At 40.4% G+C, this 71,892-nt stretch overlaps 8 protein-coding genes and 1 pseudogene across 8 annotated transcripts; 6 read left to right on the forward strand and 3 right to left on the reverse strand.

Annotated features, from left to right (window-relative positions):
* Window positions 1-6,892: 6,892 nt before the first annotated feature.
* LOC150013678 (olfactory receptor 1J1-like) lies at window positions 6,893-7,831 on the reverse strand. The gene has a single exon (XM_090276000.1). It carries the CDS (start codon window positions 7,829-7,831, stop codon window positions 6,893-6,895), a length of 939 nt encoding a protein of 312 aa, XP_090132126.1.
* Window positions 7,832-21,372: 13,541 nt separating this feature from the next.
* On the forward strand, window positions 21,373-22,323 carry LOC150013679 (olfactory receptor 1J2). The gene has a single exon (XM_090275269.1). The coding sequence runs from the start codon at window positions 21,373-21,375 to the stop codon at window positions 22,321-22,323; it is 951 nt and encodes a 316-aa protein (XP_090131395.1).
* A 3,708-nt stretch (window positions 22,324-26,031) lies between these two features.
* Window positions 26,032-26,973, forward strand: LOC150013680 (olfactory receptor 1J4-like). The gene has a single exon (XM_090276001.1). It carries the CDS (start codon window positions 26,032-26,034, stop codon window positions 26,971-26,973), a length of 942 nt encoding a protein of 313 aa, XP_090132127.1.
* A 2,801-nt stretch (window positions 26,974-29,774) lies between these two features.
* On the reverse strand, window positions 29,775-35,544 carry LOC150013681 (olfactory receptor 1N1-like; annotated as a pseudogene).
* A 2,936-nt stretch (window positions 35,545-38,480) lies between these two features.
* LOC150013682 (olfactory receptor 1f45-like) lies at window positions 38,481-39,425 on the forward strand. Its single transcript, XM_090275270.1, has one exon. The coding sequence runs from the start codon at window positions 38,481-38,483 to the stop codon at window positions 39,423-39,425; it is 945 nt and encodes a 314-aa protein (XP_090131396.1).
* An 8,022-nt stretch (window positions 39,426-47,447) lies between these two features.
* On the forward strand, window positions 47,448-49,291 carry LOC150013683 (olfactory receptor 1f45-like). Its single transcript, XM_090275271.1, has 2 exons — window positions 47,448-48,357; window positions 49,215-49,291. Exons 1-2 carry the CDS (start codon window positions 47,448-47,450, stop codon window positions 49,289-49,291), a joined length of 987 nt encoding a protein of 328 aa, XP_090131397.1.
* Window positions 49,292-52,786: 3,495 nt separating this feature from the next.
* LOC150013684 (olfactory receptor 1Q1-like) lies at window positions 52,787-53,731 on the forward strand. The gene has a single exon (XM_090276002.1). It carries the CDS (start codon window positions 52,787-52,789, stop codon window positions 53,729-53,731), a length of 945 nt encoding a protein of 314 aa, XP_090132128.1.
* A 4,656-nt stretch (window positions 53,732-58,387) lies between these two features.
* Window positions 58,388-59,386, reverse strand: LOC150013685 (olfactory receptor 1f45-like). The gene has a single exon (XM_090275272.1). It carries the CDS (start codon window positions 59,384-59,386, stop codon window positions 58,388-58,390), a length of 999 nt encoding a protein of 332 aa, XP_090131398.1.
* A 9,080-nt stretch (window positions 59,387-68,466) lies between these two features.
* Window positions 68,467-69,444, forward strand: LOC150013686 (olfactory receptor 1L3-like). Its single transcript, XM_090276003.1, has one exon. It carries the CDS (start codon window positions 68,467-68,469, stop codon window positions 69,442-69,444), a length of 978 nt encoding a protein of 325 aa, XP_090132129.1.
* Window positions 69,445-71,892: the final 2,448 nt, after the last annotated feature.

The raw sequence follows: 71,892 nt of genomic DNA on the forward strand, positions 1-71,892 counted from the left end.
GGACACCTGTAATAGTGTTAACAATAAAAAGGTAACACCTCCACCAAAAAGTGACAATAGCCAAATATGTAAATTTTTTTTCATTTTTTTATGATCACTTTTAATATTTCTTCTTTGAAATATGTGGTAGGTTAAATTAATAATATTTATAAAATATCTCAAAAGTACCTGAAAACAAAAGGCAACTTGATGACCAAGATTGCCCTGGAATGTATTTTTATTTAGATCTATTAGAACTGGAATATTCCAAGCTCACAATTAGTAGATATTTGGACCTCCATTATAAGGAGATCATTCTGATGATACAGACTCGTCGTCGGCAGCCATCCGTCTCGAGAGACGATGGTGTAGCTTCTTAAGAGTATCTGCACTGCCGAGAATGGTTGTGCAGTCCAACTCAGGAGTGACACGGTATCTGTCTCCTCCCGTGTTGAATCGACATCTTACGATGACGCTGGAGTGTCCTCTCCAGTGAAGCTGAAGCTACAGAGCCTGGGCAGGGTGATATGGAGGGTCTTCTGTTGCCCATGCAGCAGACCCCCCCTCTCTTCGCAGCTGAAGGGTCCAAGGGAAAGACAGAGTCAATACAGCTTGGCTTCAGGTGCGCCGCAGGAGTTGCCGGTGTTGACTACAACGTCAAACCGCCTTAGGGACTCCGGCTCCGGATTTTCTGTCGGGGTTTATTCCCTTAGCCTTTCCCCTAAAGAGGTATGCCGCAAGGCAGCAGAGGTTTTTTGGAGTCAGAGTTTTCCTTCTCTGATGTGCCCTGACTGGATGCTTATAATAATTCACTGAAATGAAAACAAAACTTAGAAGCATTTCTCAAAAGCACTGCAGTACAGTATACTAGGTCTCAAGGAACAGCTAACATCCGTGCACTGTGAGTACAGTTGGCAATGTTGTTCTCTCCCCTCCTCAGATTCATTTCCACAGGTGGCCATCACACTTCTACTTCTACTATTAGAACTCTACTTCCATTGTTAAGGCATTATCCGTGGTTAAAATTAAAAGACTATGGGAATGATTGATATTAAACTATAATTGTTCATTGACAAATGCAGGTTAGTTTGTCACATCTTTTATTCCCTAACAGTGCATAAAAACAGGATTGAAGAAATTCAGAAACAGAGAAGTACGAGAGTTAGTGCCGATATATTCAAGTGACGTAAGAACTAGTTCTTTTTATTTTGGAATGTGGAAGTTGATATAAGTGGAGCCATTTTAAAAGAGAACAAGAACAGCCATTTCAGAGAAACTGCCTTGCGCAACTTGGTCCTTGAACACTTGCACTGTTCAGACTGGACCAGACCTTTGGATGGTTCCAAACCTACACTGTCTTACAAACAAGTGCTTGTAAAGCCAGCAGGACAGCAGGCATCCTGACCACCAGGGCTCATGGTTATGGACTTTCTATCTGTAGAATCAGTAAGCAATCATGTATAGCCAAGAGTAGCTCAGCTTATTAGCACCGGTAGGGATTCTTCCTCCCTTCATGTAATATTCCATTCATTCATTCATTTATTTATTTATTTATTTATTTATTTATTTATTTATTTATTTTTCCTATTACAGTTGTCCCACTTTTCCCTTCATTTTTCTTCCCCCACCCCCTTTCCTTTTATTATTAAAACATCTTGTGCTCAACCTGTAATAGGGACACTATTTGGATCTCTACCTGAATCTGTGCTGCCCAAATTGCAATTCTTTGATCCCAAATAAATGCTTGTTGCTTTTCACTTCAGTGTTTTAATTTTAGGATGACAGGAATAACCTTGGAAATTGGGTGTCATTGTCTACAGGGTGGGGCAAAGTAGGTTTATGGTTGTTTGTATGGAAAATAATAAAATCATTAATAAATAATAATACAAAAACAAACTCTGTTTCAAGTACTCACAACTGTAAACCTGTTGTACTTTTGCCCCACCCTGTACGTTTCAGGAAAATAAATAGATTAGGCATGGTGAAGCCCTTGTCTATCTCTCCAGAGGGAGCTTGGAAAGATAGAAGAAGCTACCATCCAGGGGCTAAAATACAGGAAGTAGAGAAGAAAGATGAAAACCTGAAGTGTTCTTGCAAATTTTACACCTAGCAAATTTATTCATAATGAAGCTCAAATTGTAGCTCCTCCTGAAAACTCCTCTATTTTTGTGTTAAAACTAATTATTCTAAAGTGATGTCAACAGGAATGGCAGGGTAAAAACCCTGAAATATACCTACCCGAAGAAAAAATAAAATATCTAAAAATCCTATTAAAAATTATTCATTTCCTGAATTTTTCTAAGGACTTGGGAGTGATAAGGTGAATTGTGGGAACCAAGAACAATTGGAGATAAAATATTGGATGAAAAAAATCTACAGATTTTTGAATGCATAGAAATATTTACTTGTCCCATCTAACATAAGGATTTCTTTTTATTTTTGAGTGATCAACCCATCACTCATAAAACTCAAAACTTTTTACCACTTCTTTCTGCCAGGGTCTCAGAAATCATTCTCAGGCATTCCTGTACAGCTCTTCCAATGCATGTTGCCTAATGTGCATGGCTCGGTACTGAAAGAAGAGGCGCATTCTCACTCAATATAGTCATCCCTGATTGAAAACAAAAGTATCGGTTGGGTAATACTCAGAATTTCATCTATACTCCAAAAAAATAGCTGCAGATAAATGGTGGGTAATTTTTAAGTGGAAGCATATCAGTAAGGATTTATTTATTCAGGAGAGTAGAATAAAGTCCTCCTTAAACAACTGTTGCAAGAGCCGAGGAACTGAGGTCAAGGCATTTGACCTTCAAGATTAAAAACCCAAAACCGAAGATTTCAACTTAAAGCATAAAAATAGATGGTTTCAAAAATTAATGAGTAATAGCTGCTAATCCCAAGAATCACTGAAAAACTCCCCCAAATGTCTCTCTATATAGCGTAAGTCGAGAAGTGGCTTTTCTTTTTGTAATGCAAGTGCCTGATTTAAGCTTTGATTGATCCACTTTATGGAGGGAGGCATCCTTCAAAGAGGCAACTGCTTTCAAAGATGGCTTTCTGCAGTAAACACTTTGCCAGCAATCTGTAGATAGATCTAGGTCTCCTCCCTGCACTGAGGCTCCTTTGTTCTAGAGATCTTACTGGACTTCTATAACTGACCATTTGAGTCACTTTTTTTCCCCCCTCTTCTCACATTTTAAATTCCCTCCCTTATTTTTAAAATTTATTTTTATTCAAGTATAGTTGGTATACAATCATACTGGTTATATTAGCTTCAGATTACAATATAGTGACTCAACATTTTTCTACCTTACACTGTGACCACCCCACTAATTCTAGCAATCATCTGCCATCATGTAAACTTATCACAATGTTATTGACTATATTCCCCTTCCCCTTCTTACTCATCACCCCACCCTCTCCCTTCTGGTAACCATGATGTTGGTCTCTGCTTCTATGAGTCCGTTTTGTTTTTAAACCCACATATAAGTGAAATCATACAGTCTTTATCTATCTCTGCCTGACTTATTTCACTTAGTAAGACCCTCTAGATGTATGCATGTTGTCATGAATGGCAAGATTTCGCTTTTATTGCTGCATAATATTTCATTTTATGCACACACACACACACACACACACACACACCATATTCTTTATCCATTTGTCTGTCAATGGACCCCTAGGTTGCTTCCATATCTTGCCTATTGTAAATAATGCTGCAATTACATAGAGGTGCATATATCTTTTCAAATTAATGTTCTCATTTTCTTTGGATAAATACCCGGAAGTGGAATTGCTCAGTTGATGGTGGATGCCTAGGGCTTCATGCTCACCCTTTATTGGTGATTTAAGACATAAGAATGGTATATTTGTACCCATGAAACACTAGGCCCCCACTCTCAACCCCAGTAAAAGCAGAAGCCAGGCCCTTCACTCTCTTCCCATTCTCAACCTCATTGTATGGCTCCAGGTGTATCATAAGTTTCAAGGACATGTGAGTAATAAACCTTTTATTTTCCCAAAACTTCCTGCTGCTTATTGCTGAGGACATCTTACCATCATACTAAGAACCACAAGGGCTGGTCCAATCATAATATTGTTATGGATAGGCTGAGATGGGCACAAAACACTGTCTGTAGCTGCAATGCAGCTGGCTTTTAGGAGCTCATTGGGAAACTTTTGTGACTTTCCATCTGCCTGTGTATCTAACTATAATGATCCCCAGAGGGTAATGGCTTCTGCTCTTCTGCCTCTGAGATCTTGCACAGTTCCTCTCATTGAAAAACATTAAACATGAACGATTCAGGAAAGAGAAATCTGGAAAACATAGTTACCGACCTCACCACTACAATGCAGGGGACACCTTAGGAGTGGGTGATGATAATGCTAAGGTAACAACAAACACTCTAGTATAGGGCATAAAGATAAGAAGGGAGGATTGGGTAGGAAACTGAGACAGTGCCCATGTGCAAGTTCTAGGAACAGCATGAGAGATGCATGGGACAGAGCCCCCCAGATGAGCCCACTTTAGATCAGATGACCTGCAGCTGGACAGAGAAGCATGAGTGAGACTAGCCAAGACCAGAAAAACCACCATCCCCAGCTGAAAGAGCCAAGCCCCAAGTTACATCAGCGAAGCCTCAACCACCCTCAGATTCATAAGTAACACAAATGCTTGTTGTTGAATGCTACTGAGATTTTGTGATTGCTTGTTATCCAGCCCTTTTTGTGGTAAGAGCTGACTGATACACAGGAATATGAAAAGGCCCTTGTGTCACAGGTAAGCTTAACATCAATGGAGTTGGAAAGTATATTCCTATCATGGAAGTGGAAGGAGCAAATTAAAAAAAAAAATAATAATCCAATATACCACACTTAACACATGGAACGTTGAACAAGTACTGCTCAGAAGATGTCATTCTTTCTGTTTTTTCAAAATTTATTTAGCTGTGGATTTGTCTTCCTCCTCTGCTGAATGAAAACTCTTATGAACCCCATAAATTGTTTTCTAACCCTTAGGTATCAAAAGGGGAAAGATCACTTTCCATCGCAGTCTCGGTTCTGTACCTAAATGTCTTCCCTCATACGGATCCAGCTGCAGACAGGAATCTGAGGTCCAGAAAGTTGCCAGAATCGTATATTGCCTCTCTCCCCCTCATTTTTACGAAGTCTAGTTGCCTTTATGCTTCTCATGCTTGTGGGGACAGAGCATGGGAGCAAGAGTGAGGAAGGGGTGACAATAATATGCTTCTTCATTTGCTACCATATTAAAGAGGTTTTGACCTCTTTTGACTTGGACAACAGTTAAAACTAACCCATGCTTTTGTTGTCATTTCCAGGCTGGGGGATATTCAGAGACTGCCTTCCCACACATGCTCTGTGATACAACTGAAGTATGTTTTCTCCCTGTGGATGTTTCCCCTCATAGCCCCTGGTTTGGGGGTGGGGCATCCCCTACAGACCTCATTATCTCTCAGCATCTCCTAGCCTTTCTGATAGGTCTTCTTGGGAAGAAGTGAAAATGGCTGCATATCAGTTTTCTCTCTTACATAATCCCCTGGGTCCATAAGATACATTTTTGCTTTTACTGTCCCACTGTAGAAATAAGTGAAGGTGTTTCCCAAACATAATTCATTCTCATCCTCTATCTCTTTCTCTCTCGCTCTCACTCTCCTCCCATTTTATCTTTTCTGTTGCTTTTCACACTCATAAAAGCAGAGGATATATATATCAAACTCTCTAAGCAGTTCTGTTGAAGCTTCTCCCACTAAGCTTAAAGTGAGGAGGGAAACACATCCCCCCAAGGGAGAATTTGGGACTCACTGCACAGCTTTGTCCAAAAGAATCTTCATTATAAGAATGTCTCATTTCCATCTCTTAACACATTTTAGATCCACATCTAAATTCAGGTTCAAGAGCTATGAAATTGATTATTGGGTATTTCCCATTAACATCTTTATTTTGTGTCTTACAACTCACTTTGGGATCTGGTGTCTATGAAATCTTGGTGCCTCACCCAGTTTAACACCTGAAATATGTTGCTCCTCTGCCTGTGATCATCAGGACATGATAGAACTTTGTGTGTCCAGATAATTCTAATTTGTTCAGTCTCAGGTAAAGCAGCACCTTCTCTGGGAAGTTTTTCATATATTCTCTGACACTAGGCTGAGCTAATTATTCCTCCTCAGGACACAGCATTCTATATAAATGATAATAGTCCTTGGCTGAATTGCTCTGGAGTCAGATAGGCAAGATTCAAGTCTCCCTTTCACTAACTGCAATCCTAAAGTGTTCACCTCTTGAGCCTGAGTTTTCCCAACACATCTCTTAGGATTGTCCTCAAGATTAAAGAAGATGATTTTAATGCATATTAAGCTTTTTGACTGATACCTGAAACAACAGATGAACATTTATTTTGTTGCTGAATAACTGAATGTGTTGGGGAGAAAGGATGTGTGAGATGTATTCCTAAAGGACAAGAAAGTTGTGTGTTAATTATTATGTAAGAAGAGTAAAATTTAATATGTTCTTCCTGAAACTTCTAGAAGGGCTTTGGGTCCCCAGATGCATGGGTACCTGGGGAAGAATAAGCCATAATGACAAAGAAATTAATTTTTTTTTAAAATATGGAGATGTGAAAAGCCAAACGCACTTCACAACAACTTAAAAATTAGGGGAAGGACCAGTCCTTGCAGCTTCTATTTAATACCAGCCAAAGTGACACAAGCATCCTCAAAGTCTTTTACAATTCCTGTTTATCCAAGAAAAGAGAAAAATTAAGTTCTATAAAACACATCCTGTTTTACTCTTCCCCATAACAGGTCCAGTAATGTAAGCCAAGGTTTGTGAGTGACAGCTGTAAGGAGGAAGACAAGTGAGCTATAGTTTTAATAATTTGTATTTAGATGGCAAGTCAGTTGGAAGAATATGATTTTTTATTCAAGAGTTTTCTCAAGGCCCCTTTCATGTCTTTATTTCTCAGGCTATAAATAAAGGGGTTCAGCATGGGAGTTACCACTGTGTACATCAATGAAGCAATTATGTTATTGTCATTGGTGTTGTTGGATGAAGGAAGAAAATATAGACCGATAATTGACCCATAATAGAGAGTCACTACTGAGAGATGAGATCCACATGTGGACAAGGCTTTATAGATGTTGGTAGAGGGACCGCGGAAGATGGTGGCCCCAATATGGCCGTAAGAAACCAGGATGCATAAGAATGGAAGCATAATGGCTGTTAATCCCACTGTAAAGATTACCAATTGGTTGAGGGAGGTGTCTGAGCAGGACAATTTGAGCAGGGCAGCAGGGTCACAGAAGAAGTGGGGGATGGTGTGCTCAGCACAGAAGGACAGCCGGGCTAGGAGGAGGGTATGCAAAAGAGCACAGGCACAAGCAATGACCCAGGACTCAACCACCAGCATGACACAAATGCTCTGACTCATGATAGTGGTGTACTGCAGAGGGTGACAGATGGCCACATACCTGTCATAAGCCATTGAAGTGATCAAGAAACTGTCCAGGTCTGCAAAAAATATGAAAAAATATGTCTGTGAAATGCAGCCTTCATAGGGGATAGAAAGGTGCTGGGTTAGCATGTTCATCAGCATCTTTGGGACAGTGACAGATGAGAAAGAGATATCAATGAGGGCCAAGTGGCTGAGGAAGAAGTACATGGGCGTGTGCAGGCGAGAGTCCAGCCTGATGAGCAGGATGATGAGCAGGTTGCCCAGCACTGTGGTCAGGTACATGCCCAGGAACAGGACGAAGAACATGCCCTGATGCTCCGGCTGGATCGGGAGCCCCAGGAGGAGGAACTCAGACACGGTGCTCTGGTTGTCCCTCCTCATACTGGTATACTAGCTGGAAAGAACTGGTGGAGGAAGGTGAAGGGAAAAGATGAAGTTTCTCAGGATAAAAAAATTTATTGTTGTGACATAGCATAATAGAAATGTTCTTTTGATTTAGGAAATGTCTTCATCCATATTTTCTTATATTTGATGTATATTTTGCTGAATGAATGTAGAAAAATTATAGCTTAGAATATATAGCCACTTTCTTTCTCAGTGTCATTCCAGTCTCTGTAAATGATAATACTAACAGTTAATATTTATTAAACATTGTCCTTGTGCATTATTTTAATAGTTTACATGCAGTAACTGACTCAACAGTCTTAAATATATGAATGGTAGGTATTGTTATTGTTTCCACTCTTTGGACAGGAGAGCTGAGGCCAACAGTCTCACAGTCACAGCAGTAAGAAAAGGAGAAGCTAGGATTTGCACTCAAACATTTTGACTCCAGAGTTTGTCTTCTGGAAACAAAGCAAATTATTTGATGTCAGAAATCTCATTGACCTTCATGATTTTGCATGTAATGAGATGTTTAATACTGTGTTCCCTGCTTGTCTACATAACCTATAATTATTTATAATTTGTTTATTGGTCGTAGACCCAGGATCCATCACAGATAATTAATGCATACACAATATAAATTTATTGCTCAAATAAAAGATGTCACATTCAATTAAATTAATCATGGAGCCTCTTTAAGAAACTTACATCATTACAGGAGTGACAGCTCTACCTAAGACACAGAGGCAAACAAACACAGGAGCCTGTCAAGATGAGGAGGCACAGAAGTATGGCCCAAAAGGGGAAACGGATCAAAGTTCTAGTGGGAAAACTAAGCAACGAGGGGCTAGTCAACCTAACAGCCGCAGAGTTCAAAACACTAGTGATAAAGATGCTCACGGGCTTGACAGATATGCTTGAGTATGGCAAACACAGAAGGGAAGAAGTGAAGGCTGGGCTAAGTGAAACGAAGGAAAATCCACACAAAACCAATGGTGAAGGGAAGGAAACCAGGGTTCAAATCAATTATTTGGAACATAAGGAGGAAAACAACACTTAACCAGTACAGAACGAGAAAACAAGATTTGAAAAAAATGAGAGGCTTAGGAACCTCTGGGACAACTTTAAACAGGCCAATATCCAAACCAAAGGTGTGCCAGAAGGAGAAGAGGAAAAGCAAAAAATTGAAAACTTATGTGAGAAAATAACAAAGGAAAACTCCTCATATTTGATGAAGGAAATAGACATACAAGTCCAGGAAGCACAGATAGTCCCAAACAAGCCAGACCCAAAGAGGACCACACCACGACACATCATAATTAAAATGCCGAAGGTTAAAGATAAAGAATCTCAAAAGCAGCAAGAGAAAAGAAGAGAGTTACCTACAGAGGAGTTCCCATAGGACTATCAGCTGATTTCTCAAAAGAAACTCTGCAGGCAAGAAGTATTCAAAGTGATGAAAAGCAAGGAACCACAACCTAGATTACTCTATCCAACAAAGCTATTATTTAGAATGGAAGGGCAGATGAAGTGCTTCCCAGACAAGGTAAAGCTAAAGGAATTCATCATCACCAAGCCATTATTACATGAAATGTTAGTGGGACTTATTTAAGAAAAAGACTAAGATTAAAACTATGAACATTAAAATGACAACAAACTCACAACTATCAACAACTGAATCTAAAAAACAAAAACAAACTAAGCAAACAAGAACAGGAAGTGAATCATAGGTATGGGGATCATTTGGAGGGTTATCAGCTAGGATGGAAAAGGGGACAAGTGGTGCAGGAATTAAAAAAGCATAATTGGTAGGAACAAAATAGACAGGGGATGTTAAGAATAGCATAGGAAAGGGTAAAGCCAAAGAACTTACATGCATGACCCTTGGACATGAAGTAAGGGGGAGTTGCTGAGGAAAGAGGGGTACCAGGTAGAGGGGGACAAAGGGGGAAGAATTGGGACAACTGTAACTGCATAATCAATAAAGTATACTTAGAAAAAGGAATTCTAATCTTTTCAGTGTGTCTAAAATAGCCTATAAGAGATCTATGTCCTAACCTAGGTTATTCATGATTGAAATATATATATAATTTTTGAAACGTAGGAATTCACTATAACATATCAAAGCTTGCTATAAAATTATATTGATTATAACAAATAATATTTTCTGCCATGTTTTTAACTACCATATTAGATTTTCTCTAGCAGATCATGATTTGACCAAAACCAGACATCTGCTGCTCATTAAAGAGAAGAACATAGGATTTGTAATTTCCCAAAAGCATTTGTATAAGTGTATTGTCTCAGTCCTTAATCAGATGATTGAAAGTAAATAGAGAAACAAGGATATCAGCTACTGAATTTACAGACAAATGCTCATAAAGTGAATTTCTCAAGGCTTCAGGATAAAGCAGATCAAACCCTGGTCAGTGTTTTTGATGGAACTGCCTAGTTTCAACAAATAAGGGAAAGGTTAAGGCAAGTATGGTACACATCCATTGGAAATATCACATAGCCAATAAAATGAGGTCATGAAAAGCGTATGTTATAATACTTAAAAGAACATAATAGAAAATTATATTCAGGCATGTTGACAATGATTTGCAAAAAATACAGACTATTTTTTTTAAACCTGGAAGGTTCTGCTCATAGCTTGGATGTAGGTCAGATATTCTGCAAAACTGTGAAAGAGATAACATTTTCCTGGAGCGGAAAGTACAAACCCTAGGGAATTATAATTATTATATCCACCTAAATTATTCAAAATGACACACAAAATTATGTAAAGTGCCTGGCACAAATCATACACACACACACACACACACACACACACACACACACACACACACTCTGCTGATTCGAGCCTACTAGTACTGCCCTTACCTAGCTCAGGAGTGATAAATTCAAATCCTGTCAGCTCTAATATAGGAACTAGTATTTCATTTTCTCCCTCAAAAGCTTAGAATTGGGAAAGAAAGAAAAGTCACAAGCTCAGCCCTGAAGTGAAGAGGAGGTGTGCTCTCTCTTTTAAACCAAATCCAGGCAAGGACAAAGGTATCCACTTTTATCAGTCAGGCTGGGAACCCAGGAGACCAAGGCCACACATTTCTGGTGAGGGACAATTTTGGAGTAATTACTGCATTTTCCTTAACCATTCCCAGTGGAGACATGCTTCAGCCAGAGACTAAATATAGTCAGCTCCTTTGGGTACATTAAAGAGAACCTTTATATTTTCAGATTCATTTATTTATAAAGAATTTTCACATCTCTGAGCTCATTTAACCTTCACAATAACTCTTGAGGTAGATCGTATTTTCTTCGTGTTATTGTGTTTGAGAGTGGCTCAAAAGAAAATGGCCAAATGAGGGTTCAAACCCAAAGTCTAGTCCCACTGCACATGAAGCCTCCCCTGTAGTAGTGGGTTCTATAGCACATGGACTTCTTCCTTTTCATGTTCAATCTGGACCTGGGAGAAAGGCCGCTACTGACCCCTGCCTGGGGAGTAAAAACACTTACCAAAGAATGGTTGTGTTTCTATCTCTCAGAGGTTTTTTTTTTTTTTTTTTTTTTTTCCTTACAGAAACACCTAAATTCATGAAGGAATATTTTTTGACAGTGATGACACATAGCCATAGCTGGCACATCCTCAGGTTTCAAAATCTATTCTTTAACCATAACAACAAGTGTGAGAAGCCTTCTGAAACCTACTTCATTAAGACCGGCAAATAGAGAGAAGAGTAATAGAATCAAGGGGAGGAGGTAGCATTTTATTCATTATTTTTCAATCAATCATTCATTAAAATAGTGTATCTACTATGTAGCAAGAATTTTGTGAGAACTGTGAGTATATATCTGAAAACATCGGGTTTTATTTTTCTCTCACAGAGCCCAATCTAGTGAGCAGAATAGACAAAACAGTGTGTGTCAAATGCTATAATGAACTCTGTAATGAGTCCTGAGTGCTATGGGAGCACACAGGGGGGCTAGCAAACCCAAATTTAAGGGGTCAAGCAGGTGGGCTTGTAAGATGTTACACATACGCAGACACATAAGACAACCCAAACAAGTAAAGGATGACATGGATGGTGTAGAGAAAGAACATTTGGGAGGGAGAAAAAAAGAGGAATAGCAAAAGACCTGGAGAAGACAAAAGAGGATAAATTTGGAAAGCTAGTATCAGGAAAATTAAAATGGCTCAAATGTACACTTCAACAAGGGAAGAGGTTCAGGATGAGGCCAGAGAAATTAGTAGGAATGAATCGTGCAGAACCTTGAAAGCCACAGTGAACAATCTGTACTTTGTCCAAAAGGAAAAGGAGAGCCAAATAAGGATCTGATCAGAATACTGACAGTGTCATCTTAAAAACTGTCACCACAGGTGAAGAATGGACGATGAGCCTGTGTTTGCAGTGAATGGAGGGTCTATTGGTAAGGCAAGGGGAAATGAGGAATGCAGAACCAGGAGCAAGGAGACCAGTTAGGAAGTGGTCACAGTCATTTAGGTAAGAGATTATGGAAATATATCTAAGTGAGATAATGGAGTTGGAGAGAACTATATGTATTTAGGTTTCCTTCAGAATCAGAACCTAAAGGTTGTGATAGGTAATTCTGATGTGAGCTAATTTGGGTCAGACTATAGAAAATGAGGAAAACAATGGACCTAAAAACTTCTCTTTAAATGTATGGCTTGGGCAGCTGAGTGCATGTTTGTGCTATTTACTGAAAGAGAACATAGAAGGAGAAAGAGATTTGGAAAGTTTTTAGCACACTGAGCATGAAATACCAATGGGTCATCCATAAGAAAAAATTCAGGAGGCAGGTGAATATATTTGGGATAGAGATGGAAATTCATGGACCACCAGTATAGGAGAGAATGAGATTTCCTAAAAAGAAAGAAGATAAGAAAAGTTGAGAAAAGAGGTCAAGAATGAAGTGGAGAGAGGAGGGAAGGAAAAGAGAATAGGGTTGAGGACAGACAATAGAGAAAGAACATTGACAATTAAAGAAATGACAGAAAAAGAGTATCCAAAAGAAGACATCAAAGAACAATCAGAGACATGAAAGAAAAACATGAAAATGTAGAACCATGGGAACTATGAGAAGAGATGGTTAAATGTTAAAGAAAAAAAAAAAATCCACTGGGTTTAGTAAAGAGTATTTGCTCATGATGTGACCAGTAGTATTCTCAGGGAATGGTGGGAATAGAATCCAGATTACAGTGGACTGAGGGATAAAGGGAAAAGAAAGGGAGTGCAGAAGGTGACAAACTGACCCAACATTGAAGCTTTGCTACATGGGTGGGATGAAAGGCTTTGTGGTAAAGACTCAGGCCAATTGATAAGAGAGTGATAAGCCATGAACTCCACCCTGGAGAGGCCATAGTGAAGACAAAACAAACGTGGGGAGAAATGGATAGAATCAGAGACTGAATAGATTTATGAGGCCAAAGGTTCTATACAATGGATAAAGTGAAAAATGAAGCAAAAAATTGAGTGTTTAAATTTAATACTTTATAGGTAAAGCAATTCTGGTGTTCATAATCTGGCCACAGGAAGACATGGCAGAAGTGCAATGGCAGTCAACATCACTGAAGATGCAATCAAAGAATAAATATGTCACCACATTGAATGGTTCATCCATGCAAATTCCGATGACATTCAAGTTGATGGTGATTTGTAGGGGAGAAGTAAACTGATCCGGGTGCCAAAATATGTAACAAAATAGAGTAATTCAAGTTTGGTAGCTGGTGATAAAGTCTTTGACATATGACAGTTTCTACTTTTTTGTGCAGTATTGTAAAAGCTTTATCAAGAAAGATGTCTAATTACAGCATAATTTTAAAAGATAGTAATTAGTTACAGCTTAGTTTCTGTCAATAGGGAAGGGTTAAGGCAACTATTCCAACACACTCATTGGAATATTAAGTAATCACTAAAGTTGCATTTATGAAAAGCTTATGATATAATTTTCAAGAGAACATAATAGAAAATTGTATAGAGGCATGTTTACAGCCATTTGCAAAAATGCAGGTTGTCATTTTTTTAAACCTGGAAGGATGTGCTACAAAATGTTAACAGGAGTGGTATTTTGTTGCTGGGAGTAGAAACACTTATTTATTTTAAAAATATTTCTCCACTGTAACATTTATATAATCATGCATCTCTTTCACAGGTAATAAAAAGATTAGTAGTTTTGTGAACAGTCACTAAATCTCATAGGAAAGAGAGTGGTCCAGGAAGATAAAAGTCCAAAGTTGACAAACTTGGAGAAGAGGAAGCCAGCTGGCCCTAGTAGGCACCTCTGCTGTCTAATTACTCTTATCTCCAACCCCATCTACTGACATCAAGGCATGAACCTTTCAAGGACAAGTTCCTGGTGCCTCAGAGAATAGTCCCTCTCCTCAAAAGAACTGCAGCGTACAAGCAAATGTTATTGCCACTAGCATTTGTTTATATCCTGCTGCTGAACGGGGCCTCAGCCTTTCTAAATATGTGCAGAAAGAAAAGAAACCAAGGTTTTTGTCTCATTTATTTTTAAATTTGTATTGGGCACATAAAGATCCACTTAAAAAATGCTTACTGAGTCATAATGAAGCTAGGAATGGTTTTTTTGCTAACAAATAATCAATAATCGTCGTCGGCGGCGGCAGCCGTCCGTCTCGAGAGACGATGGCGTAGCTTCTTGAGAGTCTATCTGCACCGCCGAGAATGGCTGTGCAGTCTGATTCAGGAGTGACAATCCCTGCCACACTTGTTACAGGTGAAGGCAGATGGCCGTTGTTGCTGCTGTTGACGCTGCTTCCGCCTCCATCTTTTCTGGACCGCCTCCTCGTTGCGCGCAGCCTCCGCGCGTGACGTACCTTGCCTGACCGCAAGCCTCCAGGCTAGGCGGTCGTCTGCTTGAACTTCCCATGTGTTGAGATTGATGGAGCATTGTGTCATGTCCTTTTTGCAGATGTCTTTGAACCGCAGTTTTGGGCGCCCTGTCATCCTCTTGCCTTCTGCTAGCTCGCTGTAGAGGAGGTCTTTGGGGATACGGCCTGCATCCATTCTTTTGACATGGCCGAGCCACCTGAGGCGTCTCTCGCTAAGAACTGCATGCAAACTGTTCATATTGGCTCGCTTCAGCACCTCGGTGTTGGGGACCTTATCCTGCCAGGCGACATGCAGGACGCGTTGCAGGCACCTCATGTGGAAGCTGTTGAGTTTCCTTTCGTGCCTTGCGTAGGTGGTCCACGTCTCGCTGCCATAGAGGAGAGTGCTGAGTACGCAGGCTTGGTAGATGCGCAGTCTGGTTTTCTCAGTGAGGCTGGAATTGTTCCACGCTCGCCGGTTCAGTCTGGCCATAACTGTGGCTGCCCTGGCGATTCTCCGGTTGACCTCCAAGTCGACTGACAGAGAGCTCGAGATGGTGGACCCGAGGTAAGTGAAGTCGTTGACAACCTCCAGGGTGTACCCGTCGATGGTGATGCATGGGGGAGTCCCCGTGCCTTGAGCCATAACATTCGCCTTCGTCAGGCTGATGGCTAGTCCGAACTCCTTGCATGCGTGGGAAAGGCAAGTGACTAGCTGCTGGAGTCCCTCTTTGGAGTGTGATGTCAAAGCTGCGTCGTCGGCGAAGAGCATCTCACGGATGAGCACCTCTTTGACTTTGTTCTTGGCTCGTAGACGGGCCAGGTTGTAGAGCTTGCCATCGGATCTGGTGTGAATGAAGACACCCTCGCTGCAGTCCTTAAAGGCGTATTGGAGGAGCATGGAGAAGAAGATTCCGAACAGCGTAGGCGCGAGGACGCAGCCCTGCTTTACTCCGCTGCTGACTGGGAAGGCCTCAGAGGTTGCGCCGTTGTAGGACACCGTGCTGTGCATGTTGTCGTGAAAGGACATGACCACAGCAAGCAGATGTGGTGGACAGCCAATCTTCCGTAGCAAGCTGAAGAGTCCGCTTCGACTGACCAGATCAAACGTCTTCGTGAGGTCGATAAAGGCGAGGTAGAGTGGTTTATGCTGCTCGTGACACTTCTCCTGCAGCTGGCGTAGGGAGAAGATCATGTCCACTGTTGAGCGGCCAGCTCTGAAGCCACACTGGGGCTCTGGGTAGACGCGGGAAGCAAGGGTCTGCAGGCGGTCAAGAGCGACCCGGGCGAATACTTTGCCGACGACGCTGAGGAGAGAGATGCCCCGGTAGTTGTTGCAGTCGCTGCGGTCTCCTTTGTTCTTGTACATGGTGATAATGTTGGCATCTCTCATATCCTGGGGGATGTAACCCTCCTTCCAGCAGAGACAGAGTAGATGGTGGAGCGGCTGTAGCAGGACTGGTTTCCCGCTCTTTAGGATTTCTGGAGGGATTCCGTCGCTTCCTGGTGCTTTCCCGCAAGCGAGGCGGTCGATGGCTTTGCCGAGCTCTGCCGCAGTAGGTGGGGTGTCTAGCTCCTCCATGACTGGTAGGTCTGGGATGGCGTTAAGAGCAGTGTCTGTTACGGTGTTCTTCGTTGCGTACAGCTCGAGGTAGTGCTCGGTCCACCGTCGCATTTGCTGTTCCTGGTCAGTGATGACCTCACCTGTCTTGGACTTAAGGGGGGCGATCTTGGAGGGGATTGGGCCTGTTGCCTTCTTGATACCCTCATACATTCCTCGTGCGTTGCCTATATCGGCGGCTTCCTGAATGCTTCTGCACAGGTTTAGCCAATAGGTGTTGGCACAGTGGCGGGCGGTCTTCTGGACTTTGTTCCTGGCAGCCCGTAGAGCTTGAAGTGTACTGGGAGTGGGCGTGACCTTGTAAGCCAGTAGGGCCTTCCTCTTAGCCTCGATCACGGGTTCCATTTCTTCCCAGTGAGCCTCGTACCAGTCAGCGTTCTTCCGCTCTTTCTTCCCGTAAGCAATAATGGCGGAGTTGTATATGGCGTCGCGGAGACGTGGCCAATTGGATTCGATAATGTCATCTGCCGCCACTCCCTCGCCGAGTGCATCTTCCATCTTGTTGATGAATTGCTGGGTCTTAACTGGGTTGCTGGCACAACTGGTGTTGATGCGTGGGCGACCCTTCATCTTAGATCATAATTATTACATTATAGAAGATTGATTAGCTCACATTTCTCTAGAAGCCAATTGTGAAACAAGAATTAAGGCCAAGTAGTTTATTGGGGGAATTGAAGGAAAGAGCAATGGGAAAGTGGGAAAGTATGACAGGGAAAGTAAGACTATAAATAAAGGACATCATCAACAAAACGATCACCCAAGTAACAGAGGCTAATGCCACAGGGGAACACTAGAATCCCCTATACCTGAAATCGGTCCACCCTAGGGGCGAGTGAGCTGAGGTATTTATATGCATCTCTTGTCTGTATTTGACAGAGGGCTGCTGGGGGTGGTCGCAGAGGGTAAAAAGTATCTCTGGCACTTCTGGCCCACTGAATGTATAGGTAAATTGAGCTCCGGTGGCCAGAGAAATTCCTCAAAGAAATGAAAATACTCGTCATTGACGTTCCAGCCAGAATGCACTGGAATAGTAAGATAAACAATGATGTGTGGGGAATTTGCCTCCTGCACTGTTCAGATCCTCCCATGTCTTGTTACGGATTCTTCGAGATGGTGGCCACCAGTGTGAACAGAGGCACAGATATCAAGGCAACATAGGTAGATGACATGAGGGTCCAGGCTAGCTGATTCTGAAGTTTACTTCGGCTCTCTCTATTTACTAAGGCTTAATGCCAAATTTGCTGTTGGGGCTACCTGACCTTGGGACTTATTTGCCTGGCAATGCTTAGCTCCAGTCACTTGATGTCCCGTGGCTGGGCCCTCATTCTCTTCCACAGCCCAGCGGCTTTCCAGCAGCTCCTGGCTCCAGCAAAGCACTGCCTTGTAACTCTTCTAATGGAGTTTGTCAGAGGCTCCATGTGGTGCCATTATCCACTGTGGATCATGGATACTTCCAGCACCGTAAGTTCTGCCAATTTTGATGACCCAATTAGTAGACTTCTTTGTACCACAGCTTTAACCAGCTGCAGAGCCCTCTATTACTCTATATCCTACTCAAAACTGGCAGTCTATCAAGTCCTTAGGCCAACTAAGCAGATCAGTAATCCAGGTGTGGTATATAGTGTGTCTCCAAAACCTGAGAGGCCCACTAAGTGCTGTGAAAGGAGCAACAACTTGTCCTTTGCTTTCCACTTAGAATCCTGCCTCTCATCTATCCCATTGTAAGTTCTTCTGTGGCAATGCCATGTGGCCTGCCCCAGGTCTTCCCTCTGACATTAAGCATGCCAGACCTTAAGCTAAGGTGTCTCCATCCTGACTTGTTATCCCATCCGTCCAAACACACCACACACACCTTGGTCTGGGCCTTGCAGTCTGCTCCTGTCAGTACTGCTTGCTTGTATAGCTTCCTGTATCCAGTACCTGAGCTCCTCAATCCTGTATTGCAGCCCTTTTGTCCGTTGGACCTGCATACTAGCCCCACCACGAGGTTTTCCTCTCCAAGGTACCAAGTGTCTGGGGTGTCCTCCCCAGGAAATCCAGCATCTATAGCCAACCTGGCTCATCACCGACTTTGAGTTTGCTAAGCTGCTCCTGGCCAACATTTGGGGAATTTTCATCTTTGGCTGTTGCCTGGAATGCTGTTGGGCTTCAACAGTTATGAGCTGACTCAGTCTCCCAAGTCCTCTGCTCCAAGATACATACTTGTGGCAGTAATACAGTCATCGTGGCTAGCAAGAAGCTGTGCAGATAGAAGCTTTGCTGTATCTACCACCCCTTAAACCCCCTACATCAAAAAGGGGAAAAATAAACACCCAAAGAGAATTATCTCAAGCTATAAACTCTTTAAATATTTTCTAAACTTATTGATTTTAAAGAGAGAAAGGGAAGGAGAGTGCATATGTGAGAAAAACTCTGATTTGTTGTTTCATTTATTGATGCACTCATTGGTGGATTCTTGTATGTGCCCTGACTGGGGATCAAACACGCAACCTCAGTGCATCGGGATGGTGCTCTTGCCGACTGAGCTACCAACCAGGGCTATAAATACTTCTTTGCTTATCTTATATAACTCACCCCTGAGAATCACTAATGCTACAATTAATTATCATTTTCTTCAAAAGGTCAATTTCAAAGAACATGAAGCTTTTCAATTTTAAGAGTCAGTTGTTATGGGTTGTGTGGGTCAACTTTTTTTCCTACTTGCAAGTTTGCTTTCTCTGTGGGTTATTTTTGTCTATTTTTTTTTCCTTTTCCCTTCCTCCCTCCCTTCCTTCATTTTCCCTTCTCTTCTTTCTTCTTTGAAAACAATTTTTATTTGATGCAACAGAACCTAAATTTGTCAAGAAAGCAATAAAACTTCCAAAAAAACATGATAACCCCTGTCTCTTTCCCCTTTGCATTTAATAATGGTCACTAGAGAGAAAAAACACAAAGTCATTTCCTTTAGGTTAGCTGGGGGGTGGGTGCCCAATGAGATGCCTTTGAGTAGGATATGGTTCTACCTAAACTCTCAGAGGCCGTACAGTCATTAGGCTTTTTGTTTGGACGTTGTTGGAGCCAGTTTTTCCTCGTTAAACCTCCCTGGAGTTTAACCTATGCCACAGTGTGCTTCAGGCTGGGAAAGCAGAGCCGGGGACTGAAGGGGGACTGGGGGTGTCTTGAGAGCCTTTCTCTGTGGGCTCAGTCTGTTAGGTTCCCAGCACGAACATCCCTCCCACAGGACATGCTGTCGAAATGAATCAAGGGGAAAGTTGGACAATTAATCCAAGCTGAAGGATGTCTTTAACAGGAAATCACAAGTTGTGCTCCCTGCCCCCTAGTGTTCTCTCCTTGGTTAGTTATAAGCTTCAGTTCCTAGCTCTGAGACTGGCAGACAGCAGTGTGAGAGCCTGAGCTTGTAGCTTTTCTTTTTGATGCCCAAGACTGTCTAGGACCTTGGAAGCTGATATTAAGGTCTCTGAAAGAGGGTCTCCAGACACACCCTCCAAACACTGGATCACAAATGCAGGTAAGGTCAGTATTACAAATGAAAGGGGTATTTTTTTTTCTCAGCAATATGTGCGTTTATGTATGGGTATAGAAGAGAATGGATCAGAAAGCTGATTTTGGCATGGAAGAGGAAAGAGAATGAAAAAGACAGAGAGAGAGAAGAGAAAAGGGGAGAGACATCGAGAAACAGGAGGAAGAAAATACAGAGGCAGAGAGAGTGACTGGGAGGAGGGAGAAAATGAGAGACAGAAAGATAAAGTGAAGGGATAGACAGAAAGAAAGAAGGAGGTAAAAAGAAAGAAAAGTGACTCGAGATAAAGACAGATACAGGGAAGCAGAGACTTTCAGAAAGACTTTCCACTGCTTTGGGTCCTGACGTAGAAAATCAGACCTGAGCAACCAAGAATGCAAGCATTCCAAACTGTTTAAGTGGTTATGCCAGGAGTTTAAGGAAGGCTTCTTACACTTTCAAACTATCTCCCTCACTGCAGCTGGGAGAAGGAATTAACATAATCCAGAGTTTCTTAGAGATCCTTTATGAAATCAAAATAAATAAAAATATTTGTATATTAATGAGTTTTGTTTAAGGAATACATACTATTCTTTGCGCCCTTTTGTTTAACAATTTGCCTCTCACCCTGACTAGTATGACTCAGTTGGTTGGGCATCATTCTGCAAAGCCAAAGGCCACCAGTTCTGTTTCTGGTCAGGGCACATGCCTGGATTGCAGGCCTGGTCCCCAGTAGGGGCGCGTGTGAGAGGCAACCAATCAATGTTCCTCTTACACATCAATATTTCATTCCTTGTCTTTTTCTCTCCCTTCCCCTTTCACTAAAATAATTAAATAAACTATTTTTAAAAAACAAAATAAAAATTTGCCTCTCATCTGAAATTTAACAATGGGTACTGAATTCAAATTTTCTAAGAGCCTCTAAGCCAGCAGTTCTCAACCTGTGGGTTGACCCCTTTGGGGGTTGAATGATCCTTTCACAGGGGTCGCCTAAGACCATCGGAAAATGCATATGTAATTACATATTGTTTTTGTGATTAATCACTATGCTTTAATTATGTTTAATTTGTAACAATTAAAATACATCCTGCATATCAGATATTTACATTATGAATCATAACAGTAGCAAAATTACAGTTATGAAGTAGCAACAAAAATAATTTTATGGTTGGGGGTCACCACAACATGAGGAACTGTATTAAAGGGTTGGGGCTTTAGGAAGGTTGAGAACCACTGCTCTAAGCCATGGTGGATGGTTTGGTGCCCTGTGGGGCAATAACAAGGCTGAGATACCATATTCTATAGTCTGGCCTCAATGCCACAGATGCACACATTCTACTTTGTCAGTGAACCAGGAAAAGCTGCCTCCCATTAACATATCTCATAGACAATTTTTCTAATTCCCTTATTGACAACATATAAGAAGCATATGAGAAACAGGTTAAGTTTCCCAGTTTCTGAAATAAAGCATACATATTTATTACATCATATGAGGTCTAAAATAATTACTACAGAGTCCTTAATATTTTCAACCATTCTTCATCCCCAGAAGACAGAAGAGGACCATGAGGAGGGACAACCAGAGCAGCGTATCTGAGTTCCTCCTCCTGGGGCTCCCCATCCGGCCGGAGCAGCGGGGCGTGTTCTTCGCCCTGTTCCTGGGCATGTACCTGACCACGGTGCTGGGCAACCTGCTCATCATCCTGCTCATCAGGCTGGACTCTCGCCTGCACACGCCCATGTACTTCTTCCTCAGCCACTTGGCATTCACTGATGTCTCCTTTTCATCTGTCACTGTCCCAAAGATGCTCATAGATATGCATACTAAGAACAGATCCATCCCCTATGCAGGGTGTATTTCACAGATGTATTTTTTCATATTTTTTACTGACCTGGACAGCTTCCTTATTACATCAATGGCATATGACCGGTATGTGGCCATCTGTCACCCTCTGCACTACACCACCATCATGAGAGAAGAGCTGTGTGCTTTACTAGTGGCTGTGGCCTGGATCCTGTCCTGTGCCAGCTCCCTTTCTCACACCCTCCTCCTGACCCAGTTGTCCTTCTGTGCTGCTAACACCATTCCCCATTTCTTCTGTGACCTCGGTGCCCTGCTCAAGCTGTCCTGCTCAGACATCTTTCTCAATGAGTTGGTCATGTTCACAGTAGGGGTGGTGGTCATTACCCTGCCATTTATATGTATCCTGGTATCTTATGGCTACATTGGGGCTACCATCCTGAGGATTCCTTCAACCAAGGGGATCTATAAAGCATTGTCCACATGTGGGTCCCACCTCTCTGTGGTGTCTCTGTATTATGGGGCAATATTCGGGCAGTACCTTTTCCCAACGTTAAGCAATTTCATTGACAAGGACACCATTGTGGCTCTCATGTACACAGTGGTCACACCCATGTTGAACCCCTTCATCTACAGCCTGAGGAATAAGGACATGAAAGAGGCTTTGGGGAAACTTTTCAGTAAAGTACCATTTTTCTCACAGCAATATCTATGACTTTTATTTTGGTCATAACCTCGCCTTTGTTGATCTAACAGATTTAATTTTCCATTTCAATATGTCTCAAAATTTTAAGATGTGCTAAGACATAGGTCCTAAGGTAACTGAAGGCATGTTGGATGTACTCAGTAAATAGTTGTTGACCAGAATTTCATTCTATTATTAATAATGCTCTCCTTTATGAATTGCTTTTGATTACAAAATGTTAAATTAATTTTATTACTTATTTCTGCATTTGGGGACATAAATGATATGATAACATACAGTTTGGTTATCCCTTATTTGAGAAGATTTTTGAAAACTCTTATATTTTGGGGCCATAATCTTAGGCTCTAATAAACCCCAGAATAAAAAGAATTAGCTATATTATTTCACTACACAATCTTATGCAGACTAAATGGGTTTTCTTTTCATCATTTTAGGTCTATTGAAGTAAAAAAAATCCAAACTTCTTGTCACTTAAATAAGAGGAAATGTATTACTCTCTGCCTATGGTATAAAATGTTACAACTCTGACGATGAAGGTTCCTGTAGGAGTCCCTATAGCAGTTCAAGACCAGCCAGGAAGCCCCCCTTTGCCAATACTGTGTGCTTGATATTGCTCAGCCCCCATACACAATCATTAATGAAAGCATGCTTCATGCTGTCATCCTTTGTAAATACAAAAGATGGAGCAAAAAGTAGGTTTATAGTTATTAGTATGGGAAATAATACATTAATAAATAATAATACAAGAATAAATCTGTGTTTTGCATCCTCACAACTGTAAACCTACTTTTGCCCCACTGTGTATATTCTCTGAACATGTCAGTGCTTTCCTACAAACGCCACTCCAGTCCCAGCATTGACTATATCCTTCACGGACATCCTGCCTTCCTAAATGAAGGACGAAAGCGAAGCTTCTCAAGCTTTAGTGAGCACAAGAACTCCTGGAGAACTTGTTAATACACAGAGTCCTGGAATCTACCACCACAAGTTCCAATTCTTCAGTAGTTCTGGGATGGGGCCCCCAAATTTGCACATACGATGCCCCCCACATGATGCTGATGCTGCGGCTCTCTGAACTCTGATTTGAAGAGCACTGGTGTAAAGAATTAAATCGTGGAGGTTGTGGGATGCACATTTATAACACCTTCCGTGAAATCTTGGAGTGGGGAGAGTGGAACAAGGGAATGCTTACATTACTTTAGTAGTAGACAAATCTGTGGTTCATGTCGGTATTTTCAGATTGATTCTGGCTGCAGTAAATTTCTTTTGTCAACCTCTAATATCAGAAGTTCTTTCCTGAGCTATTAGGTTTTCTTTCGTCTTTTGTATGTAATATAGGTATATCAGATACTATGCATCATGCTTTGTATCATCACACCAGACTATTTGTTCAATGCAAACGAAGCTGAAGTTTAAAAAACAAATCACATCCTATTCCCATTGGTGGCTTTTTTTGTTTTGTTTTCATGAAGATTTGTAGGACTTTAGTGCAACTTGTAATTTTCCTAATGTCACTCAAAACCATACTTTAATATTTTAACTAACAATTGTTTTACATGATGCACAATAAAATGTACATTTGTTATAAAGCACTACTTGATTTCAGAGTATCTGTATATCCACAAGGGGACACTTGACCTCTTGACAAGGCACTGTACAATTTTATGTTATTATGACATCATTCGTGTCTAAACGTCAGCTGACTTGCCGAGCTTCTTGACACAGCCCACAAGACAGCACTTGTCTTGAATCACATCCATAGAGTTGCAGTCCTGAGGCTTGGGTTTTTGCCCCGGTCTTTTCATGTCTTTCTTTGTGTCTGCCTCATGCAAAATGCAATATGCTGACCCAACTTTATACATAAACATAAGACTTATTAGGATATAATCAGCAGGTAGAGTGACATTTAAGGCTGTGGTGATGCCCAAACTCTAGTCATTTGAGGTGTGAACTTGGAAAACAAAACCTTTGAGAGTTTGATATTTGGTGTGCATCAAATGTTAAATAGCAACTTCGCCTTATTCATGTATTTCATTCCATAAACTTTCACTTAGGCGACAAGTAAATGAAAACAGTCTGGCTTTGTTGCCTGTCTTTCCACAGAGTTCCACGCGGGCTTGCATTCTTCATGTATTTTCATGGGCATTTTCAAAGTTAGGTTCTTTTTTTTTTTTTTTTTAAAGGAGCAAGACACAGACACTGAGAAACTAAGACAGTGGAGCCCACTGAACTTGATGCTTTTGGAGATATTAAAGCAACCTTGATTAGACACCTGACAAAAGAGGAGATTTTAAGGTTTAGTACAATCTTTAATAGAGTTTCACAGTAAATCTTTGTTAATTCAATAAAAGATGACTAAAAATTAACATCTTAAGTAGATTGATATGTTGGTATTGTATGTATTCTATGTATTGATATGCACAGAAGTAAATGCAAATATTATAAGTTACTATACAAAAAGAAACTGTAACATACTGTTTCAATAAATCCCATTTATGTAAATAAAATTTTATGAATAAAAACCATTTTAGAAGGATAAAAATGAATAATGTAAGGGTTAGTACTTTATCTTTTGTTTTACATTTACATTGTTTGGACTTCCGTCATGAAGCAGAATTAATTTTATATGCGGCAAACCAAAAAGTAGTATCCACTGGGGAGAAAAACCCCTCTTCATACCTCAAGTTATGCTCTAACAAGGAAACACAAAATCTGGTAGGGAAGGGTCAGGAGGGAGGTCTTTCCGCACTCCTTTTGGGCTCACACTTGCAGGACATCTACCCTGATCATCTTTCTAAGGACAGCGTTTCCTCATCTGCCCTCAGACCCATCTGCCTCAGAATTAACTGGCCCTTGATCTCAGGAACGAGCATTTCTGGAGGTAGAGCTTCCACCTGCATCTTTAACAAGCTCCCCAGGTGATTATGCTGAACATTAAAGTTTAGGGACCACTGCCCTAGGGCATCTGTCCTGGAGGGACTAAGAAGACTGAGCAATTAACCCATGTTTAATGCAGGTCTCTAACCAAGAGCTGCGTGCTTTGTCCCCTTGGGTTCTTTCCCTGGTGGGTAGAGAGAAGCCTTCCCATCGCCATTTCTGAAGCTGGTGAATTGAGAAAACTCCAGGCTCGTGACTTTTCTCTCTGATGTCAGTAAGAGGGTTAAGAGCCAGAAATCTGGTTTCTGGGTGTCCTACAAAGAAGCTGAGAAACCAGTCCATACTCCAGGAGGCTAGATGACTGCAACAGAAAGTTCAGAGCAGAACTCAGCATTCCTTGTCAGAAGCAGGTGCACGTGAGTGAGTGTGTGTTTGTGTGTGCGCACGCGCAGGTGCTCGTCACTTCTTATTACTGCTTTCTAATGATCAGGATACCGCAATCACCACTGGCCAGTGACTCCCACACCTTTAACCCTGAGCCTTGGGGAGACGAGGAATATAGCCAGCTGCCTGCTCCATGATGTCCTGCCTGTGATCCCCAGTATAGTCCCATACCTTCATCAAAGGCATCAAACCGTGGGCCTAGGAAATGCCTACTACCTCAATTACATTTGCCTGAGTTCCACTGAAGATAAGATGCTGAGTTTCTTCACTAGAGAACTTTGCATTTTATATTTAATGGAATCAATGTCACCTAATATAGGACATCTTCCAGGATCAACATTTCTTGATTAGACTTTTTTCACTGTCTTTTCATTCCTCAGATGACAGAGGAGGACCATGGGGCCTGAGAACCAAAGCAGTGTGTCCGAGTTCCTCCTCCTGGGGCTCCCCATCTGGCCAGAACAGCAAGGTGTGTTCTTCGCCCTGTTCCTGGGCATGTACCTGACCACGGTGCTGGGCAACCTGCTCATCATCCTGCTCATCAGGCTGGACTCTCGCCTGCACACGCCCATGTACTTCTTCCTCAGCCACTTGGCCCTCACTGACATCTCTTTCTCAACTGTTACCGTCCCTAAGATGTTGATGAGCATGCAAACTCAGGATCAATCTATTCCCTATGCAGAGTGCATAACACAGATGTATTTTTTCATATTTTTCACTGACCTGGACAGCTTCCTTCTCACCTCAATGGCATATGACCGGTATGTGGCCATCTGTCACCCCCTCCACTACATGACCATCATGAGAGAGGCACTGTGTACCTTACTAGTGGCTGGGTCCTGGATCCTGTCCTGTGCCAGTGCCCTGTCCCACACCCTTCTCCTGGCCCAGCTGTCCTTCTGTGCTGATGATAACATCCACCATTTCTTTTGTGACCTTGGTGCCCTGCTCAAGCTGTCCTGCTCAGACACATCCCTCAATGAGCTGGTCATTTTCACAGCAGGAGTAGCTGTCATTAGTCTCCCACTAATATGCATCTTGATCTCGTATGGCCGCATTGGGGCCACCATCCTGAGGGTTCCATCTCCCAAGGGCATCTACAAAGCCTTGTCCACATGTGGCTCCCACCTCTCTGTGGTGTCTCTGTACTATGGAACAATTATTTGGCTCTATTTTGTCCCCTCGTCTAGCACTTCCAGTGATAAAAACATAATTGCCTCTGTGATGTACACAGTGGTCACTCCATTGCTGAACCCTTTCATTTATAGCCTGAGGAACAAGGACATGAAGGGGGCACTGGAGAAACTCTTTAACAGGGCAACAGTTTTGTCTCAGTGACATTTGCTCATCTTTATAACAGACACATTTATCCCTGGATGCCAGTCCCCTAATCTTGAGCCCAGCATGAAACACGTGCTCTGTAAATTATTGCTAAGTTGATTTACATTCTGTGAGTTATTCTAACGATATTATTGATCATTATTCTTGTCTATTAGATTGAGAAGCTGATAGTAAAATTTATGTCTCTCCTCTTATTTCCTGGGGATTTATTAGTTATTTAAAAAAAACAGGTTTGTTGAGGTAAAAATTGACATATAAATATTGTATATATTTAAAGTGTACAAATTGATGTTCTGATATGTATACATTGTGAAATAATCACCACGATCAAGCTAATTGATATATTTTTCACCTTCATATGGAGATCCTTTTATTTTACTTCTGTGTATGTGATGAGAAAACTTAATTTAAGATCCACCCTCTCAGCAAATATCAAGTGTACAATACAACATTGTTCACTATGGTCGTCATGCTGTACATTAGATCTCAGGAATTATTCATCCTGTGCAACTGAAACTTTGTACATTATGCTAAGAGGAGTCAGACTCAAAAAGATAAATACTGCATGATCCCACTTATATGTGGACTCAAAAATAGTCAAATTCATAGAATCAGAGAATAGAATGGGGGAGAGGAAAGTTGAGTGATGTTGGGAAAGTATTCGTTTTTGTGAATTGTTGGAAGATATTTGGCTAATAGGGCTGGCTCCCTTAGCCTATAAATGTTGCAGAACTGGGAATTTGTAAACTATTTCTTTTCCTTTCCCCACCTCCCATTCAGTGCTCTTCCCATATTTTTTGTTGGTGGTGGTGATGATGGTGGAGCAGGAAAAGAAACTGTATAGTAGCATTCTTTGTAGCTCCAGGAAATTACCCACTGTTATGAGTTGAGCTGCTCCACTTACCAATCTCTTCATTACCTGTCTCCCTGGAAAGTCATTTCTACTCAGCTTAGTGACCCCAGGTTTGTATTATGAGCCCAAATAATCAGCTTCGTTGTCATCCAGTGAAGGACCACATCTTTCTCCTCAGGCTGTACTTAGTTAAGAGTAAACAGGATCACAGATACCTGTGAGACCCAGCACCATGTAGCTATAAGAGAAGAGTATTTGGGAAAGACAGATCCCAATTGCAAACTCTATCTGTCAGAGTGTGTGGTCTCAGGCAACTTACTTAACTCCCCTGAATCTCAGTTTCTTCTTCTGGGTAAATTGAAAAACTATTAAGACACTTAATGTATTTTTGATTTGAAATAAATGAAATGTTAAATTTGGCTTAGCATTACAGCTGACCAACTAGAATGAATTGTAGCTTTCCCTACCTATGCATCAGAGGTGGATTTTGGAGGGCCTGCATAGACAATGCCTGAGCTATGGTCACCATGGGAGCGAGGCATGTGAATTTTAACTCCGATTTAAAGGCAATCAGCTGTCTTAGGACACAGCAACACATCTTCTCTGGCTTGAACCAGAACCAAATGACATAAGGAGCAATGGATGAGTGAGTTGCCGGGTGGGTGAGTGAGGAAAGACAGATCAGAAGAGCAACTTACTCTCTGCTCTTAATATTCGCTCAGAGAATTGCCCTTGTCCTGGAGCTGATGAAGCTGCCTTTTAGCACCCTGGCTTATTTTGTGGAAAAACAAACAGTGCCCTGCATGCCCCCCACCCTCCACCTCCTACCCCACCTCTGCTCTATTAAGCTGCAGGCATGGAGTCTCTTTGTCTGCAGGTTTAGTCTCAACCAGTTCCAGAGCCAAAATCAAACTTGAATAAGTCTGGAGACTTTCTTGCTAGTCTACAGGAAGCAGGCATTGGGTGACCTGGGCATATCCACGAATACTTGGCTCAGTTTCTCTGCTTGCACTCCGGTTATGTTGTTTGAATCTCTGATCATCTGGTGGCCCCATCAGACTCACCCTGGGTAACACAGTCATTCACATTTTTAGCCATAGACTAGTGGCATTGCTCTGAATGGATTTTTCTCAAGAAATGCCAAGCCCACTAGCCTATTTGGAAGTGTTTTACCACCACCTGTCCTGCTAGATCAGCTTTTCCTGGTGTAGACAGCCCAATGCAAACTGGTAGTTGTAATATTGATTCAATATGTATCTAGAACTCCCGGAAATTGCTTGAAAGCATCTCGCCTCAGCCATGACACAGCTGTCTCATGACCTTCCCCAGAGAAACATCTCACTGGGTTTAGAACAAAGTTTGCTATGTTTTTAAAAATTGTGTGTGACGTGGTCATAAGTTTACAAATATTTCTGGAAGTTAGTAAGTACTGACACTTCAACAGTTGATGTCCTCAAAAGTTAAAGGTAACATTAATCTTTCAAGTGTAACAACAATAGATTTTTCTCAGGGGAGAAGAACCACAACATCACAGAACCAGGCGCTCCAACATTTACACTGTAGCTTTGGATGGTATATTATTATACATGTAAAATTTCAACTCTGACATACAAATTTTAAGAGTAAAAATGATCTTATTTTGTCACATTTGGAAAGTGGAGAGGATCTACTACAGAATAAGAATCACTTAGCTTTCAAAGGAAAATTAGAAAACCCTAAGTGTTGTATTTATTATCATCTTTGAAGGTTTTTTGGGGGGCGTGTGAAGGGAGAGAAGCTGTAAATGAAATCAGGAGGGAACTCGAGTATACATAAAGTTTATTTTACTTCTCATTAAGGATAAAAAGCCGGAGTTAATGCCAGAAAAATAGTGAGACTTCCCTTTTCTTACCGATTCTGTAATCCAATAGCCATTTAGCAAGTCGACTGCTCTGTGTCAGTGTGCCTAGCCCTGGTCGTACAGAGCCGGATAAAGACTGAGCAGTCTCCTAAAGGCCTCCTTCACGTCCTTGTTCCTTGGGCTGTAGAAAAAGGGGTTCAACAGGGGGACCACCATGGTGTACACTACGGCTGCTGTGATGTCCTTCTCTTCAGAGGCCACAGAGGGAGGGCGCAGGTAGGTACTAAGAGGGTCCCATAGAACACACAGACAACACAGAGATGGGAACTGCAGGTGGGAAAGGATCCTCAGGACGGCCGATATAATGTAGATGTAGGAGATGACGATGCAGATAAAGGGGACGATGAGTACTGTACCTCCTAAGGCAAAAACCTTCAACCCGTTGATGTGGGTGTCAGAACACAACAGCTTCAGGACAGGAGTTATGTCACAGAAAAATAATGAGCTATTTCCCCAACAACGCAGAAGGACAGCCAAGCCATGAGGAGGGTGTGTGTGAGTCAGGACTGTAGAGTGGGTGAGGACCCAGCACAAGGCAAGCCACAGGGCACAGACTCGGGGGCTCATGACTGCAGAGTAGTGGAGAGGGCTGCAGATGGCCACATAGCAGTCATAGGCCATAACAGCCAGGAAAAAGCTGTCCAGATCACCAAACAGTGAAAGAAATACAGTAGTCCCTCTCTATATCGCGGTTCACTTATCACGGCCTCACTGTATCACAGAATTTTTAAAAATATTACATTTAATTATTTATCACAGATTTTTCACTATATCACGAAATTTTGAGGTACTGTATTTGTATGTTGTTAAAGTTACATAGGTTTAAGAGTGTAGAATAAATGTAAGGTTCCTACTTCACGGGGGTTCTAAAACATAATACCTGTGATAAGTGAGGGAATACTGTACATCTGCATGAGACAGCCAGTGTAGGAGATGGTATGATGCTGAGTCTGAACATTCACCAGCATCTTGGTAAGTGTGGAGGATGTTAAACCCATGTCAACAAAAGACAGATTGGCCAAAAAGAAGTACATGGGGGTGTGGAGGTGCGGGTCAGAGCTGATGGCCAGGATGATGAGCAGGTTGCCTGTCAAGGTGATAAGATACTTACACAGGAAAATACCAAAGAATAGCTGCTGTTGCCCTGGTGATCCAGCTATTCCTTGAGAGAAAAATTCAGAGATGAATCCCTAAGGCTCTGCCCCTTACAACATAACAGGAGCAACAGCTCTACCTAAGATGTAGAGGCAAACAAATACAGGAGCCTGTCAAGATGAGGAGTCAGAGAAGTATGACCCCAAAGGGGGAACAGATCAAGGTTCCAGTGCGAGAAATAAGTGACAAGGAGGTAGCCAACCTAACAGAGGCAGAATTCCAAACACTGGTGATAAAGATGCTCACAGGCTTGACAGATATGCTTGAGTACACCCAATGCATAAAGTTAGAAGTAAAGGCTATGCTAAGTGAAACAAAGGAAAATCCACACAAAACCAATGGTGAAGGGAAGAAAACTGGGGTTCAAATCAATGATCTGGAAGATAAGGAAGAAAAAAACAGTCAACCAGTACAGAATGAGGAAACAAGAATTGAAAAAAATGAGGAGAGGCTTGGGAACCTCTGGGACAACTTTAAATGTGCCAACATCTGAATCATGGGGGTACCAGGAGAAGAGGAAGAACAAGACCACGTATAGATGTTCCAGCTGATAGTCCCAGCCAACACTCAGCATCAACCACCAGACATGTGAGTGAACAAGCCTACAGGTGATCCAGTCCCAGCCTTCTAGCTACCAAGTTGACATTGCATGAAGCAGAAAGGGGTTATCCCTGTGCAAACTGAAGATGAGAAAAATAAATCTTGTTGTTCAAAGACACTATGTTTGGGGGTGGTTTGTTAAATAGTAACAGATAATTGCAACAGATTTGGATAACTATAATTATAATTTTGTTTTTGTCAGTATTAGTTAGCTTCATAAAACAAATAGGGAACTGTTTTATTTCCTATAGTTTTTGTCTATTTCCTGTAGTGTTGTGGTAAGGTTAATTCTAATTTCTCTTTAAATGACCAAATTAAACAATGATTTTTGTTTTAAGCCTGGATTTTTATTTGTGGGTAGGTAATGATATTAATTTAACTTCAATAATATATATAAAGATACGATTTACCTCTGAGAAATTTATATCATTACAGACTTGTCTCAAAAAAAAAAAAAAAAAAAAAACAAGAAAAAGCTCAAATAAACAATCTAACTTTACACTTAAAGGAACTTGAAAAAGAACAACAAACAAAGCCCCAAGTGAGTAAAAGGAAGGAAATAATAAAGATCAGAGCAGAAATAAATGACATAGAGTCTAAAAAAATGATACAAAATTTCAATGAATTTAAGAGCTGGTTCTTTGAAAAGATAAACAAGATTAACAAACCTTTAACCAGACTCATCAAGAAAAAAAGACAGAGGACCCAAATAAAACTGGAAATGAAAGAAGAGAAATAACAACTGACACCAAAGAAATACAAAGAAGTGTAAGAAAATATAAACAATTATATGCCAACAAACTGGAAAACCTGGACGAAATGGATAAATTCCTAGAAACATACAATCTTCTAAAACTAAGTCAGAAAGAATCAGAGAATCTCAATAGACAGATTACACTTAGTGAAATTGAAGCAGTACTCTAAAAACTCCCAACGAACAAAAGAATTGAACCAATGGCTTCACAGGTGAATTTTACCAAACATTCTGAGAAGAACTAACAACTCTCCTTCTGAAACTATTCCAAAAAATTCAAGAGGAGGGAAGGCACCCAAGCTAATTTTACAAGGCCAGCATTAACCTAATTCCAAAACCAGATAAAGACACTACAAAAAGAAAATTATAGGCCAATATCCCTGATGAACATAGATGTTAAAATTCTCAACAAAGTATCAGTAAACCAAATACAACAATGCATCAAAAAGATCATAAACCACAATCAAGTGGGATTTATTCTGGGAATGCAAACTTAGTATAACATTTGCAAATCAATACACTTAATTCACCACATAAACAAAATGAAGGAAAAAGCCACATAATCATATCAATAGATGCAGAGAAAGACTTTGATAAAATTCAGCACCCATTTATGATTTTTAAAAATCTTTTAGCAAAGTTGGTCTAGAGGGAACATATCTAAACATAATAAAGGCCATATATGACAAACCCACTGCCAGCATCATATTCACTGGGCAAAAACTACAAGCATTCAAAATAGTACTGGAAGCCCTAGCCACAGCAATACGACAAGAAGAAGAAATAAAAGGTGTCCAAATTAGAAAGGAGTAAAACTGTCTTTATTTGCAGATGACATGATACTGTACATAGAGAACCCCAAAGATTCCATCAGGAAACTACTAGAACTTATAAATGAATTCAGCAAAGTAGCAGGATACAAATCAGTTGCATTTTTATAGGCCAATAACAAACTAACAGAAAGGGAAATTAAGAAAACAATCCCATTCACAATTGCTTCAAAAAGAATAAAGTACCTAGGAATAAACCTAACTAAAGGTAAAAGACCTGAGCTCAGAAAATTATAACACACTGAAGAAAGAAATAGAATAAGATACAAATAAGTGAAAGCACACACTGTGTTTATGGATTGGAAGAATAACATCCTTAAAATGTCCGTACTACCAAGAGCAATCTATGGAGTCAACACAATCCTATCAAGATCTCAATGATGTATTTCACAGAACTAGGACAAATATTTCAAAAATTTATATAGAACTATAGGAGGCCCCATATAACAATAGTGACCCTGAGAAAGGAAAACAAAGTTAGATGAATCATGCTACCTAATATCAAACTATACCATAAGGGCACAGTAATCAAAACAGCATGGTACTGGCAAAAAACAGATACATAGATCAATGGAACAGAATAGAGAACCCAGAAATAAACCCACACCTTTATAGTCAATTCATATTCTATAAAGAAAGCAAGCACATATAATAGGCTAAAGACAGTTAATTCAATTAATGGTGTTGGGAAAATTAGACAGATACATGCAGAAAAATGAAACTAGACCACCTTCTTACACTACACACAAGAATACATTCAAAATGGGTTAAAACTTAAATGTTAAGTCCAAAACCATAAAAAGTGTAGAAAAAACATAGGCATCAAAATATCAGACATTGTTTGTACCAATATTTTATCCAATATATTTCCCCAGGCAAGGGAAACAAAAGAAAAATTGAACAAATGTGACTACATCAAAATAAAAAGTTTTTGCACAGCAAGGGCAAACATCAACAAAATAAAAAGGCAATCCAAAGAATGGGAGAACATATTCACTATTTATCTGATAAGGGGTTAAGATCCAACATTTATAAAGAACTGATAAAACTCAACATCAAAAAAACAAACCACCCATTTAAAAAATGGGCAAAGGACCTGAATAGACACTTCTCTAAAGAGGACATACAGAAGGCCAACAGACATATGAAAGGATGCTCAATGTCACTAATCATCAGAGAAATGCAAATTAAAACCACACTGAGAAGCACTATGACCTCTGTTTGGCATATCCAAATGGCCAGCATCACCACTCTTGCACGTTGGACAAATCAGGGCTTTCTTGAACACAAACAGTGTGATATCATGACAGTAGATCTGGTAACTAAGAGAGCTACTAAGTGAAACAACGAAACTGAAACTTTGGAAAAGAGCATCTACTGTATATATTGGTCTAGACCCTCTGGAGTGTCATTGGATAGTATGACACAGGATTTTCTTTCCTAGGCATGTACTTCAAAAAATTAAACATAGATTTCTGTAATATTCTGTAAGTATTGCATAAAAGATATTTACAAGGATATCCACAGCAGCCCTATTCATAATAGTCCAAAACTAGAAAAAACTTAAATACCCAGCTATGTTATAATGGATTAAAAATTGTGGTATACTTACATAATGGAACAGAATGAAAGTAAATACATAGTCCCGTGCTATATCGTGGTTCATTTATCGCAGCCTCACTGTATCACGGGATTTTTTTAAATACTACATTTAATTATTTATCGCAGATTTTTCACTATATTGCGAGATTTTGCGGTACTGTATACATATGTTGTTAAAGTTACATAGGTTTAAGAGTGTAGAATAAATGTAAGTTTCCTACTTCGCATTGGGGTCTGGAACATAATACCTGTGATAAGTGAGGGAATACTGTAAACTGCATACATACTAAGTACTGATGAATCTCACAAACCAAATGGCGAGCAAAACAGACAAAACAGATAAATTGGTCCACATTACGTTTAAGAATTTCTGTTCTACAAAAGACACTGTGGTTGTACTTGATGAGGATAACAACACACAAAAGGGTTAGAATATTGGCCAAGATTTTTGGACTAAGACAATGTCAAGTTCAGATGAGAAAAGAGATGCCTCATTTCTGTTGTCTCTATCTGTTACCCAAGTTCTTCCTTCTGAGTCAGATGGAAGTGAATGGGGCAATGACAGCAAGCTCCGAGCAGTGCCTGCCCAGGTGATAGACCAGGGGAACATTCTCTGAGAGTGCAAGTAAAACAGGAATTCCACTTGAAAGTGCCCTCCCCCTTCTCTTTAGGGATTGAGAACAATTAGCTTCTCTTCCACTAATGAGGACACCAGGGCCTTCAAAACTACTAAGTATTCCCAGCATGAGCCCCCTCCGGCCCTCTCAGTTCATTTATTGTGGTCCCAGAAACCTACTGCCCGGGTGCCCACGTTGCCATTCCATAAGGGGAAGAGGCAGAATCTCGAGAGGGGACTATGATGTGAATTTGCCATTGTCCGAAGGGGAAGTGTTAAGGCTGCAGAAACTCACTGCTCAGTAACATCTGAGATTAGTTGAGATCACTAGGATAAGTACTGAGTCAGGTATACCAGGGTTCTAGTCTGGGCTTTTCTACTTACCAGCTACCTCATTTGGGACAAATCACTTCACCTCTTTATACTTCAGTTTGATATTTGAAAAATAGAGTGTTCACCTCATTAGTGAAAATATAATGAGATAAGGTAAGTAAAACACTTTTAGCACAGTCAATACTTGTTAACTATTCTTGCTAATGTTGCTATGATTGTTGCAATGTTTTGTAATTCGCCCACAGCTAATAGATGACAAAGACAGGATCGACACCCGGGTCTGTCTTATCCCAGAGCCTGCACGCTTGAGCACTACGTCATTCTGTCTCTTACTATGGAGGGAAAGACTTAAGAGAATGAAATTACACTAGAAAATAAGGAGTCGGCTACTCTGTCTTTCTGAAATGCCACACCTCTTGACTGCTCTTTTCTCCGACTTCGTTCCAATGTGCTCTGTGCACATATATCTGTGCAGAGTAGTTTCTGTTCCTTTTAGCAAGGGTTTATGCAGGGCTGTGGTGGCCAGGAGGCTGCCCAGCTCTACCTGAACTTCAAATTCTACATGAACTTTTATCTTCAGAGGCCAAAACTAACTGGCTAAACTCGCTATATCACTAACTCCAAGTTTGGAAAAGACAACCCAACTGACTCTGTTTGAATCAGCTGATTCCATTACAGTCACCTCTGGCCTGAGAGCCCAGATCATATCATCTTGCTTATTACTGTCCAGCCACACTGGTCATCTCATATCAGCCAGACCCTTTTTACCACCGTGGGACATTCATATATGCTGAAAAGTCTATATTCCTGCTCTCCTTTCTTCTATTCCTGATATAGCTAATTACTCATCCAGGTCCCAAATTATATTTAACTTTCTCAGATAGGTTTTCCCTGAGCTCTAATCTAAATTAGGCCCTTTAATTATACTTTCTCAGTGATACCACCATAACTCTATTTCAATACTAATCCGAGTTTCTGGCTGTATGTTTACTTGTTTAATTGCTTATTGTCAGTCTCCCAAATTAGCTTGTAAACACAGGGACTGTGCCTGTTTTGGCTAACTTTATTATTTTTTTTTCTTTTTTTTCTTTTGGTTTTTCAATTACAGTTGTCCCCTTTTCCCCTAATTTCTCTCCCCCACTCAACTTGGCTAACTTTAAATATCCAGTTTCTACAGGCATTCCTGGCATATGAAATATTTGAATAAGTGAAAAATGATGAACATGGCTTCCTAGACCCACTGCAGAGGCATTTAAAGGATGGCTCAACTTCGCAGTTATGTTCCTAAAGGAGTTGACAAATATCTGTAGTACCCATAAGAAAATAAAGGTCTGCCTCCTTTAGGAGGTGGAATTGCATAATGGACTAAGTCCCAGGTTTGGTAGAAGAGAGATCTTAGTTTGAATATTGACTTGTTCTTATTAGCTACATGATCTTAAGCTGGTCAGTTAATCTCTTGGAGCTCTTTGTTTCCTGACTGGAAAACGTAAGGTAAATATGGCATGTAGGCTGCACGGACTAAATTAAATGGTAGACATCACTGGAACACAGAAAACACATCATAAAAGATTTTTATATCTATGATCCTGCAAATCATCCCTGAAGCCTTTGCCTTTTTCCTTCTCTCACCGTCTAGGAAAACAAAGAACTATCCACATCTCTGGCTCCTTTCCTCTTAGTCTCCTTATGTTTCCAGGACATTCCCAGGATTCTGCCATTTGAGAAATATTCTAGAGATCACTCCTCTGATTCTTTTAGCTATATAATTTTTCAATGGCACCTGTTGATAAAGGAAATGACCTAATTCTTTCCGTTTTACTTTAGAGAATTCCACTACTCGTTCCTCTACAGGTGCAGCAGCAGGAGTGGAAACCTTTTACTTTAGAGCCCAGAGCCACCACTTACGGTTCCTTGAACAAGTCACTAAACTCCCTAAAACACAGCCCAAATTCACTCTGAATCACACACGTGTTTCCTTACTCCTTGTTCACATTCCTGTCCCTACGATCCTTCTCTCCACAGGAGCAGAATGATGTTTCCGTACCATCGATCAGACAGTGACTGTCTGCTGCTTAAACGCCCACCCATGCCCATGGTTTCTGTACTGAGAATGTGTGTTCCACGGCCCCACGGGACCTGCCCCTGCCTGCCTGCTCAATCTCCTCTCCTACCACTCCCCTTTGCTCACCGCACTTCAGCCACGCTTGTCTTCTTTCTGCTCCTCCAAATGCATGTTCTCACCCCAGGTTTGCTTTTACTGTTCCCTGTATCTGAAACACTCTTCCACCCAATTCTTCACTTAGCTGGTGCCTTCTTCTCCATTCCTTCACAGTGAGTTTTTTGCTGACAACAAATTTAAAGCAATCTGCTGATCATTACTATGTTTTAGTTTTATTTTAGCACTTATTTTTTGTTTGTGTGCTTATTGCATGACTCCTCTGATCTGAATATTATCTACACAAGGGCAGAAACCTTACTGTATTTGTTACCATTGTTTTTCTGATACTTACAGCTGGGACTGACATACAGTTAGTACTCATTAAATGGGAAATGAATAAATGAATTAGTTTTGGGTGCCTCATTAAAGCCAGATTAGTGAAGAGTGTAAAATCAAAGACTCTAAAGTCAGAAATTGCTGATTTAAACTTTACCTCTGTCTCTTTCTAGGAGACTCAGTTCCTTCATCAATAAAAAGGGCATAATAATTACTCATAGAGTTCAGCTTTGGTGAGATCATGAATAGCGATTAACATCATGATACTATCATTATTTTATGCCTTTGTTTTCATCAAGACAATATTACGGCAAGAGAAGTTTCTGAGGCTCCTTCCTCCATTTTATTCCTTAGTTACACCTGCAGCATGAAACCAGGAAACCGCACATTCAGCGTCTCTGAATTCCTGCTTCTGGGCCTGTCCGAGCAGCAGGGACAGCAGCCTCTCCTCTTTGGCATCTTCCTGAGTATGTATCTGGTCACCCTGGTGGGGAATGTTGCCATCATCATGGCCATTGGATCTGACCCCCACCTTTACACCCCCATGTACTTTTTCCTGGCCAACTTCTCCTTCACTGACCTGTGTTTGTCATCTACCACGGTCCCTAGGATGCTGGTGAATACCTGGGCCCACAGGTATACCATTACCTTTGCTGCATGTCTCTCTCAGATCTACTTCTTCCTATGGTTCATTGGCCTAGATGTTTTCCTCCTGGCGGTGATGGCATATGACCGGCTTGTGGCTATCTGCCACCCCCTTCACTACACCTTGGTCATGAGTCCCAGACACTGTATCCTGCTGGTGGTCATGTCCCTAATCCTCTCTCATGCATACTCTCTAACCCACACCATTCTCCTGGCTCAACTATCCTTCTGCACAGACAACATCATCCCTCAGTTCTTTTGTGAACTTCTCCCCCTGTTGAAGCTCTCCTGTTCCAATATTTATGTTAGCCAATGTGTGCTGATATACTGGGGAGGGGCGTTAACCATCTTGATCCCCTTGCTAATCATCATTTCTTATGTCCACATTGTGGCTGCCATTGTGAGAGTCCCATCGGCCAGTGGGAAGTGGAAGGCCTTCTCCACCTGTGGCTCCCACCTCTCAGCAGTGTGCTTGTTCTATGTGTCTGCCATTGGGGTGTACTTCATTCCCTCCGCTGGTGATTCTTCCAGCAAGGATAGAATTTCTGCTGTGATGTATGCTGTGGTGGCCCCCATGCTGAACCCATTCATCTACAGCCTGAGGAACAAAGACATGAAGAGTGCCTTGGGGAGACTTCTGAGCAGAAGGGCACTGCAGTCTCCATGAGGCCAAAGACATCATCTGGGGAATTCAGGGGAAATCAGCTTGCAGAGTTATCTTGGTATCTACATCCACTTGCTAGCTTTCCCATTTAGTGCAAATTAAATAACCTCATTGGGCCACCATTTCCTCACTCATAAGAGAAGGTAATAAACTATTCTTATCATGTGGTATTATGGGGAGGGTTAGAAGAAAAACTGTATAAATATGTAAATTTACTTGTTCCAGGTCTTATGGATAGATCTTCATTATCTTCAGCAATATTCAACATACACATTTGAGATAAATACATGCATCGCACAGGAGAGAAAACAAAGGTTCAAAAGGGTTAAATTATTTCCCTGATGTTACACAGCTAATAAGAGGCAAAGCCAGAATTTGAATGTAGATATCTGATTTCAAGATGTGTACACTTAATGGTTACTCTATGCATAAATGAACCTTAATCCACATATTCCTCTCAATTACTAGTGTTCTTTTTTCTTGCTTCCCTCACACTGTTCACATATACAGTTCCAATCAACAACTTCTTCCAAAACTAGCAAATGATTTGACGATGAGGCAAGGTCAACAAGAAGCTAGAGGCTGGAAGCATAAACAGCCTTGGAGATTCTGGTATCCCCCACAAGGAATCATGCCCCCTACTCGAGCATAAGTCTCTCATTATAGATTCTCAGATGACTTAGGAATCAAGCCACAGGATCAGAGAGAAGGGTGCTTGGGCCACATTATTTGGGGTTCTTACCAAATTTATCCTACTGAACTATCATTCTTCAGCACTATGCCAACAGTCTATGTTTAGATCTGTTTTAAAAGATAACTGTATTGACAACAGGATGGTGGCTACCAGAGGGAAGGAGGGTGAGGGAAGATAAAAGAGGGTAAAGGGAATCAAATATATGATGACCGAAGGAGACTTAATTTTGGATGGTGAACATACAATGCTATATACAGATGATGTATTATAGCATTGTGCACTTGAAATCTATACAGGGTGGGGTAAAAGTAAGTTTACAGTTGTTTGTATAGATAATAATACAATAAATAATACATATTAATACGAAATTAAACTCTTTTTAATGTACTCACCACCATAAACCTACTTTTGCACAACTCTGTATAATCGTTTTAATCAATGTCACCCCAATAAATTTAACAAAATTGTTTAAAAAGATAACTATTAATTTCATTATTGCATCTCCCCCAGGAACGCTGCTAAGGACATATCCTAACAATCCACAGAGGATTTTTTAATAACACACAGGAGAAATTTTGGAAACTGTACTCTGTTCATTTCTTCCCTACAGAGATCTCACTGACATACTCAGAATTTTAAATGAAAACAAGACACAGGTTTGAGTCAGAAATACCTTTAACTTCTACCAAGATGTGCCAATTGGCTGGCAGATCTTGTGAGCCTCAAATTAATATTAAATTCCCTCAGATTCTTAAGTAATAATAGGATCCATTTCACTGATGGAAATGGGTGTGCCATGTCTGCCCACCCCAACATTCCCAGCTTCATCTCCAATCTTTCTTCTGCTCCACTGGGTGTTCATGACATGAAAAATAGCCCATGCTGCTGCTGCAGTCAGTAGTGCACATGCCTCACCAAATGGAAAACTTTGGAAGAGGGTCATTAATTATTGAGGAAAAATGGTAGGATACAATGGGTATATCACTTTGCTGAGTATCCCAGTGGAGAAGCCCTAGCCAGTCTTGAGCAGACTGCCACTGACACCTGGCAGCTATTTCTCAGGGAGCACCAGCAAATTCAAGTCTTCCTTATACCCTTTACTTAATCAAGCTCACTGGAGGACTGCTACCTTTTAATCCTTCAGCTGGGATATCCCCGGTCGAGGATGGAGCACAAGGGTCAGCACGACTGGCCGAACCCCAGGCAGTCATCTTGGCATTGGAAGATGCCCTGGGAAACAACTGGCCCCAATTATACATCTTCAGCAACTGGTCACTGTGATTTGGTCCAGCCAAAGGCAGCAACAATTCCTCCTTCAGGTTGCCCTCTTTGGTTTAAAGAACTCTGGAAATTCCTTGCCTCTCAAATGTCTTAGAGAAAGGAAAGTTTGCCTACAAAGGAACAGTAGTCATTAAGTCAACAGACTTCTTAATAGCTACACTGAATATAAAAAAGACACTGAAATATGTTCCATGCATAAGAGGAATACAGCTTTGAACCCAAAACTTTATATCCATCAAGTTGCCATTCAAATGTAGAGACAAATTACAAATATTCTTAGATATATAAAGACTCAGAAGATTTGCCACACAAAGAGACCTGTGGAAGAAACACTTAAGTTAAAAGAAAAACATTTTTAGGGAATAATGCAAGATGTATAGAAATTGAAGATGATCAAATGTCTTGATAAAAGTTTGATTTTTTTAAAGGCTTAAACTAAAAGAAAATGAGAGAGCATATTTATTAAATCATAATTAAAATTCATACAAATCATTATCAAAAGACACTCATTCCAATAAAAATGAGCAGACTCCTTTTATAAAGAAGGTATAGGAATGATGAAAATGTGGTTAACATCTTTAAGGATTGGAGAAGTGTTCATTAAAACCACAATAAGATAATATTTCATATGCTCCAGAATGACAAAATTTTAACTCTAAGATTTCTATTGTGAGAGAACATGTTGTTTACTGACTTATTTACCTGAGGAAACCAAAGTCCAGAGAGGATAAGTGAACTTCATAATACTACAGAGCACTTCATCTAGAGTTTTGGGACTGGGACCAGACAATGAACCAATGTTTTTCCCACAATGGATATTTTAGAGACCAGTATTCCCAGACGTGTCTGCAACATCCATCAGAGAGCTCTGGGGATTGTGCTAGAAACTGCAGGTAGATAACTTTGTTTTTCCTGGGATCCTAGTCAGGCTGGCTGGCTCAGGATTGAGGGTGCCCTGCTTTCATTTCTCCTTCCTTAGAGCAGATGAGGGTTTGATGTCCCAGGGTCCCTCATGCCTTAAACATAGGGGAAGATACTGGCTTTCCATTTGACATAAAGTATGACTTCTTCAGTCCAGGCAATTGAAAACTAACAGCAGAATAGTCAAACGTCTACCTTAACATGAAGAAATAAGGAGCAATTCTTGGCCCAACTCAGGATGGACAGTAAGTCATTGGCCGTATATCACCCTTTTCCACTTTCCACTTAGTCCAGAGAAGCAGAATGGCCCACTGGAAAGAGCTTCAGGAATCCTGTTCTTGGGACCAGTTGTAGGGCTGAACTTGGACAGAGTATAGTAGATCTCTGAGATCTGTTTCCTCATACACACAATAAGACAGTTGACTTAATGTTCTTTAGTTCCTCAAGGGTGGGGTGGCTAGGTAGCTTTGATCCAGAGGACTGCTCCCCAAGACTATGAATTTAACCTTCTGGTCCTTGAAACCAGTTTCCTAAAGCTTCCATATGCTCCTAAGAGGGGTCTAACATGCGGATGGAGCATGTCAGGTCTTGCTGGCTGTGTCCAAATATGTAAACACAAGAGAATTGGGGGAACAGTTCTCAGCACTGGGAAGGGGCGCATGAAGATATGTTCATATTAAATCTGAATTCCAAGCATAAGTTTTCTCTACATTCTTTTTAAATTAAAACAAAAACAACATTTAGTTCAAATGTAAGATATAAACAAACCATGAATCCAGTACTTGTGGAAATATGCAATTGATTACTAATTCAACATCCACAATACATTTTTTTTTTCATTTTCACAAACGATTTTGAACACCTTCTATCCTAGAATGTATGCTGGGCAACCTGAGATGTTCAGGTAAGAGTCATCTGCTTTATTAACTACCTCTATAAGTAAAAAGCAATGCTGATAGCTAAATAATAACACCATACAGTTTCATCATAGCTTAAAGTGTCATTTTACTGCCCACCCATCCACTGATTTATTCAACAGATGATTACCAGGTACATACTAAGAAGAAACAAGATGAATAAAGATGAGTCCCTGGCACTGAGGGGCACACAGTATAATGGAGAGAAGTAAGTAATTATAAGGCAATGTATCCAGTATTCTACAAGAGACCCATAAACAGGATTGTGGGAGCACAGAGGATAAAGCAATGAACTTCAACATCCCCAGGTGTTGACCCCTGAGCTCTTGCCGGGTGGGGAAAAGGAAGAGATTTTCAGGAAGGTGGCATAGCTAAGCAAAGGCATGGAAGCAGGACATGATGAGTTGTTTGAGGACCATGAGTGGGTTCATGGGCAAGAATGTTGAATGGAATGGCATGGCATGAGGGGTAAGTGTCATTGGCTATTTGGATGGAGACAGAATCATGAAGGGCTGATTATGTCATGATAAGAAATAGCACTGACATTTTCCTAATATGAGGCAATAAGGAACCTCACAGCAGCCTATGACATAGGGATGGCTCAGTTAGCCCTTTTCAGAGAGGGAAACTACAGTACAGAGAAGCTAAATGAATTATTCAAAGCATATTATTAGGTTTGACATAGAAAGCAAACAAAAATTTTCTTAATGCAAACTAAATTTTTTTCCTTTATTCTATGCAATCTAAATATTCTCCTTGGAAGCACATAAATGAGTCAAATGCAGTGGTTTTAGTGTATAGATAGAGTGGGAATTCAATTTTGAGGGGGGAGCGTAGGAAATGCTCCCCACGTGATTGTGGCACACTCCTCTAGCTTAGCCCCTTGGCCAGGGTGTTAGGCCATTTGTCATATAATAAAGGCTAAAACCAAAGGACGTATTGTTTTCCCAAAAGCCAACTGTTTTATGTTTTATTAGTTTATTGACCGAGATATCAGAAGAATTCTGAAAATATTATTTCATTTCTATACATTTTCACCTGGGACCAGTGTAACTGTTTTTAAAGGGCTGTATGCTTCTAGTAATTAATGAGATTCCTGGAGGTTAATTTACCTTTGAGCAAGAAAAGTGAAAACTGGAATGAATGTTCATTTCTTTGTAATTCTCACTGTAAAGGTGGTATAGTTGAATGACTATAACAGAATATAATACTACTTCCTGCTCTAGGCAAAGCTTCTAAATTGGATTTAGTTGCATTTGGGGATGGGGGGGCACAGAAAGAAGAATCTGGGCCTCTCGTGTAAAAATCATAGCCTGAGGCGATTAGATTTACAAGTATAAAAACGGAACCTTATCCAAGCACTGGCCTGAAGTGGACTGATTCACATCAATCACACTTATAAAGAATTAATGCATAAGCCCAAAATACCAAATATCCTCACTGGCCATGAACTGTAACTGCTGAATGGAATAAATATTTAAATTCTCTAAGGTGATGAATGTGTTAATTAACTTGATTGTGGTAATCATTTCACAATGTATCTGTAACCATGCATTAAATATATTAAAACATGACATTGCACCCTTAAATATATGCAATTTTGTCAGCTATATCTTAATAAAGTTGGAATGAATGAATGAATGAATGAATGAACGAACTTGCTGATGGTGCATTTTCTCCTTACTGAAAATATGCAGGAAGCTGAACCGGAATCAGAATGTGCTTTGGTGAACACTGAAAAGTAGCACAGCAGAACAAAGAACTTAGGCTTTTGACTCAGACAACTTTACTTCAATTCCTAAATGTGCAGCCTTTGGCAAGTTTCTTAACCCCTCCAGACTTCAGTTTCTACATCTTTAAAGTAAAGAAAAGTATAGCACTTCTGCACAGAGTTACCACTTAAGAGAATCTAGTGGCCAGTGCATGGCTAGTGCTCAGCCAGTGTTATTATTATTACTCTGACTTCTTTATTGAATCAGAGCAATGGATATGGATTGGATAAACTTAATGTCCAGTATTTTCTAGTTATGATATTCCTGGTGTGGCCTCACTGTGGCTGCTATGGAAAGTAAAGGTATCTGAGTCGCAAATGAAAAGCTCCTCTTCTCTGAAACAAACTAAGGTGTAGTTTGGGGGGTATGAAATAGGGATTTGACCCCTTCTATTTAGGTTTGCAATGTATCCATTTAATACCTAAATATAAGAAAGCCCTGTGAGAGCAAATAAGTCAGAAGCTGGAATATGAGGTGGAGGTGCCTCACACACCCTAGCCTCGGTTGGAAGCTGCTCTGTGCAGCAGAGTCTTCGTGACCACGGCGGAGCAAACTCTTACCTAGGACACTTTATTATGTCCAATGAACAAACTTTTACCCAGGACATCTCATTATGTCTGGGGAAAGGAAGATGGCTGTCTCTCTAGTGGAGAACAGTGATTAGACCTTCTTCCCTCATGCCTTTTATTGAGGAGGTTACGCAGGAGAGATACAAGGTCAAGATTCATAAATCATCAATAGCTTGGAGGCATTAGGATTACAGTTGATAGTAACAGATTACATGTACTAGTACAGAGGGTACAGTGACCAGTCTGTGTCAGGGTCCATCAAACATCTTGACACCACACTGGCAGTAGGTGCAAGGTTTCATACATTCCTTGCTGGAGACTGTTTATGTTACATTAATGATAAAGGCAGCAGAGCAAGTTCTAAAGCATAATAAGCATTCTTTAAATCCAAATCCCATGGAAACCCTCTGAGTGGTCTTCAGTTATGTTTCACACACAGCCTTATGTTGAGACTTAAAGACAAGCACAGCCGGAATGCCGGTGACAATCATGTTCAGCGGGGCTACAATTCCCTAAACCACAAGGAGCAGATCCCTACAGGAATATACTGTCTAAAACTTAGATTTTTAAAATCTAGATGAAGAGGTTCAAACTAGGTGGAGAAGCACAGGTGAGCACAGAACATCAATGCTGGCAGAGACAAAGCACAGGTAATTCCCAGCCATGCTGGAGGGAATTGGAACAGTATTTTATACATTTCCTAAGAGCCTTTTCTTTGGGAAAGCTGGGAAGATTTTAAAGGGCCCGGATGGACTGGACTAGGATGGAAAATTATCCCTCCATCACTTTTTCTTTTTTTCTGAGCAATTTAATTATATTTATTTTATTCAGCATTTCCAACACATTTACCATGTAGCTGTTAGAAGAGGAAGGATCAAATCAAGGAGCAGGTACAAAGGACCCAGGGACATGTACAACAGGGTGGGGACTGACTGTGGCAGCAGGGGGTGGGCAGGACAGGGGAGAGCAATGAGGGAAGAACTGGGACAACTGTAACTGAACAACAGTAAAAAGAGAAACTGTTAATAACACCTTTTATTTTCTTCACACAGGGTCAAAGGCATTTGACTTTTGTTCTCCGACTCGCTTGTCAGCGCTACCTTTTAGAGATTACACCCTGGTCAACTTGTCAGAACTCCCCAAGTCTCCAAGTTGCCTTCTGGGTGGTCACTGGGATTAATTCAGTGAAGCACATCCATCATATTTTTAAAAGAATCTTTTAATTATGAAGATAAGACAACCTGGTACAACTGAGTAACACAGAGGTGGCACCTACAACCTTTGGGCCCATACTCACTTCTCAGAAGTAAATGCGATTGACCTTTAGAATGTGTTCTTTCAGTGTCCTTACTCATACGTAAATGTTTGTTTTAATTTTATAAAAATGAAATTATAAATATACATGCTGTTCTGAAATTCTACCTTTTTAAAAGTTATTTGGCATTAATTATATAATTATTTTACTTATAATTACATATTATCAGTATTAGATATACTATTCATTAGTTTACTTAATTGTGTTATGCAAATGTCATTTACTTAATTACATAATCATTCTGAGAAATTATAATTATTTGGTATATACTGATAAGATGTGTGCAGCCCAGAGCACATTTCCCAGGCTACCTGTCATGTTTCATGGGGAGAGCTGAAATTGTTTGAAGGAGCCTTGGATTTCTTGTCAACTTCTGAAACCAATTTTAACTTCACAACTCATCTTTTCTAATGTGCACAGTTATAAATTCAAGCTTTACCAAACAGAATTGTCTAAGCCACATGATTTTTTAGGGGTTCAAAAAATTTCAACACAGCAATATTTTACTTTTTGCTATTTATAGTTAATACAATTTGTTTCAGACAGAATTCCAGACATGGACAGAAGAAACCAGACCAGCATCTATGAGTTCCTTCTCATGGGCCTCTCTGAGTGGCCAGAGCAGCAACCTCTCCTGTTCGGGCTCTTTCTGTGCATGTACCTGGTCACTGTGCTGGGAAACCTACTCATCATCCTGGCCATCGGCTCTGACATGCACCTCCACACTCCTATGTATATCTTCCTGGCCAATTTGTCCTTCTCTGACATTGGTTTCATCTCTACAATAATTCCCAAGATGCTAGATAATATTGGCTCAGGAAGTAACCTGATTTCTTATGGCGAGTGTCTCACACAACTCTATTTCTTTGGCCTATTTGCAGATCTGGACAACTTTCTCCTGGCTGTGATGGCACTTGACCGCTATGTGGCCATCAGCCACCCCCTCCATTATGCCATGACCATGAGCTCCCAACGCTGTATCTTGTTGGTGACTGGGTCATGGGTGGTCACTACCCTCCATGCCCTAGTGCATACCCTCCTAGTGACCAGGCTTTCCTTCTGTGGCCCCAATATCATCCCCCACTTCTTCTGTGATCTGGTCCCCCTCCTGAAACTGGCCTGCTCCAGTACTTATGTGAATAACCTGATGCTCATCCTTGTGGCAGGAACACTGCTAATTGGACCCTTTGTCTGCATCCTTACATCTTACTTTTACATTGTATTGGCTATTCTAAGAATTGATTCCACAAAGGGTAAGCAAAAGGCCTTCTCCAACTGCACTTCCCACCTTTCTGTGGTCTCTCTGTTTTACAGTACAGCTATTGGGGTCTATTTATGTCCTCCATCATCTTCCTCAGGTGGAAAGAACAGAGCCTTTTCAGTAATGTACACAGTGGTCACCCCCATGCTGAACCCTTTCATCTACAGCCTGAGAAACAGGGATATGAAGGGGGCACTGGGAAAACTACTCAGAAGAGACACATTCTAACACTCTCCTTAGGACCTTAGGGTCCTCACTCTAAGACTTAGTACTGACAGTGGAAAATTGGCCCCCTGAGAGCCCAACCACCATAGCTTCCCTGACCCAGAGGTCTATCTTTTCCTCGTGTTTATATTTCAAAGTGAAGATTGATGTCTGAGACAGCAGGGGACCGGTGATATCGGTAACCTCCAATCATCTTTGTGAAGTGCCCTTGCTTTGAGTAAGTTACTACTCACTCCTACATGGTTCTTGGTTTGTTTGTTTTTCTACTGGATGACTAAGAGAAATCTACAGGTGGGGGCCTGTATATATGGGATGTGAAAATAAAAGTCCAAACTTTTATTTAGCTGAAGTTATAAAGGAACTATAGAAGATATATATCTCTCGCCCAAGAATATAAGATTTATTATGTCTAGTAGAATGAAATACAAAGGAGGTAATCTTGTACTTGACAAGTAAACAGGTAGTGTTCTATAGAAAAAGAACAAAGCTTTAATTTAAGTCTTGGGTTCCAGAGCTGGCTTTGCCATTAATGAACTGTGTGACTCTTAGATAATCACTTAATGTCTCTGAGCCTTGGTTTCCCCATTTGTAAATTAAAGTAACTGGATTATGTGAGTCTAAGCCCCTCACACATATATCCTAGTTCTAATTCTGTTTAGTGTTATAGTGACAAGAACCCAAGACTTCAAGTCAGAAGTTGCAAGTCAGAACCAAAAGCCCACCACTTTCATACTATGTAGCTTGAGGAACATTCTTCGTCTCAGTTCTGGTGTCTTTTTTCTGTAAAACTGGAAGAACAACTACATCCTAGGATTCCTCTTAGTAATAAATAACATGTGAATGAACTTGGATCACAGTTAAGTGCTCAACAAACAGCACTTAGGTTGTCTCCATATCTTGACTATCATGAATAATGTTGCAATGAACATGGGGGTAACATACATGGTTACTGTGAGGTTAAATGACATGAAAAGCATTTGAGCACTTAAAACAGAATGCCTGACACACAGTTAACACTCAACATGTGTAAGGCATTATTATTGCCGACTATGTGTGTTCAATGATGTCTGTGTCCCTGTGTGTTTCAGATTTTTGAGGACTGACTGATATAAGATCTGATAAGAAACGTCACATCTAACTTTCTAGGGAAACTAATGATTTGTGTTCTCAGAATAAACACCATATAAGTAAAAGAAAACATATCCATCCAAGATGGATACTGAGGATCATTAGAGTTATGAGTCAGATCAAGAAGGAAAGCAAAAGACAATGTCTCTCTATCACATGTAAATCAATTAAAACACACACACACACACACACACACACACACACACACACACAAAGTAACCACATAGAAAAAGTGGGCAAGGATGTGGTGAAAAATTCAAAGAAGAAAAACTAAAATGGTCAAAAAATTGCCCCCCAGCCATTAGGAAAATAAAAAGTAAAACTCTCACATCGTTTCTTTTTCCCCCATCAGATTGGGAAGCAGCAAAGAGTCTGCAAACAGAGCCGCCAGGCTATGGAAGGGTGCATTCTCATACGCCCTTGAAGGCTGTAAAGAACGGTTTTAACTTTTTCAAGGACAGTCTGGTGGCACTGATGAAATTAAAGATGCACAAATACTTCCATCTAGCATTTTCATTTCTAGAAAAATATATGGACACAAAGATGCCTAGAAAAAATTGGAACTATTGTAACAATATAATCAATAAAGTATACTTAAAATAAAAAAAGAATATCCATATAGTGTTGCTTTTGTAGTGGCTTCTCCTCCCCCTAAAAAGGAGATAAGTAAGTGGCATGAGTAGGGAAACGTGTGTGACTTCTGGTACTTCTAATAATCTACAAAATCCTTCTGAATAATGAGGTAGGCCTGATGGTGACATCGGAGGACTGCGATAAATATATGAGATGAGAGAAACAAAGAAAGCTCCAGGACAAGTGAGCTCCCTTTTGAAGAAACAAGACTGTACATACACAAGGGTGTGAGCAGGTACAGGGCAAAACATGAACAGAGATTACCCCTGGAGAGGAATGGAAAAGGTGGAAAACAGACTCAGTTTTCAATACGTGTTTCGCAGGCAAATATTTTTTAAAATAAGAGTGTACCACTTAAAGGAAGGCTCCCTCTTGCAGGACTCAGGCAGAGAGACACCTCATCTATGCCTTGACCCTATCTAAGTTTTCCTGCGCTTTCTACTCAGTGCCTAATTTTGGAGCACACATCAGGGAGCCCTGTGTCCAGGCTGATCTCCCGGGTCCTGGCCGCTCTCCTGGGATCAGCTGAGCTGCCAAGCCACAGCCACTAATATTAACAGTGGAAGCACCGACTCGTGGGCCCCACGCCCCAGAGAAGGCAGCAAGTTCAGCCAGTGACACACTTGGGAGACTGTGCTGTGGGAACCATGGGATTCATGCAGGAACACAAGCTCAGACCTCCCGGAGCCTTGCCCAGACATGCTTTCCTGCCCCTGACAAGCAGGAGCGACCCCAGCAGTTGGTTGTCCTGCCCTTCGACCCCTTCCTGATGTCTTTCTTCTGTGCTGGGCAGCTCCCTCTGCCTGCCCCTTGTGATCACACGTGCTGCCCGCGGGAGGATGGACATGCCAGGCCCAGCCCATTCCAGTTCAGCCAGGGGGCCGCAGTGAGGTGAGCGCCTGCACCTCGGGCTGCCCACCCACAAAGCAGTTTCTGGGCACCTCACACAAGTCCTACACAGGCTACAAGGAACTTCCAGAGGGAAGACCATCTTTCTCCAACTCGGTCCTTCACACTATCTTGTGTGTACTGTGAAGTTTGTCTCTGACTCCCTAAGTCTTCTCTTTTTATTCTAACCCTTTACGGAGCCTCTTCCCTATATCATCCTCAGATATGCTGTGTTCATGGACTCTCTCCGCTCCCCTTATTAAAACTCAACCGCAGAAAAGAATGAATAGTTTAGAAAGTCAAGAGTGTCCCACTACAGGAAATTATTCTGATTCAAAGAGATATTCCAATGGAATTTCAAAGAGCATCAGTCAGCTGGGGAGGCGTTGTGGGAAATCAGGCTGGGATGATCTAAAAGTCAGCCGCTGGACATGTTTGTCCACTTTGTCTTGTCTTAACAACTAGCCCAGACTTTTCTTTCCACTTCTAGGAAGTATTGATCAAACAGAGACACTCAGAGAATAGACTGTTATCCAAGTGCCTCCTCCATTTACAAAGGTCATTTTGGAATGAAAGGCAACTCTATTATCAGAAAGTCTTTGGGTCAGATTGTCAGAAGTTGTGGGGACCTATCTGTGACAGGGAACCTAAGTTCCTACAGGAGTCTAATGCAAACAGCTTCTCACTGCTTCGTAAGACTTGTTAAAGGCTTTTATGCCCGTAGTCTCTTTTTGTTTTTTACAAAGCCTCTGGGTTGGAAGCAAGTACTATTCCTCCCATTTCCCACTTGAAGAAACTGAGGCCTCCATGGGGTTATTATAAAAATTAAATGTGATAATGCAGCAAAGTCAAGGTAAGTGTTCTGTAAATGTTAGCTATGGTAATAATGATGATGCTAATAATAAGGAAAACTTCATACCTGTTAGTTTGGAAAATAAGCACTTGATCGCTTTATCAACACTCTCTGTAGTTTATTTACATCGGAGCACAAACGTGATAGTGTCCAAATGTCCAAGTCTATAAAAAATAATTCTTTTTGGAAAATAGTGTAGAGTTCCTCCAAAAAATAAAAATAGAACTACCATATAATCTAACAGTTATACTCTGGGTATTTATTTGAAGTAAACAAAAATGCTAACTTGAAAAGATATGTGCAACTCCATGTTCACTGCAGGACTATTTACAATAGCTAAGATATGGAAGCAACCGAAGTGCATACACACACACATATGTATGAATGAATTCTTGCCCTTGGCAAAAATGTAGATGGACCTTGATGGTACTACACTAAGTGAAATAAGTCAGCCAGAGAAACAAATATACCATATAATTTCATTATTATGTTTTTTCTAAAGAAAAAAACTCATAGATACAGAGAACAGATTGCTGGTTCCCAGAAGTTAAGAGTAGGGGAGACAGGCAAAATGGGTGAAGGAGTCCCAAAGTGCAAACTTCTAGTTATAAAAGAAATAAGTCATGGGGATATAACGTACAGCATTGTGGTTAGAGTTAATAATACTACATTGCATATTGGAAAGTTGCTAAGAGATTAGATCTTAAAAGTCTTCATCACAAGAAAAAAAATTGTAATTATGTATGCTACTATATGGATATTAACTAGACTTAACCATGGCGATCATTTCACAATGTATACGAACACTGAATCAGTATATTGTACACCTGCAACTAATATAATGTTATATGTAAATTATACCTCAATAAAAAAGTAGTAATAATCCTTTTCATTCTTATGGCAACAGATGGACAACATTAACTGGACCAGTCCATCCCATTTTGTTCTCTTGGGCATTTCAACCCACCCAGAAGAAGAGATCCCACTCTTCCTTCTTTTTCTACTCATGTATATAATCAACATTTCTGGCAACTTTGCCATCATCATACTGATTATCTCTACTCCACACCTCCACACCCCCATGTACATCTTCCTCAGTAACTTGGCCTTGGCAGACATCTGCTTTACCTCCACCACAGTCCCCAAGATGCTACAGAACATTTTCTCTCCTACAAAGACCATTTCCTACATGGGCTGCTTAGCCCAGACCTATTTTTTCATATGCTTTGCAGGCATGGAAAACTTCCTCCTGGCTATAATGGCCTATGACAGATATGTGGCCATCTGCCACCCTTTCCACTACCCTATGATTCTGACCAAAATGCTGTGTTCACAGATGGTGGCTCTGTGCCATATCCTCTCCCATCTTAATGCCCTACTGCACACCTTTCTCATGGGCCGACTGACCTTCTGTGCAGATAACAGGATCCCTCACTTCTTCTGTGACCTCTACCCTCTGATGAAGTTATCCTGCACCAGCACCCACCTCAATATGCTGATGATCCACACAGAAGGTGTTATTGTCATCAACGGAGCTCTGGCCTTCATCATTGCCTCCTATGCCTGCATCATCTCGGTGGTCCTCCGGAGCCCCTCAGCCAAGGGCAAGTGGAGAGCCTTTTCTACCTGTGGCTCCCACCTCATTGTGGTGGCTGTCTTCTATGGCACCCTCACATTGGTCTACTTCCAGCCTCTTGCCAGCTATTCAGTGGCCAAGGGTCGCATCCTGACAGTCATGCACACAGTGGTGACCCCCATGCTGAACCCCTTCATTTATAGCTTGAGGAATGGGGATGTCAAAGGAGCCTTCAGGAAATGGAGGAGCAGAACATGGATTTCTTTCTTTAGGTAAAACCTCAAAACACAGTTCCAAGTTTTTATCTGTGATTCTGGGGAACCAATTTTGTCCCTCATATATCTGTTTCCTTTAAAACTTCCCAGAAATATCTAAATTAAGTACATATCACAGGTTTTCTCACTGGATATTGCCCTGAGATATTCCTTAAATGCAAAGCACATGAAACTATGTATTTAGTGTAAACATTAGCATGGATTTGATTAAAACTGAGGTTGTTTTCTGGACCTGCCACTAAATACCAGGATTCTAACTCACAGAGTTAGTTAGATGCAGGTAACGAACACCGGTTCTCATTGATTCATTAAAGAAATATTTATTGAAAGTATATGTGGATTTTCCAAGAAGACTAAGCAACTAGGTTCAATAAAACATGAAGGAATCACAGTCAAGATCATATCCCAGAATTAGTCTGATAAGCTCACTGCTATAGTCACCAAAGTCTGTTCACTGCCACCTGTAGCCCTACCAACAAGAGTTACCAGCAGAAGTCATGGGGCATAGCCCTCAGAGGCCTGAAAACCAGAAGTGACCATCTCCATAAAGAACTGCCCAGTTCTTATTCTTTGCACCACCACATCTAGATCCAAAATAAGGTGATCCGTGGGATTGGCCAAGTCTTGGTCACTCACCCATGTTCTAGTTCACAGGGAAACTGGGAGAGCAGTGTGGCTCTTTTTACTCTCTTTAAGAGAGAGGGAGGTTCTGTCTCCCATCAAGATAAATGAAGTGGGAACTCTTACATATGAGGAAAGAGACAGAATGACAAATGTCCAATACATAAGGTCAGGAGTTACAGGTGTGCCACAATTAAGCACTGTCGCGGTTCTCCAACCTGCATTCTCTTACATTCACTGGCAGTACCGTTCAAGAACAGCCCACACTCCTCTGCCTCAGCACGCTCCTGATCTTCTCTCTGGTTGACATACGCAGCTTGTCGGTTTTACTGGGTGTTTGTCTGCCGCCTCATCAATGCTGCACATGAGGAAAAGGTCCGAGAGCCAGGATGTCTATTAAAATGTCAATTCTTCTGTTTTATGGGTATAGAATCAAAAGGAAAAGGTGAGAGGGGCCTGCCAGGACATGGGGCCGAAGGTGCAAGTGTAGTTGATTTAGTCCATTTGTTTAGATAAAGTTTCTGTTTTAAGTGATTACGGCACTGAGTGGAGAAGGAGCTAAAATTGTGGTATTTTTGTGTAATGAAGTAGAAGAAAAGTTTCTTGTAACCTATTCAGGGTTTGGCAAAAGTCGATTTACAGTTGTGTATATGCAAAACACAGTTTATTATTGTCTTATTATTTATTATTTTATTACTTTCCATATGAACAACTTTAAACCTACTTTTGATCATACACACATACACACACACACATAAAATTAAATATTATTCAGCCTTAAAAAATGATATCCTGCCAGTTGTGACATGAGTGAACTTGAAAAACATTGTGCTAAGTGATATAAGCCAGACACAGGGAAAAAGTCACGAAACTGCATGATATCTCTTACATGTGAAATCTTAAAAAGTTGAATATATAGAAGCCCAGAGTAGAAGAGAGGTTATCAGTAGCAGGAAGTTGTGAGAAATGGGTAGATGTTGGTCAAAGGATGTAAAATTACAGTTATATGGGATCAATAAACCGAGAGAGCTAACGTGCAGCATAATGACTCTACTTAATAATAGTGTATCAAATACTGGGAATTTGCTAAGAGATTAGTTTCCAGGTGCTCCTACCACACACCATAATTGGTAACTATGATAGGAGATAATATGTTAATCAGTTTGACTGTAGTAATCATTTCACTATGTATGTGTATATCAAACCATCATGTTCTAACCTTAAATTTATACAATTTTTATCTGAAAAAATAAAATATAGAAAATAAGAAAACTTTCTGCTGTTTCTCCCTTGCTCCTTGATGACTTCAGCATCTGAATCTCTAACTCTCTCCTCCACTACTTCATCATCACTTTTGGGAACACCAATATCCATATAAATGGTTTCTCTTAACAGCTTGGACTCTCAGTTCCTGATCTGTTTAGCTTCAACTATTTTTTAACTTTACCCCATCTTAGCCACCCACTCATATGGCCATATCTTAGACTTTGCCTTTACAAATAATTGCACCGCTGGTGAAATCTCAGTTTTAAACTTTTTCCTTCTTATCAGCTTCTCTTCTTTTACTACTGAGATCTATTATCTCTTGAAATTGTTTTTCATCACCCATCACCTTATGTATGCCCTTCCTTCCCACCTTTACAAGAATATATCTTATGGTCCAGAACTGTAAGCCGCCTTCTTGTAAACACCCTTAATTCTTTTGTTCCCTTTGGCCCTACCTGGAAGATCCCAGTCCTAGGTAAAGCCAACATTTTGTTTATTCATGACTGTACTTGATTACCTGAAAATTGTTGGGGAATATCACCCAACCATGCTGACGTGACTAATATTAAAGCTTGTAAATGAAAAACCTAAACGGGCACTCAGATTGTCAGAGCTGAGGCTTACTATAACATTTCCTAGTACTTCACTTCCTCAAACTCTAGCATATTGCAAGTTATTTCTTCCTACAAATCTGTAAAAGCCTTGTTCCCCCCACTCTCAGCTGAAGCCTCTGCAAATATACACCATCCTCCCGCTGTCAAAGTCATCAGCTCATTTGCATACCCCGACTTCCTTTTCGTTAGGGGAAAGAAGAGGCTTGTCTCCTATATAGAAACCCCCCCAATAGAGGTACACCCATTTCAAGGGCTTTATTCTTGTAACTAATTACTTTCTCTCTTGAATCGTGAATTTTTCATTAGATACTGAATGATTTCTATCAGCAAAGGAGGCTTAATGTCACTAGTCTTTTTAAAAATTAGAAGAAATTCTCTCTTGACTCATGTTGTCCTCAAGTTACACATCACTTTTTGTCTATCTTCTTTAAAAGAAATTATACTTGAGAAATGTCTATTACCACAGTCTCTACTTAGTCTTTTGCAATTTTATCATAAAATGACAGTAACTGTAATTTTCTCCTAATACTTCACTTAACTGCCCTTACCAAAGTTTTCAATAATCTATATCTTGTCAGATCTAATAATCACTTATCTGTTCTCATTAATGACTTCTCTATTGCTTTTGAAAGAGTGATCACTCCGTTATTCCAAAAACACTTTTTCCTAGGACTCACACCTATCAAACTTACCTTCTTTCTTCCTGCTAAGAGTCACACCTCAGTTTCCTTTGCTATCTCCTCTCCCAGAACTCTAAATGCTGGAGTGAGCAACCACCTCAGGGCTCTGTTCATAGGTCTCTTGTCTTTTCCATATTCTCTCACTATGTGATTTTACCCAGCACCATGGCTTCGAATATTATCTACAGTTTGTTGTGACATTTCTCTCTCAAAACAAGGTCTTGAGCCTTAAGAATTATGTATTTAACTCCCTGGGCAATATTTCCACTTGGATAGATATCACAAAATTAACATGGCCAAAAACAAGATGTTGATTTTTGCCCCCTGCTACCATATCTGTGTGCCTTCCACTTTCACAGGACTTTCCACATATAAGTAATTATTCCACTCATTTTCGTAGCCCATCCTTGATTCTTCCTTTTCCCTTACTATTGCATCTCATCTCTTCATGTGTCTAAACAGCTCTGCTTACTCTATATGTCCCAGATCTGACCACCCGCTGCTGGTGCTAGAGCCACTGTGAAGACTCCTCCATTCTCTATTACCAGTGAGCTACATTGTCTTTTGTAAAAACATATAAAGTTCAGATGGAATAATTTAGTTACTATAAGTATTGAACTGCTTATTGTTACTGTCAGTTGAGAATAATGAGAAACCATAAAATTATTACAATTTTAATAAATTGGTTTACTGAAAAATCACTCTTCTGTAGAATGTTATTGTAAATCACTTTGACTTCTCTCTGGAAAAGAGTACATGCCGCACCATCACTAAAATGATCCAAGTCCTACAGGCCATACCTTTGTAATAATTTGGCTTAGTAACCCCCAATACCCCATAGTCAATCTGAAAGATGAGGGGTTCAGGTTTTTTTGTTGTTTTTTTTTTTAACATTTATGTTTCCTTTATTGGGTGCATTTCTACTAGAATAACTGAAATGCACTAGCGTACCTAAAACCAATGTCTGTCTTTTTATATCTCCTATGAATTCGAAGGTTGACTAAAGCACACAATGAAGCATAAGAACAATGGGACAGCAAGGGGACAATTCTATCTGTTGAAATCATTTTTAACAATGTACTTGTTCATTAGAATGTTAACTTTTTTTATTTTTTGGTTTTTCAATTACAGTTGTCCCATTTTTCCCCCATTTCTCTCCCCCACCCAGCCCACCCCTTCTCCCACAATCATATCCCTCCCCTTTGTCCATGTCCATGAGTCATTTATACACATTTTTTGACTAAACCCTTCCCTTACTTGATGACTTAAAAGTGTCTCTTCAGTTCCAAAGTGATGAGATTCTAGGTCATTCAATGGGGATGAGAACTATTTATTCAAAAACTCATTTCTTCCCACATCCAAACATGGCGGAGCCAACAAGAAAGATTATTCCACAGGAATGTGAACCATACCAGTTATTAGGAGTGCAACTCCTCTATTCGAGGGATTTTCAAGTTAGATCTTAACTTCTTGGGCTCAAGAGATGTGCTGCCATTCCAGGTTGGCCTGGGAACCAGGGTGGAAGTTGACGAAGATGCAGAGTTTCCTGGAAAGCCTTCGCAGAGCTCCCTTAACCTCCTGGTTCCTCAGGCTGTAGATCAGAGGGTTTAGCATAGGGGTAACTACTGTGTAAAAGATGGCGACCTGGCGATCCTGGTCCAAGTCATAGCTGGAGGAGGGCCGGAGGTACATGCGGATCACAGAGCCGTACAGGAGCAGCACAACAAGGATGTGGGAGCTACAGGTGGACAGAGCTTTGCGCAAGGCAGCGACTGAGTGCATATGGGCTACGGCAACACCAATGCGGGCATAGGAACCCAAAATGAAGAAGAAGGGACTGACCACCACAGCTACCCCTTCAGTGAATATTAGCATTTCATTGACCACCGGTCGGGTGCAGGAGAGCTTCAGCAGAGGTGTGATGTCACAGAAGAAGTGGGTGACCTGGTTGCCACAGAAGGTTAAACGGGTGACCAATACACTGTACAGGAGGCTGTTGAGGCTGACAACGACCCATGAGGTCAAGGTTATGCGCAGACATAAGCGGTGGCTGATGATGGCAGAGTATCTTAAGGGGTCACAGATGGCAACATAACGGTCATAGGCCATGGCAGCCAACAAGTGGCCTTCCATGCTGCCCACAGCCATAAAAAAGAAGAGCTGGAGCATGCAGTGGTTAAAGGAGATGGTTTTATTCACAGACAGTGTGTGGACCAGCATCTGGGGAACAGTGATGGTTGTAAGAAATATGTCAATAAAGGAAAGCTGGCTGAGCAGGAAATACATGGGGGTCTGAAGCTTGGGGTCTGAGAGGGCAACAATTACTAACAGGGCATTGCCCATAACTGCCACCAGGTACATGGCAAGGACAATCCCAAAAATAACTGGCTGCATCTCTGGCCAGCTGGACAGACCCAGTAAGACAAAGTCAGTTACTTCTGTCCTGTTTCTAGGGCCATAAGACACAATCCACATACCTGCAAAAAGCAAGTGTTAAAATTAAATATGAAATTTACTCTGGGATAACTCTTAGGAAACATCTTTTCTTGCATGATGTCCCTAGTTTCAAAATAATTTTTTCCCTTTAATATCCATACACTCACTTACCCACTCTTTAGTTCATTTCAGGTTCATTTATTGATCATGAGACTCTTTCAATTTGATAGATATGAAGAACAGTAGGATAAATCACACACTACTTTTATGAAATTCACACAAAATTTCTTTGGTACTTGGTATGAGCCAAAGAGCATACTAAATATCGCACATTTGATTCTTACAACAATCCCATGTGGTAGAAACTACAGTACTTGCAGTCCCATATTACAGAAGAGGAAACTAAAGCAAAGAGACTACTCTGCTGAAGCTCTTACAGGATCTGAGCAACAAAACTTGGACTTAACCCTGTATAATTTTGTTGGACTTAAGCATCACACTTGGCTGGTTGTCACAGTTGGAGAAGGAAGGGAAAGAGGTCAAGCTTCAGCCAGATGTCTGAGTCTCTGCATCTTTCTTTCTTTCCTTCTTTCTTTCCTTCTTTCTTTCTTTCTTTCTTTCTTTCTTTCTTTCTTTCTTTTTCTTTCTTTTCTTATTTTTTTTTCTATTACAGTTGTCCCACTTTTCCCCCGATTGCTCCCCCCCACCTCACCCCACCCTTCTCCACAGTCCATCCCCACCCCATTACCCTGTTGTCAATGTCCATGGGTCATTTATACTAGTTCCTTGACTAAACCCTTCCCCTTCTTCTCCCCTTTCCCCCCACCCCCCTCCCCCCTGGTCACTTTCATCTGCTCCTTGTTTACGTGCCTCTGGTTCTATGGGCAAAATAGAACCTGAGTCTCTACATCTTTGATGGGGTCACTGGAATGAAGATCTGGTCCTAACTTTTTATTTCCCAGAAGCTACTGTTCTTTTGGTAGGGACATTCTCATTCCATTAAATCAACTGAACTTACCTGGGGTTAGAGGAGAAGTGATTAATATAATCATTGATTTTATTAATGATTAATTAATTAATGATTAATTTTCAATGAATAATAAAATCTTACTGTAGATAGAATTCTCATGTCTTTTCAACTCGGGTTTTTCCTATAGGCAGATTTACATGGTATGCCAAAGAAGCAACTTTTGGGGGCTGCTATACAGATAAGGAAATTTTGACGAAATACTATATTTCTTCATGAAAGTGAAAAAAAGAATTTAAAAATAGTAGAGTATAAGAGAACAGATAATAAAAAGCAGAGGTCTCTTACTCTAATATTGCCCGCCTCCACTTTTACTTAGTTTTAACCCTTCTGGTGCCTCATATGTTTACACCTGTAAATAGTATGCTATTTGCTTATATACCTATGTAACAATTTCATCAGTTTAAGATATCTTTTGGCTCTCTACTATGAAAGATGAAATTTTATCTTGTTTACATTATCCCCACTTTTTTCTCCTCATTTCCCCCATTTTTTGATGGTTATTCTAGTTCTCTAATTAGTTGTTTCATGCTTTTAAAACCTTTTTACTTATTAATTTTAGAGAGAGGAAGAGGGAGAGAGAAAGAGAGACTTGTTGTTCCACTTATTTATATATTCATTGGTTGATTGTTGTATATGTTCTGACTGGGGATTGAACCCACAATACTCTGACCAACTTAGCTACCTGGCCAGGGCTGCTTTTTTGCTTTTAAATAATATACGTAAATCTGTATTTCTTATTCCATTGACTTCAAACTACCTCTGCATCCTCCCAAACTTTGTAAAGTTACCTGAAAGGTAACTCTTTCAGGTGAAAGCTAAGAATCAACAGACAACATCTATATTAGCATAACTATGTAATGATTTTTCACTACAGAGCTGAGTGATGTGTTATGGTCTCATTTACTCTCTGATGAATCCAGTGTTCCACCCGACTAAAGGAGAATATCCCTAACATTAAGATAAAGAATCAGAACTATTTTGAGGACATCTCTTTTAGTGCTTTCTTTACTCTAAAGATCACACATGAAGCAGGAGCTTAAAAGATGAAACTTACCTTTTGTCTTTGTTCCTCCCTGTATCCTTCTCTGTGCTGGTGGGGATAGCTCAGACTATGTGCTCTTGTGATCCCATTACTCATTCACAGCAGTGGCCACGTAGAGATGTCTATTTGAGGTACAGACGAAGGTGAAAGGGAAGAAAATATGAGAAGAAAGGGAGATGGAATAAGTCCCTGCATGGGGAAAGGAAGAGAAAGTGGTCTCCAAGAGGAAAAAAAATTAGCAAAGAGTGTAGATTTATCCATTATGAGGATAGGAATGTAATAACATAGAGTCCATTTTCTTCCAAGTACAGGAAAATGGTATTTTTTAAACTAATTTTATGCAATAAGAGTAATAAGCAGCGGTAGTGTTCTTATTGGCTGACTTCACCAAGACTCATCTCTTTATCTTTCCTATTTTCCAATATGTCAACATTACTCCCATCAGAGCCAAACTGTGGTTGCCATTCAGACAACTTTGAGGGATCAAGGATGCTGATACCAGAGAGAGGAGTAATTCATTAGAAGAGATATGAAGATACACACATATACAGACTTGAACACCTTAAAATAGTAACTCAAACTGAAATCTGGGAAGCAAAAACAAAAGGAAGGATCCCTGGAATGAGACCATAAAGTTATCAGGTTCCCCAGTTCCCACCTACAGGGACATCTAGAGTCATGGAGAAAGGAGGGAACTGGAGTGTAAAGCCCTAATCCTGCTTATTTTTCTCTTTCTTCTTTGATGAAAGCAGAAAGGGACATATGAGTCTTCACTGTTTTATCAATATCTAAGTCTGAGGAATATGTACTATTTAATATCTTCTTGGTCTAAATTCTATTTCTAGTCTGTACCCACTGTTGATGAATCACAAATATTGAATCTGAGATATACAAATCAGAACTTCTTTTCCTCTGTCTCAAGAATATATCTTCCAAATTCTCACAAAATAAATTAGCTCCTCTGTCTGGCACACACTTCTTGTACCTGGAAACTGAAATGTCTCTCCATACCCTCCCTGATTGCATGACTATATTCTCCAGCTAAACCTTCATATTTTCATGGAAAAACCTGTCTTTCCACGTTATTACTGAAAATCCCTCCATCCTATTGTCTTCATTGACTATAATACTTGTATCTCATTCTATTCATTGGTCTTCTTGGTACAAATATCACACTACTTTCTACAAGAGGACTACAGTGTCTTATTTTCTATTCCTTTTCTATTTACTACTAGGGCAGAGTGTAACCTTATTCTCACACTTTTCTGTGTATCTAACATCATGCACTCAAGTTAGAAAGTCTGGTTAGAGCTCTTAGCCACATTCACAAAAAATTAGGGACTCTTTTTGTGTAATTTTCCATAAAAGCTTTCTATAGGGTAGCTCAACCCAATGAAGCAGCCTCGCTTACATGTATGCACCCTGACACTCTACCAACTCCAGAAGCCTCCAACTGTGTATAAATGAAATATTGATTAGAATGGGCTGAGCTCTTCTACCTTTGTTTGTAAACTGGGACTGTGGCTCGGGAGTCTGGTCCTTCTCCTTCCTTATACCTAGATCTCACTGAGGCAAAACCCATAAAGCTTCTGAAAACAACTATGTCTGTGGGGAAGATCTACCCTTTGGGGATCACCATAGCCTTGTACAATGTCAACAGTTGGGCAAGAAGAAACCCCAAGGGGAAATTGATTCTCATTTCACCATCTCAAGAAACCATCTTTTCTAACCTATCCTTTTTGTAATTATTGAGTGTTTGCTCTTAACACGAACATCTTACCTTAGCTGCATTAGTTGCAAGGTGTGAGGCTTTATGAGACAGCAGTAGGACACCTCTGACCATTGTGATGTTTCCAATGACTTCCTCGTCTCCTGCCCTCACCCAATTGTATCCTTTTGCTGGATTTCTTCTAGGAATTTTGCTTATCTATTTAGAACTATCATCCTCAGAATACTTGATTTAAACAAGTCTTTGAGTATAAAAGAAACAGCACAAGGTGCAGCACCACATTGAAAGATCTGAGACTATATGAAAACTAGAGAGATTCTTGGTCTCATTTTAAAATATAGTAATAATGACATATGGCTTATTGATATGGATTATACATTATGGAAATGGTCACAAATTGAATACATACCAGTATCTTCCATCACTGACCTGTACAGAAGAAACTCAGTCCCATGCTAGAAAACCAAACTACTAATTGGTAAATATGATCAAAATTCAGTAGAAACAGAAATATATTCTAATTGATCAAAATGTAATTAACTTCATCAAAAAATGCAACATGTTTATTTTTGTTTGCAATGTATCTACTTATTTGACTTTATAATAGCCCTACTTACTTTGGGGAAGTGACTTCTTCTCCTAATAGATACAGGTTGATGATATTGTTAAATGCCCCCTCCACCACTCCCCCACCCCCAGAATTTGAGGTAGGGGATAAGGGGACTAAAAATGGTTGGTTATGATTCATTTCTACCAGTCTCACTATAAGCAGACAGTCCTGGATTTTACATTGTGTTTTTCCTCACTCCACCTGACTATTTCTCCTGCTTATACATGTACACCTCTACTTTAATTATTGCTCTAATAAATTGATCTAGATATTGAATAGCAACAGATGCTAATGGCAACATGAAAGTAACATAAATAACTGATATGTCTCCTACTGATGGAAGAACACACCACCACCTATAAGGTAGTCTCCCCTTTCCAAAAGTCAAGCACAAATCAAATCAAGCTTCTACACTCAATTTCAAACTATGGAAAATACAGAATACTGAGGAATATGTAGTGATACAATATAGTAATAAAATTAGAGAAATCCAGACTGTAGGGAATTCCACAAGAAAACTACACAATGTCTTCCACAAATAGTTAAACTGTTAGAGCTAATAAATGAATAGAGCTAATCGTCGGCAGCCGTCCGTCTCGAGAGACGATGGTGTAGCTTCTTCAGAGTCTATCTGCACCGCCAAGAATGGCTGTGCAGTCCGACTCGGGAGTGACATGGTATCTGTCTCCTCCCGTGTTGAATCGACATCTTGCGATGACGCTGAAGCTACAGAGCCTGGGCAGGGTAATATGGAGGGTCTGCTGTTGCCCATGCAGCAGACCCCCCCTCTCTTCGCAGCTGAAGGGTCCAAGGGAAAGACGGAGTCGATACAGCTTGGGTTCAGGTGCGCCGCAGGAGTTGCCGGTGTTGACTACAACGTCAAACCGCCTTAGGGACTCCGGCTCCGGATTTTCTGTCGGGGTTTACTCCCTTAGCCTTTCCCCTGAAGAGGTATGCCGCCAGGCAGCGGAGGTTTTTTGGAGTCAGAGTTTTCCTTCTCTGATGTACCCTGACTGGAAGATCGAACCAGCGACACTTAGCTCGCAGGCCGACGCTCAATCCACTGAGCTAAACCAGCCAGGGCAAGAATAGAGCTAATACACTTTAACAAAGGTATAAAATACAAGATCAACAATAAAAATCAGGGGTGTGTGTGTGTGTATGTGTATGTATGTGTATATATATATGTATATACATATACATATATATAATGAATAATCTTCAAGGGCATTAAGAAAACAATTTCATTTACAATAGCATCAAAAAGAATAAAATATTGTAGAATAAATTTAACTACCAAACACAGCTGAAAATAAAGAATGCCTAGATAAATGGAAACATAGCTCAAGTAATGGATTGAAATACTTAATATTGTTAAAGTGGCAAGTACCCATAAATTGATCTACAGATTCCATGCAATCTCTGTAGAATCCTAATGGACTATTTTATAGAAATGGAAAAGGGAATCCTAATGTTCATATGAAATTACAAGGAACCATAAGTACACACAAAATAATCTTGGGGAAAAAATGTTAGAGGATTTATGCATCCCTATTTCAAAACTTATTACAAAGCTACCACAATAAGGAGAATGTGGTACTTTCAAAAGGGTAGACATATACATTAATGGAATATAATTGGAAGTCCAAAAATAAACCTATTTATCTTTGACAATTGATTTTTGACAAGGGAATGAAGAACATTTCAACGGGGAAAGGATGGTCTCTTCACAAATGGTACTGGGGAAATAGGATAACTACATATAAAAAAATGAAATTGAACATTTATCACATACCATATACAAAATTTAGCTGGAAATGGATTAAAGACTTAAAAATAGACCTGATACTATAAAAGTCCTAGAACAAAACATAATGAAGAAGCTCCTTAACACTGACCTTTGCAATAATTTTCTGGATATGACGCTAAAAGCACAAACAACAAAACAAAAACTCAAGCGGGACTACAACAAATTAATAAGCTTCTGCACAGCACAAGAAACAATGAAAAGGCAACCTATGGAATGGTAGAAATGCAATGGAATATTTTTCAGCCAAGAGAAAGAAGGGCATCCTGCCATTTGGGACAACATGGATGAAACTTGAGGGTGATGCTAAGTGAGATAGTCTGAAAGAGAAATACAAATACTGTTTGATATCACTCATATGTGGATGTCAAAAAAAAAAAAAAAAAAAAACCCAACCTGAACTCATAAAAACAGAGAATTGAATGGTGGCGACCAGGGGCTGGTGGGTGGGACAACTGGGGAGATGTCGTTTAAGGGTACAAGCTGGCAACTAGTAGATAAATAAGTCTTAGAGATGGAGTGCACAGTATAGTGACTATAGTCAATGATACTGTGTTATCAACTTCAAAGTTTTTAAGAGACTAGATCTTTAATTGTTCCCACCACATAAAAGGAATGATAATATATGACATGGTACAGGTGTTAGCTAACAGGTGGTAATCATATTGCAATATATAACTATCAAATCAATACATCATATACCTTAAAATCACACAATGCGATGTTAATTATATCTCAAAATATTTTAAAATTACCATTGTGAATCTCTTAAAAGCTAACAAAATAAAGACCAATATCCAGCTCCCCAAAGCTATGCCAGTCTGTTTTCTCCATTGTTAAAATAGTTCACTGATCTTTATTTTATGCAGCAAAGTACTTAACTTGAATTCTTCTATATATTTTTAAATTTTTAATTAAAAATTATTTAAAATATATAAAATAAAATTCACACATGTCAAAATAAGATGCTCATTGTTAGGAGCTCATGAAAAATAGATGTAACATGTGGAATAGCAGAATCATGGCCTCCATTTCACACTCACTTCTGGGCATATATTTACTCACTAAGAGAGCAGAGAAGACATCAAAGGTTATCGAAGAATGCTTTTTGGAAGAGGTTGCATTTGAGCCTGGGAACCCAGGTGAAAGGAGAAATATAAGTGAGGTGATTGTAAGATGTGAACAGAGATCAGTAAGTGACAGGAAATGGGCAATATGTATTTGGCACGGCATGTTGGGTTATATGAATTCTGTGTGCTTTCACAAATTAAGAAGAGTAAAAACTCTAAAGAGGGTGGCTTCCCTAGTTGTAATTGCAAGCAATGGAGATTGGCTAACAAGGGAAGGGTAACCTGAGGTTGGGTTCAAAAGTTATAACACTCCCGTTTAGGATAGAGTCATAAAGCCATAGCCTCTAAACTAGGAGATGTTTCTAAACTGGGGAGGGGTGGAGTAGAAGGTACCCAGTGTTGGGGTACACAGAGTAGTTGTTCTTCAGAGAAATGGAGGTCCTAAGGGGATGCCTAATCAAAGCTCTATAGGTTCAAGGAAGAAACCAACCCCTGGTGTCCTGCCTGGTACTCTGTCTTCAGTGCTACAGGGGACAACATCTCCCAGGTGAGCCCCCAGAAAGGTTGGAAGTGCCAGGGACAGAAATTACTGTCTACCTCCAACACCTACACCAGGCTAAGCAGATGTTGCACTATACCCAGCGGGTCAAGAGGGATGCGGGCCACCTAGAAAGGGAGAACACTTGTAATTCCTCTGGATCCTTGGAGACGATCCTGTACTAAGGTCATAGATGTTTGTTTTCTTAATCTCTTCCTCACCAAACACCAGAGACCTAGTGACTAGTCTCAGAGGATACTCCCATGAGAAAAGCAGGGGATATGAGTATCTACACCTGTGAAGGATGATAAGACTCCAAGGAAGGGAGCATTTGGATTCAAGAAGTATTAGGAGATTTTCATCAGGTATCTTCTCTGTATGTTGTCTCTTGACACAGTTTTGTCTTCTTCTTGATTAATCATTCCATGGAGCATAAGTGAGGGAAGTGGAATAAATAGAATACATGATGCAAGAGTTCAATGTCTTTCCCAGGTAAGAAAGCAATTTTGAGAACGCCTGAGTCCTCAGTGGACACTAAATAAGAGAGCTAGCTTATGTTCATGCTAAATATTAAAAAAAAATTTTTTTGCATCTGTACTCTAACGTTGAATCTTCCTTTACCCTAGTTTGCTTGGGAGGCACAGACCCCTGACCTCAGGATATAAATTATCAGCCAAAGGGAAGGAAGTTTGGGAGAGAATGTTCTCACACGAGGTCACTCCCCCGCTCTCTCTTTCCCTTCCTCCATCTTGCTTTTCCCTGTAACTGTTTACATTCAATGCAATGTTCTTTAAGTGACTTTCTTGCTTTCCTTGTAGATGACGTGGAAAGACGCATCTTGACTTAAAAGGATGGTTATTCATCTTACCACAAGCTAGGTAAGACAGTTATCTCATGATTATCTAGATGTGGATTAGCCACTGATAATCCTTAATCTTAAACTGACCTGAACCTGATTCACAGCCTGAATCTGTGGTGTCTCTGATTATCAGCCCAGAGTAAGGAGGAAGAAAAGATCAAGCTCTCATTCTTGGCCTGTGTCTGTCTGTCTGTCTCTCCCTCCCTCCTTTCCTCCTTCTCTATTTATCTGTTTCTTTAGATCTCTATCTCAAAGATCTTACAAGAATACATTAAAACATATTTTTGGCTCTAATTATTCCATATTCAGGAAGGAAGATATCGGAGTAAATTCTCTATTAATAACTTCTAGTGTAAGAACAAGGAAGATTCATGCCCCAGATGACTAGAATCACTTACTGACAGTGTTGTTTATCTGTAGGTGCATTTAAGTCCATGGAAATGTGCAACCTGACAAGACTCCCTGAATTCATCCTCTTGGGACTCTCCTCTCGCCCTGAGGACCAGAAGCCACTGTTTGCCCTCTTTCTTGTCATGTACCTGGTCACCTTGATAGGAAATCTGCTCATCATCTTGGCTATTCGTTCTGATCCTCAGCTCCAAAACCCCATGTACTTCTTTCTGAGCATCTTGTCCTTTGCAGATATTTGCTACACAACAGTCATAATCCCCAAGATGTTAGTGAACTTCTTATCAGATGCAAAGACCATTTCCTATGCTGAATGTCTGGCACAGATGTATTTCTTCCTGCTCTTTGGAAACATGGACAGTTATCTCCTGGCAGCTATGGCCATTGACCGCTATGTAGCCATTTGTAACCCTTTCCACTATGTCACTGTTATGAACCACAGACGCTGTATGTCACTTCTGGTCTTCTCCATAGCTTTCTCCTGCCTCCACTCCCTCTTACATGTTCTCCTGGTGAATCGGCTCAATTTTTGTGTATCAAATGTTATCCAACACTTTTTTTGCGATGTCAACCCTGTTCTGAAACTGGCCTGTTCTTCTACGTCTGTCAATGAAGTTGTGGCCATGACAGAAGGGCTGGCCTCTGTGATGACCCCGTTTGCATGCATCACCATTTCTTACCTAAGGATCTTCATTGCTGTCCTCAATATTCCCTCAGCTGCTGGAAAACGCAAAGCCTTCTCCACCTGCAGCTCCCATCTCACTGTGGTGACTCTCTTTTATGGGAGTATTAGCTACGTCTATTTCCAGAAATTGTCAAGCTTTACTGTCCAGAAGCGAATAGCAGCAATCATGTACACTGTATTGACATCGATGCTGAACCCATTTATCTACAGTCTAAGAAACAAAGACATGAAACGGGGCTTAGAGAAACTGAGAAGCAGAATTAAGTCTGAAATGGGTAGGCTTTCTATTACAGAAACCAACAAAATTCATGGACCCTAACTGCAAGGTATGGGTGTATGTGTTTGCACACACACAACCACATGCATATTCATGTGTGCACACACAAACACACACACACCAGTACCTGAGGCAAGTTTTTGGTGGAAAAATACTGTCATCATTGTATCTGATCCTTGGGGTTTTCTACCCTGTGGTTTCTGCCATGCCATGGCAGGACAGTCCCACTCATGTCTCGGTACCTGTGCTATGATTGTAGACTCACCCCATAATACCACTTCATTCCAGAAAAGTCACATTTTTACTCCTTCCAGATTTATCTGGAACCTCCCATATTTCCATCCATTTATAGAAATCTGTATACATGCAGAGATGTTTCTGCATACCTAACCACACTATTCTATTTGAAATTGTTAAATTTTTTTTTGCAGGTGTATGTGTGTGTATGTGTGTGTGTGTATGAGAGAGAGAGAGAGAGAGAGAGAGAGAGAGAGAGAGAGAGAGAGAGAGAGAGAGAGAGATGGCTTCCTATCAGACTAGAAGCTTCCCAATGTGGAGTCTGTCCCCCACTCATGCCATGATAGGACCACAGTACCTTTTTCAAAGTCTCCAAACAACTGGATATCCTGGGCTCTGGAGTCATTAGATTCCCCAAAACTGACATCCATCACCTGATGACTTATTAGTGAGCCAGCTCTGTGCCTCTACACATGTCTTGGTCTCTACTATTCCTCCCTTTCATTTGCTTAGGCTCTTCCTGGGGCTATTTGCCCATGTGCTCTTCTCTCTAAAGATGCCTGTATTTCCATGTCTCGTCTCTCTGTCATTTCTTAAAGAACGAAAGATTTTTCCATGTAGTAATCACAAATGCTTCCTATGGCCACTGGAGTAGAGTACAAAAATGGATGTAAACTACTAGTAAGAAACTTTGTTTAGAATGCCTGATTTTAATAAAAGAGGTTTTAATTTAGTTGGAGAATGAATTATATAGTAACGTAGTCAGACGAATTACTTTACCTTGTGTTGTGCAGAAAAACAGCAGTTTAGTGCGATTCTCTCTCTCCCTCTCCCCCTCCTGGTGTTTGTATTTTAATAGATGGAAATGTGTAAGTCAAACAAATTAATCTCTCATGGTATTGTAGACAAGGAATAAATGGATGACATTAAAGTTTCAACATTTAACTACTTTATTATTAAAACAACTGAGACAAACGTTTTTTATTGTTATCCTATTACAGTTGTCCCAATTTTTCCCCCTTTGCCCTCCTCTGCCCATCCCATCCCCCAATCGCTGCCTGCTCCCAAAGTCAGTTCCCACACTGCTGTCCATGTCTGTGGGTCATTCACACGTGTTCTTTGTCTAGTCCCTTCCCCATTTTCCCACCATTATCCCCCCACCCCTCCAGTCACTGTTAGTCTGTTCCATGTTTCCATGCCTGTGGTTCTATTTTGTTCACTAGTTTATTTTTGTTCATTAGATTCCTCTTATAGGTGATAGTATATGGTATTTGCCTTTCACTGACTGGCTTATTTCACTTAGCATAACATTATACAGTTCCAAGTTTTTTAGTGACAGAATAAACTCCTTTGATTTTGCCTCAGTCATCCTTAAACAAGGGCGAGGCAAAGCCTGGGTGAGTATATGTTGTTCAATTTCACTCCTTTATTACATGTATGGCAAATTAGTTTTCAATTCCATGTCTGCTCTGATCATTTAATAAAGACTTCCTGAAATACTGTCATGAAAGAATATTTTCACTACCTCTTGGATGAATAAAGATTGATTAGAATGTGCTATGGGCATGGAAGCAAAAAGAACCTGTACATACGCATATAACGAGTCAATTTTCACAGTCACCATAAGCCTCAAGAATTGAGTAGCTACTTAATAAACATTTGTTAAAAGGAAAACAACAAAATGAGAATGCAGAAATGCAACTTTAATTCTATAACTTCATTTCTAGAGTTTAATTTTATTTTTGGTTTTGAGCCCTCAGTCTGCTTAATCATAACTCAATTCTGACTTTTCTCAACCCAATCCAATCATTTCTCAGTGACTTTTGATTTAAAGCTCAGCCCCATTCATTCATTTCCCATGTCTCATAGTTATCAGAGCTTCTTCCAAATCCTGTTTAGTAACTCTCAGGGCTTCTGCAACTTCCCCCTGATGTCTTTAAAGACAGAGCAGTTCTTTTTTTAGACTAGTCTATATTTTGGTTCTATACTGGAACCTGTTTCTCACATTTGACCTTGTTCCATTTATTTGTCACCATAGATGATATCTAGGACTTGCTTTTGAGAATGGTGATGGGCTTTTATTATTCCTTCTATTCTGCAATGATGATCCAAAGGAGCTATCATCCTTAGCCGTCATGAGGTGGTTTTTTGCTATCTTGCTTTGATGTTAGTTTCCTCCCTTCTCCCCAGCAACCAGGGGTTTGTCTGTCTCTTTCATCTAAGTTGAATGAGCCACTCTAAGCCATTGGAAAA

This window comes from Furipterus horrens, unplaced genomic scaffold (genome assembly GCF_987537825.1).
Source record: "Furipterus horrens unplaced genomic scaffold, mFurHor1.1.pri manual_scaffold_4, whole genome shotgun sequence".
In the NCBI taxonomy this organism is placed as follows: domain Eukaryota; kingdom Metazoa; phylum Chordata; class Mammalia; order Chiroptera; family Furipteridae; genus Furipterus; species Furipterus horrens.

Bases quoted from the DNA above. Each gene is read 5' to 3' on its own strand.
- LOC150013683 (XM_090275271.1), top strand. From the start codon at position 47,448: ATGGACAGAAGAAACCAGACCAGCATCTATGAGTTCCTTCTCATGGGC. The intron at 48,358-49,214 runs TACTCAGAAGAG...ATAAATAACATG, and splicing joins GAAGGGGGCACTGGGAAAAC to TGAATGAACTTGGATCACAG.
- LOC150013682 (XM_090275270.1), top strand. From the start codon at position 38,481: ATGAAACCAGGAAACCGCACATTCAGCGTCTCTGAATTCCTGCTTCTG.
- LOC150013678 (XM_090276000.1), bottom strand. From the start codon at position 7,831: ATGAGGAGGGACAACCAGAGCACCGTGTCTGAGTTCCTCCTCCTGGGG.
- LOC150013685 (XM_090275272.1), bottom strand. From the start codon at position 59,386: ATGTGGATTGTGTCTTATGGCCCTAGAAACAGGACAGAAGTAACTGAC.
- LOC150013680 (XM_090276001.1), top strand. From the start codon at position 26,032: ATGGGGCCTGAGAACCAAAGCAGTGTGTCCGAGTTCCTCCTCCTGGGG.
- LOC150013686 (XM_090276003.1), top strand. From the start codon at position 68,467: ATGGAAATGTGCAACCTGACAAGACTCCCTGAATTCATCCTCTTGGGA.
- LOC150013684 (XM_090276002.1), top strand. From the start codon at position 52,787: ATGGACAACATTAACTGGACCAGTCCATCCCATTTTGTTCTCTTGGGC.
- LOC150013679 (XM_090275269.1), top strand. From the start codon at position 21,373: ATGAGGAGGGACAACCAGAGCAGCGTATCTGAGTTCCTCCTCCTGGGG.